The following is a 72,089-nucleotide window of genomic DNA, read 5'->3' as shown; positions in this document are numbered from 1 at the left end:
CAGCTTTGAAAACTTTATTGATTCACTTTAATAATGAATGTTTTAGAATTTAGCAAGTTTTCTAAAGAACAAGGAATTTTAAATATTGAGACAAGCGGACCTGACATGGAGTGGATTTGCTTTCTTCGGGTGTCACTTGGTTCCATCCATAATTCAACCATCAATAATGACCATGAAATTGCAAAAGCAAAGAGGCAGATAAAACCCTCCAGAGTGAGCTGTACCCTGGATACAGCAGGGAATACCAGCTCTGTGCAAAGCTGCTGATCCTGAGACACAAATTTACCGAGTTCAGCAGCAGCGGCGACATTTGGAGTGCAGTCTCCAAATATTATCAGAAAACATAGCAAGAGAGCTAATGTAAGCTGTTTTGACCAGGATAAATAATTCAAAGTGCATTTTCATTTTGTTCTTTTTTAAGATTGCACTTTTTAACGTTAAGCAACTTAATTAAAATGATAAAGAAAAGGAAATTAAAAGGCTTTTTTCAGTTTGTGGTCATAGGACAACAATTCTGTATGAACCACTTATTGCACGAGTAAGGACAAAATCTTTAATTTGTCATTTTTCATCTGCAACGTAAGAATAAAGTTATGTTCAACAGCTGCACATCCATGAAGTTGCAGAGAGAAGCTCCTGCATAATGCTAATGCTAATGCGAGTGAAGAGCAATGTTTAGAGAATATGGAGGCCAAAAGAGCCCAAGCAGACAAACTTTGGTCCAACTTCCATTCTGTGTTTATGTGACTTTGCTGATTAGCTCACAAATGGACAGCTACAAGTACATGTGCTTGTATCTGGAAGAAGCATGTCTGCATGCTTCTTAAGTAAAAGCTTGTGATCAGATGTCATATCTCATTTTGTATGCAAGCAAACATGTTCATCCTACAATCAGCTGAAGAAGAGCTGAGAGTCAACATGTCTGATAAAGAATTTGATGAAATAATGAATAATTTCATTTCCTTTATATTATAATTCTAACATGAACACAAAGATTTTTCTCATATTAATATATGTTTTTCTTTATTTTTCAGTCATTTCAAACTTTAGCAAAGTATTGGGAATCTCCACTAATTAATGACATAAAATGACGCTTTAAAAGTCTGTTTTTATGGTGTTCCAGTTTCTCACGGCCTGTAATACACATTTACTGTTTGTGTAAATCATGACAGGAAACAGCAGTTCTGAGAAACAGAAAAACATGCGGCTTGCTAAACATTTGGACATGGACCAGTAAAGGATAGATTTGCAGCCGAAGTGCTTCATTTGCAATTTCTGTTGAATTGTCGGAAATACTCTATGTCGGTTTGATATTTGATGCAATCTATATTATGGAAATTTGAGATAGTATCTGTTATGATTATGTTTGTGCAATGGTAATTATGTTTTGTTGAATTTTTTTTTTTTCTCATAGTCGTTCTAGATTTCTGCTAAGTTGTGTGTAATTGGTTAACCTAGTATGTCTTACTGTGGGACCCAGGTTTTAACATCTGCCCACTAAAATACAGAATGGCTTTTTAAGAAAAAGAGTAGTGCTGTGTGTTTAGTCACATTAACTTTTTTAAGTCAATAAATCTTCTTCTAGGGTTGCGGGGCCAAAGCCTGAAAGTGTTCAGCTGCATAGAAAACATCCTTTCATTTATTATTCTGTCCTGTCTTTAGTTAACAGTGGAAAAACATGTTTGTGTAAAGGTTTTGCATGATACAGATGCCACACACTGATTAACTGTGGCATATGCTTCTGCCTTGACAGAAAGAGACTGTTCTGATACAGGGCAGAAATCTGAGGGAAATATGTGGGAGTAAAGTCAACAACAGAAAACACAGCGGAGAAAAGAAGACAGATCATTTAAAAGTAAGTGTTCCATAAAGTGTGTTTATTTTGATGGTAGCTTGGATAGATTGGTCAACAGAGATCACAATCATAGCAATTTCATGTAGAAGTTCAATCAAACTTTTATATTGAAGCTTGACTTTTCAGTTATGTGAACCTGAGTGCAACCAAATTGTTAAAGAAAATGGAGAGCCAGCCCGACACTCACTTTGCCAAGCGTCGTCTCTGGGGCGTATACTGGCTGTTGCACTGAGACAGACTTGTGATTTGTGTTTTAATGAGGCAGATATGACTAAAAACACCAAGTTCTGCAATACAGCACGGTACCGCGAGTTCCCTGCAGAAAGGTACATCTACAGCTGTTTGCCAGTTGCCACTGATCTATTATGAATGTCAGTTTCCACTTTGGCTGGGAGTTGTGCCGACCTGGAAGGTTACTGTGCACACTACTGGACATTTTAACAGTTCTATTAAGTTGAATGTTAGACAGCTTTGCAAAGGTCAAAGACACATCATGTGCTCTTAATGAGCTGATTGTGTGAATATGCATGTGAATTTCAATAAAGGTATGGACTTCAGTTAGGACCTTTGACTCCAGAGTCCATTTGGTCTCTCAGTCAGAACAAGAAGGATGTTGTTGTTGTTTTTCACTTCTCTGTGTGTGTTTAATCATGGTTAACAAGTACAGTAGATACTTTTTTTTTCATTAGCAAGAACCACCACAAGGCAGTTTAAACTGCTTTTCCAGATGAACTTTAAGTTTTATTTTAAGTTTGGCTTCTTGGTCAGATTTCTGTTGCAACTTCTCACCACTTGCGTGAATGCTATAATTATTTCTGATAAAGGTAAAGCCAGAGTTGGAAAAAGTTGAGACACAACAAAAGAACAGAAAACACACACACACAACATCTGAACATCTGTACTATTTTACCACACCCTATATTCTTTTGCTTGTGCCTAATTTAAATTTGTCTGCCCTCCACATATTGTTGTTGTTCCATTAGCTTTTTTTCATATGTAGTTCATATCATACTGGTAATATGAACTACATATGTGCTGTGAACAGCAATCAAGCTATCAGAACAGGGGATGCTGTGACAAAGCAGAAATCACTGCTTCCAAATGCTGAAACCAGATCGAGTGAGATGAAGTGAGGAGGGCACATGCTGTACAGACATGTTCTAATAAAATAAATTAAACATATACAATATACTCAGGCAGTTAGAAATAACACATGCTGAAGCTTCTAGTACAGGAGTGTTCAGCTCAAGGAGCACAATCCTGCAGGTTGTTTTAGCTCCACGTCTGAGTAAAATCAATCAGCCATTTTGCAGAACTTCTCAGGCTGTTAGATCCTTTTCATTTGAGTCAGATGTGTTGAAGCAGGAATACAAAGAAATTCTGCAGGACAGCAGCTTCATGGGCTGACTCTGGACACCCCTGTTCTAGTTTATGGAGGAAAATTGATACAATATCAGCGTAGTAATAAAATAATGGGTCATCTGGATTTTAGTTTCTAATATTAATATTAGGGCAGCACGGTGCATAGTGGTCAGCACTGTGGCCTCACAGCATGAAAGTTGCTGGTTCCATTTTTGGCTGTGGGGCGAGGTTCAAACATTGGCCTTTCTGTGTGGAGTTTAAATTTTCTCCCTGTATATGGTGGGTTCTCTCTGGGCTTCCTCCCACCATCCAAAGACATGCATGGTTCATTGATTACTCTAAATCACCCCTATGGAGTGAGTGTGAGTGTGAATGGTTGTTTGTCTCTCTGTGTTGGCCCTGTGATGGACTGGTGGCCTGTCCAGGGTGTGTGTACCCTCCCTCCTAGCTTCCCCCCAACCCTGAATTGGGCTAAGCGGTTAAGAAAATGAATTGAATATTAATCCCTGATCTGAAACCAAAAGTAAAGTGAGAAGGAAGCATTTCAGCCACAGCTACCTACATATGGGTCCTTCCCACTTTGAAATCACTCTGGAACAAAAGCAGATTAAATCCTGATGACTCAGCTTTCCACCAGCACTTTTTTTAGACCATGTACTGGTGAAACTGTGAGGTTTTTAGAAGCATACAATCCCACAAGCACTCTTCAGCTGATCTGTGGGTAAGTACTGTCCTGTCTGTGCATTTCAGGCAGTCTGTGTACATGTATTTAAAAGCTTGGATGTCCAGTAGCCTTTTCAAAAGAAAATGAACACTTCTGACACTGCAAGTTAAAACAAAAATATCATTTGTTATTTGTCCATTTGTCCAAAATTTATTTTACAATCAAAATTGCTTGATATTCGTGTATTGGTTTGAACATGCATTTGTAAGTATCCAAAGTTACACACAAGTTGAGTTGATTTTCTTTTTATACTATTCAGTTCAGGGAAATATTTGTCAGCAGAAAAACATGGTAAACAGAACTAATTCTATTTCATACGATTACATTTAATTAGTAAATTATTATAACCTTTTATGAACAGCTTATATAAAAAATAAATAAATAAAAAAAAAAAAAAAAAAAAAAAAAAAAACTGCTTTCCTTCAGGTCTGATTATTTTAAAAACAACAGAATTTTGCACCAAACCATGGACTACTTTGCAGATGAGCTTAAAACCTTATTTGGAAACATATGCATGACAAATCTCACAAGTAGTTCTGAAGGAGATTGTGACATTAATATAAAATTACCCCAATGTGCATCAGAAACATCATGTATTCCAGTTAGTGTGATCATTAAAACTGATGCATCATGTTAACAGAAACATGTGTGTGGGATATGCGTGTGCCCATGTGTTGTTAACATGAATCTCATTAAATTATGAGAGCTGCTTTACTGTTCAGTATTACCAGTATTTACATAACTGTGGCAATGAACCCTTTTCTCGCCGGGATGTGAACTAACATAGCCAGAAGATCATGAAATTTAAATAACCCCTTAAACTCTTATGGAGTGTTTTGTGCATTGTGTTGAAGGGTATTGCAATGTTAAATGGTATTACATGCCAGCTGGCTGCCGATGAATTAGATCCAGGCTGATTTGACTGCCATAATGGCATAATCACACAGCTCATCCAGAAGCAAGAGCTGTTCCTGACAGGAAAACAATATGGGTGTTTTGAGCGATGACACATTGATTAAACACTCTAATCCGTCACATGCTGAAGGGAAACTATCTAATCTGTTCTCAGGTCAACAAACTTGTAACTGAGAGGCGGCTCATTGTGTCAAATGTTTGCATGAAAGAACTAAATTGCCTGACTACAAAACATGGTATCATAATGCAAGTTGTTTATTTTTTAAGTCTTTAGAGCATGTAATCACACTGTTGTTGATGCGTCACTATGATGACGTGTGTCGGTTACCAGTTCCCTCTTGACTTTAGGTACTGGCTTTAGGTAACTGTCAAAACTGTACCACATACTTCAAGCTTTTACGTTTTATCATTTAACTGGTCATGTGAAAATGTTTGTCCACCCAATCGTCTTGTTTCCAAGACACTTACCACCATGCCGGTTCAGATGCTGTGCTTGTGTGTGTTTGAGTGATTTCTCTGCATACTTTGAGCTTTTTCAAGACCTGTTATGATGAGATTCTATGACAACAGAAGAGTTATTTACCAGTGCGATCCACTGTTTAAGCTTCCCAGTCGAGATAATCAGTGATTTAACACACCAAATCCTGAAGGAGTTGAAAAGAAAGCGAAGAGGATGCAAGGGATGAAGCAGAGACGAAAAAAAAGGAGGAGATGGAGATGTATGAACACATTCTGGACAGCAATGTGTCTGATTGCAAAATCTATTGCAAAAAGCTAAAGGGAGGTGGAATTGCAGTGCTTTTTAACCACTTTTGGTGCCATCTTGGATATGTCGCTATAAAAGGGAAAATGTGCACAAGGGACATGGAACTGTGAGCTGTGAGTTTATGTCCATATTACTTGCACAAAGAGTTTACCTGTTTTTTTCCCTCTTAGCGTTTTATGTCATCCCTAGCACCACTGCAAACACAGTTTGTGGCACAATCAGCTTTGTCATTGCTAAACTACAAACACAGCTTTCTTATGCATTCATTGCAATCTCTGGACACTTCACCATCTCCCTCTCTGCAGCATTTCTAATATTCCAACAATTTGTCAGATGCTCCTCCAGTCAAAAGATTTTGGAATTATTTTATAAAATGTTAATAAAGCATACAGCTTTTAGGCCCTGTCCAATTTAGGAAGCTCAGAACATAATCTGGTTTATCTTCCCGTCACTTATAAGCCCATTGTTCAGCAGCAACCAGTCATTACACAGGAAAACTGAAAATGCTCTGAGAGGATGCCCCTAGGCCAAGGACTGGAATGTCCTCTGTGAACCACATGGAGATAAATCTGATGCATCCACCTTCTGAGTATGACAGATTATGTCAACTTCTGTCTGGACAGCATCATGCCAAGATATATATATGTATATATATATACATATATATATGTATATATAGATATTTATATATACATATATATATATATATATATATATATATATATATATATATATATATATATATATATATATATATATATATATATATATATATATATAGATATATATACATATATCTTGGCATGATGCTGTCCAGACAGAAGTTGACATAATTGATTTTGCATCAAAATCAATAACACCCTCAATGGTTGTCCCAACAAGTGTCTGGAGGAGGATGTGACTGATATGAGCTAATGTCAGATCACATTCTTTATTGTTTTTTTCTTTTTTTCACAAGGAGGTGTGATTGGAATTTGTTTTTAGCTTTTCCTGATTAAGTGTAGTCAGTATTATTCCTTTACATTTCATACCAACAAAAAGGCCAGCGAAAGAGGTTTCTCTGTTTTTTCCATTTGTTTTAGACAAGAATTGAAACAGAATAAATGTTTTCTTTTTTTTTTCGCAAATGGTTGAGATGTTAAAGAAGCTTAATGGTAAACATTTATTAATAATAGTAGGACAACAGTACAATGGTTGAAAATGGAAAAACTAGTAATCTAACAAACCCTTAGTTTGGGTTTTACATACCCAAACCAGTTGGTAAAGACAACACGGGCAGGTTTATTTTCACATTTTTATTTAAAGTAATTAATCAAAGTCTGTGCAATGTACCTCGATCAAATGGTATACATGGATTTTAACAGGTTAAGGCAAGGAAACTATCATGTTACATTCAAGGACACCACTTGTACCATTTACAAGTAGGTAATTTGTAAAAATGTGTATTTTGTAGAGATTGAAAATATATTCTAATGTTGTTTCAGCCCATGCAAACACTCCTTTGAGAGGTATTTAGACAGAGTACAGCCTTCTCTAAACAAATGAGAGAACCATAACAGCAGCTTTAATTGTAAACTAGTATATAAAGGAAATCACCAGTTAAATCTAAATGAAACAGTTCTTTTAAATGTTTGCTGACTTTGACGCAAAGGGAGGTTTCACAACAGCCTAATTATTTCAGCAGGACCAAAGTGAAAGTAATGTGATGGTTATTGCCTCCTGGCAATATGTTTGTGCTCTCATCCTCCATTCTTCTTGCAGAATCTTCTGATTGAAGTTGGTTCCTGCCAACACACAGCTGTCCAAGCTGTGAACCCCAAGTTTGCATCACCATGAGTACAAGATTAACTGGATATGTGCCAAAGGAACTATCTGCTCTGCCTCTGACTGGCTTAACATGACATCCTCTCCTTAACCCTAAAGAATCTGACTCCCAATACCAAATTTAGCACTCAGCCAAGTTGAACTTTACTCATGAATAATGATGAGCTTCCAAGTATCTGAAAAAAAACTTCACAGCAAATCACTGAAGTTAGTGCTGACCATCTCTGATGTTACAAATTTCTTATATAGATTTTTCCCGAAAAACGCTTCATTAAAAACATGTGCCTTACATCATGTGTATTAAAATTGCAAACTCAAACTGAACAGTAGTAATAAGTGAACTTACCGCTATGTTCACTGTAGCTGTGAGTGGAAACTGTCTGGAGCAATGCTATGCAATATAAAAAGTTTTGCACTTCCCTGAATGCATTTTTAAATGTAAAACAAACCTTATTTGTCACTGTTTCTGCCCATTTCATTGGTAGTTCAGAATGACATCCCAGTCTCGTTTCAGTGTGGTTTCATTTGTCTGTCCTTCTAATGCCTAATAAAGCTGTAACGACAAAGCAGAAGCATCACAGGAGATATATAAGGCTCCCATAAAACTAAAAATAGCTCCTCGTAGACACATGCATTTCATACACAAAGACTGCAGCTAAAATATGCTTGTATGGCACTTTGATTGACGTAAACCAGCTATTATTAATCACAGTTTAAACTATGAGCACCGGTAACAGACTTTTAGGTGCTTTTTGTTGTTTAGGTGTCAAAAATAATTGCAAACAAGGATAGTCGATGCATTTAATCTGTCATTTTGCTCTGTCTTCAGGCGATCAGTGTACCCTGTTCAGTCTGTCTTAAACTGTGTTAACGCTGAAAGAAATAGCAAGTTGGTGAGTGTTTGAGCTTATTTGCTGTAAAGTCACCTGTCTTCATACTTAGCCTGATTACTGTCATTGTGGATGCTTGTTTGGCCAGAAGCCCTGATCCCTACTCATCCCTGATCAAGCCTTGCTTTATTTTTTTTTCTGAGTCTAATTTGTTTGATTTTATCCTTTCTAATCAGATTTAACCTTTATTTACTCATTGCAATACTTCTAAACAAAGTTTTGGCTTTCTACCCGACCCTGCAGTCCAGTGTTTGGGTCTCGATGGTTTTTTGATTTGAAATCTCACAACTATCATGACTGAAATGCTGCTGATTGAATGTCAGTGCAACTGATAATATAAAGAACAATCAGTCTTTTGGACACATTTAATTGGAAACTTCCAATGTAAGAGAACAGCACAACTCATGGAGAAAAGCACAACATGCCCTTTAACAGGAGTCATTTCATGCACACATCTGTGGCATTATGAATCTGCTGGTAAACCTACCAAAGTCCAAATGTATGAACCTAAACCTGGGCTGCAGCTCATTCAAGCATCTGCCTTTGTGCAATTCTTCAAATGAATTATCAGGGAAATTATTTATACTAATTATTATAGGATATTTTATTAAGCAAAAAACATGCTCATACCTTTTTTTTCCTTTTTCTTGTGACGTCTGCAATGCAAATAAAGCTGCCTATCCGTGCAAACGTGTTCCAATCACAAAAAAAAATCATTTGTTTTCTTCTTGAATAAAGTTCACACATCTGCAGTCCTTTATTGTACATAAAATATACAAACAGCAAAACACAGCTCAAAGAGTTTCCCAAGGCCTGACATGCTTATTCATAGAAAACAGTCTTTTCTCACAAACTGAACAGGCATGCCATAAACAAAGATTCTTATGATTCTTACACTCATTTTTTTTTTCTTTTCTTCAGACATCTAGTCGTGGTAACTGAGGATTATTTTGTTTTCATTTAATACGTTTTAGTTACTTTCATCCCTTCAGTTGTGAAGGGGACACACACAAAAAGAAACTGCACAGAAACACACACTAGTTGCATCTGATGTGAGAAAAAGAAATACTGCATGTAGCGTAGCTATTTTTTCTTTGTAGAAAAATGATTGATCTTTTACTGAAAGTGACACATTCACTGTTTGAAACAAGCGACATACACTGCTACAAGTCTCTATAGCATCAAATAAAAAGCTAATCATGAAATAATTTAGAATGTTGTAAGTGAAAATACTCAGAAATGATGATTCCTAAAAACCTTTTCGTTTTTTTTTTGTCAACATACACTGAACCATCTAATAGCAAGATTTAAATGACAAACACCAGACATCAGCTCAGGCAAATGCAGGTGTACAGAAGTTTATATATCTGTGTTACAATCATTTTTATTCCCAAAATCTGCCATAAGAAGGCAGAATCAAACAGGCGCAGATCTCGTGGCCGCTGCTGTACAGAATCAGCATAAAAGGCTCTGCTGTTTAAGTCAACTCTCAGAGTCTCATCAAGTCCCTTCACAGAGTCTGAAGAGCTGAGCCGAGGAGAGCCGAGCACCTTCTGCTCTCTGCTGAAAGCGTCTTTGTTAACTTTCTTTTTGTATTGCATCAGTGTGGGATGGGTCCTGTCAAACCCGGCACACACACACACACACACACACGCGCAGACACACACAAAATTACAGCAAGATGCTGCCAATGCGTTGCATACATGATACTTAATTGTGGCTGATTTTAATCCAATGGATGACGTACAAAAGAATTTCCAACGCAGAGAGGCTTCCCTCGTCTCATCTTGTGCCAGAAGCCAAATTGTGCCACAATATAGCTGAACAACATCTGAAAACACAGCTGTTCCGATGTGTTTTTATTAAAATGTGTGTGGTCTTTCGACATCAGAGATGGATTAAGGTGACATTTTGTGCACTCCCACCCCCCTCTCCCTACCTCACCTCATGTTCAATACACTGAGACTGCACGTTCCCATTAATGCCACAGCAACAACCTAAAAGACAGTAACCAGGCAGCAAAATGATGCATCATTTCTAACAAAAGTGGAATATGGCTACTGAACGGTCTGTGGGTGATGGTGTCCCAGTTATCTCATTACTACTGCCCAGTGTGTGAAGTGTGTGCTGCCTGTTGCAGTCATTCCTGAAACTTTTGCAACTTTTTTTTTTTTTTTTTTTTTGATACTAACAGACTGAAAAAAGCATTTGCAAACCCGGTCATGTGGGTGTGTAACTAGACCCTCTGAGGTTTGATGGTGTCCAGATTTCCTCAACGACACAAGAAACCATCCGTTCCATCAAACTGCATAATCCTTCCCTGTAAACTGGGTCTGAATTATAATCTCATTGTAAATTTTGTAAAAATGTATTTATTCCTAATCGTCTTTGTTGCATTATTTATATTTCATGTTTATTTCTTATTAACTCTGCAGTGACTACCTCTCACTTGTCCACGTATTTTCTTCTAATTTTTATTTCCTTTCATCCATCTGTGAGGGACTGCATTTCAGTGTTTTAAGCAGCACTGCAATGCAACATTTTCCTTTTGGGATTAATAAAGTATGTCTGGCTCTGATTATCTGCCAAAAGAAAAAAAAAAAAGTTTCACATCTTTGGTGTCTGTTTCTTCTCACTGCACTGTTCCTATATTAATAAATAATGGAGCCATAATGGATGAATAATGCATTAAAATCCCAGTCGTAGGTTCTGATCTGTCTCTTGCTGAATGCTAAACTGTTTATTGCATGGCGTTAGTGGGCAGAAAGGCATTTGCAATGCTTGGGCAGTTCACAGTTCACATCATATAGCCCCAATGTCCTCATAAGCAGCACTGACTGACCTCACTTAATGAGGATTAATGCAGGATCAGATTGGAGTTTGTGCCTGCCGAGACACACTCCTGCCAACCCACTCCCACCTGCCGGTAATGGATTGCACTCATTGAGGGTACATGTCCGTGTGCAACCTCTGGGAAGATGGTTAAATGCAGCACTTGTGAAAAATAAAGTTGGATTTCAGTGGAGAGAAGAAGAAGAATGAGAGCGCAAAGAGGTACAGAATTAAAGAGTGTGGGGTGAAATGAAATATTGGCTTTTTTTTTTTTTGTTTTTTTTACATGGATCACTGATTCTTCAACAGTGTATTGGTTCTATGTTGTCATTATGTTGCCATGGACGACCAACATTATTACAAGCAGAGGAGGCATGAGTGTGTAGTGCTGCTGCAAGTCCTTGAATTTCAAACAAATATTAGTTACCAGTGAAATAGTTGAAATGGATTCAGTAAGACTTGACTGAATCACTGAGACTGATCCCTTTGGCATGTAGCATGACCGTCATTCACTGAAATAAAAACGAAGAAAAGCTTTCACGTCTGTGTTAACAAAATGTCAAGGAGGAGAGACATCAGCAATGATCTTGGGTAAGCAAATGTTGCTGCCAATCATATTGGCAAGGATTTTATGGCAAAATAATTTTTAGTCAGTTATTCTATTGGGAGGAAGACTATTTGCAAGTGGAAAGCGTTCAGTTTAGTCTTCCAGGCTGTTAACCTCGAGGCCAGTCCATGCAATCCTCAAAGAAATTGCAAAAAAAAAAAATCCTCGAGCTACAGCTCAGATTCTACAGGCCTCAGACAGCATGTTAAACATTTAAGTCTGTGATGGTATGTTTGGAAAAGTCTGAGCAAAAATTGCGTGTTTGGAGGGTTTGTCAGTAAAAGCCTCCTATCTGTGAAGAATCTTCTGTCAAATTAAATTAAAGATGTTGAGAAATCACATCACGTTTGTCAAAAGACATAAAGTATCCAAGGCTGCTGATAATGTAACCCAGGAAATTAATGGCTTGGCTTAAGTTATTGTTGCTAGACATGGCCCAACAGGCTACAGTCAGGTTATGGCCGCACATGGAGAAGAGTTTAGGCGTTTTCGCTTAAGTTTCTTTTTCCTTTTATCATTTGAACATTTTCTTCATAAGGAGCCCATAAAAATTTATTCTGAAACCTCGACGATTTTTTATTTCTGTCTTTACAACCAATACACATCTTTTCTGACTTAATTCTGAATTAATGACGCCTCAGACCAACCTTTCCTGCAAACCTCACCAACAGTGTTGTGTTCATGCATGACATAACATGGATTTTTACACCTACATCTGCCCTTAACAGATTGTTTCTTCTTAGCTCAACTTATTCTTCATTCATTTTCATACACAGGTTTATGAGCATGCTCCCTTTCCTATTCTGTGATTTTGGTGTTTATATGATACACTGGTGCAGAACCACTTACAGGCCTTACAGCACTCTCAATACTGGTTAAAAAAATAGGCTGTGACAGAATTTCACCAGTATTGGGAAAGATGTCTCCAGGGTAGAGTGCTCAGTGCAGCACTCTGCATTATTGTGGTATGATACATCTGGATGTCTATTTTGTGAATATGGGTCCCTGGCAAAAATTCTAACCCTTACTGAGATGTATGATAAGTGGAGAAGTTGTACTTTTATGTCCAGGTCTTGGTAAAAATGCACTTCCAGCAATGTCAGCTAGCTAACCTCCCCAAGGTCCTTGTCTTTTATCCTGTGCTGCATGTGAGCTGCCTGTTAAGAGCCAAGCATGTCTGACCAGCATGTGTACTTCTGTTCAGAAGAAACGGGAGACGACAAGCCCGGCGCTCTTCCATTATTCCCACACAATGCAGAGAGTAATGAATTTAACACGACTGAGCTGTTTACATTGACAGAAAACCTTTTTAAATTGAAACAGTTTCTGTCTCCACATGCATGCAGCCATGGGCCATGTCCACACAGCGACTAGTTTAGGTGGATCCACTTATAGGTTACAGTCCTTTATGTAACTGGCATATTCAGAGCTCCAAAACGTTATTTTTTATAATCTGAATACCAAAGTGGAAAAAAAAAGAAATACGAAAATGCCAAATTTCCGTATTTACCATCCAAACACTCTTTTGCAGAACCAATGACACCATTTCCCGAACCCTCCCTTAACCCATCATGGGCCAACCCAGCTGTTACTGGTTGATGTGCACGCTGCATGTCTTCTTCCTTGTTTTTTGTGCAGTTCAGTAGCAGCGTTACAGCACCACTTACAGGCCTGGCATATGTTGTACAGCATTTTAAGAAGTTTTTGAGTGGAGGTTCCCAATTTTAAAAACTGAGTCCACCTGCAGAAAAATTGATTTAAATTCAGATTTGTCTCCATGTGGATGGAGCCTTAGTTTGCTCACAGCAGCTTTGCATTTTAGATAGGTTGAAATATTAACATGTTTTTCGTGTGTTTTTTTCCCACCTAGAGTTATTTATTTATTTATTTTTAAGTTAACTAAACTAACTCGTGTTTTCTTTTCACATGACTTTTTACAGTAATTCAATATTTTAAATGGTTTAATATCTTTTCTTTTCTTTTCTTTTTTTTTTTTGGTTAATTGCTGTGACATTCGATGGGATTTCTTCATGTCTCCTACACACTTTGTTACAAACTTCAACACCAAAACAATGAATATATTTTGTGTTTAAAATGGCATGACAACCACATCTCTCATTAAAAAAAAAAAAAAAGTTTAAGCAAAAAAACAGCCAACATTTCCATCTTTACTCACAGCCTTAGGAACGATGTTTTCCTCAGTTTTCATCATGTTTTCTCTCTTCCCTCTCAGTGGTGATGTCCTATATCTGTGGGTTCCTCTCACACATCACATCTATATTTAGCCTTTAATCGCTGCTGAGTAAGAAACTGATTTAGAAAAAAAAGAAAAGTATGTGGGTGTCTGAGAAAAAGAGTTATGGAATCCAACGGATGAAGGATTTTACTGTCCACTGGAATGTATGTAAGAACCAGTCATTTCTTAGGAATGAGGCGGTGGGCTTGGCGTTGTGGTGACAGTGTCATGGGTTGTCTCGGTGGTGGCCACTAGTCATACCGGCCCTTCAGTCAAGCCCTCCAAGGGAAGGGTGGTGGCATTTTCAGTGGGCTGCGGATCCTCCTGAGGATGTGAGGGTTTGTTGGAGGCAGCAGCCAGACTGGCATAAGGCAGGTGACAGTCCATATAGAGAAAGGGTGGGTAGTGCTGGCGGTAGCAGATGTACGCAAACAGCAATCCAATCACTCCTCCTACAAAGGCGTCTGCAAAGACACGGACATGGGATTTTTGTTTAAAGGTATATATGTACAACTAATTTTAAAAAATATGTGTCAGAAGATAAATAACACCTGCTTTCTGAGAATGAGCGTGGTTAATTAGGCGTTGCTACATGTGCTATAGCGTTTCAGTGAACATTCATCATGCCTGACTAGTATAGAGGTTGATGAAAGTAACAGGAAAGGCAGGAAAATGAATCTACTCAACTGAGCACTGTGCTCACTTGCCTCAGGACTGGCTGTCTCTTTTATGTTGTCACATGCCTAATAGTTTTGTGTTATTCTCGGCCCCCTTTAAGCTATGATACATCATACAATATAACATAGCTGCAACGAATGGAAAGCATATTCAGATGGAGATGCATAAACATGATACAGCCAGTTAGTGGCAAAGGTATCTGAAATAGAGGCTTTTATGATATCAAAATCACATGTTTCAGATTATTTACTCCAACTGGTTGAAAAGCAACATAACACATCCGTTTCCATCGTGTAAAAAACTGCACTTACAATATTCCATTGAGTCCTGAGTTTAACATACTATGCCTTGATTTAATACTTGAGTTTAGTGGCCTTTTTTAACACTCCCAAAGTGCAAAGGGATGGTGGGAATATTAATATCCATCAAGCTTGGTGTAGCATCTGGGCAAATGGGAGCTCCCAGGTTGTGTTTACATTGAGAGCAGATTGAGGCTCCTCAAGTTTAATGGACTGCACTATTGCTGCGTACCTAAAGTCTGTCAAGGAGAAGCAGGAGAAATCGTAGATATTTAGAGGATTGGGGAAATTATCAGCCTGCATGTAACCAGTAAATAAATCTGGGCTGTAAAAAAATGCTGTCAGTTTTGTGGGTGTCCAGGAACATATGGCTGTCTAAAACTAATTAGCACCATACGACAGAGGTGTCATCACATGATCACTTATTCTCCCCCACAACCCAAACACATATGGAGCTTTATCACTTTGCCCCAACTGGTTGCCCTCCAGTTTTTCCGAGAAGAGACATAAAAAACTGGAGCTTATCACTTTTTACATCCTACTTGCTGAATAAAATGTTTTACCGTTATCATCTGGTGTTGTTTTCAGGAGACTTTACCAGTCAGTACCAGTCAGTCCACAACCATGATGGTCATATGAGACATTTACTTGTTTTGTGTCTGAGCGGTTGAGCGAACCTTGCCAGTGGTGTTTGTAGTCGCAGGTCCGGGACAAGGCGATCATCATGGCGCTATAAAGAGGCAGCACCATGGCACAGAGGCGCCAGCTGCGCCCTCGACCCTGATCCGTAAAACACTGCAGCTTCCCAGCCAAGTAGAAGGAGGTGAAACCAAGTCCAGAGAACGCAACTAGTAGGCAGAAAAACAAACAAACAAGAAAATGAGAAAAAGATCTGGATCAGGATCAAACACTGAACAGCAATCAACTGTTTTTCACAAGCAGTGAAAACGATGATGTCTTAGAGCATTGTCTTGAAAATGTCCATGTATGTGTGTGTATGTGTTTGTGAGTTATTACAGCATTTGAGAAAAACCTTTTTAAGGAAGTTGATGAAAGTTTAGTCCTGTTCCACCCACTCTTCAGCAATCTCACCGCAAGATCAAACTGCAGTCCATTAGGCAAACCTCCTGTGCTAAATCACTGCTGTAGGTGCAAAAGAGCAATCAGAAGCCAGCAGACAGCTACATTTTACCAAGGAGCACAAAGCAGAGCCCACACACTGACAGAGATCCATTTAATAGTGTTTCACAGGTCTGACTGAGCCGGGAGTGTATGTGACATATAAGACAGTTTATGTCCCTAATATGCTCCTATTAACTGGCTCCTTTTGTGCCTCACCTTGACTTTACTAAAGAAATGTTGCATCATATTATCCAACACTTCACCTATATACAGGCGTGCCACTAAGTTCACAGCAACAGCAACTATTTAATGTAAGAGAAACAATAGAGTTTATAAATTTATGGGGGAAAAAAGTGCTGTGTTATAGAACTAAATGAGGAAATGGTGAGTAAAATATGTTCCCTGCTGCAGGCTGAGAGCATCTGTAGCAATCTGTTGTTGCCTGTGTATCCACGAGCTGATCAAAAACACACCAATGAGAAATGAGAAGGTTAGAATAAAAGAAAAAGAGGAAGGATGGTGAGTAAACCAGGAAGATACAGGGAGTCCAGCCATCTCATTGACTGCCCTGTTTGGTACAAATTGGATCCATTCACAACACACCTCTTTCTGATTGGTCATTTACAATAGTACATATATACTGTTTATTTATTCATTTATTCAATAAAATAACATATATTACAACTTGCAGTTTCTTTGACGGAAGTGTTGTCTTTTACAGGAGGGTATCCAACATGCACATGTTGGCTGAGTGCTCCCTTTGTGCCCTGCATTTTCCTATTTCTGATCCTGTCAGCATGTCCAGAAGATGGGAGGTAAATAAGGGCATGAGACTGGTACTGACTTATAAACTAAGCTGTGCCACATAGTGTGCATTCCAGAAAAGCAAGCACTATGCTTCCGAGAGGATACATGCAGATGTCTGCCTGTCTACACAGAGAATAGGTTTTGGGTGCAACAACAATAAATATGTGGAGTAGAATCTCCCAGAGAAACTCTGCTCTTGCCAAAGCTTTGCAACAATCTGACAGGCAGACTCAAATAAAGATGCTGGAGCTGAACTGGGTGCAATGGCATGACTGTAAGATCCCAGAATACCTGACTCTGACTTTTAAATCCTGCACCGAAGGCAGATAAATGCTCCTGTATCTTTCACCTTTTTTTTTTTTAACCTTTTTGGCACCTTATCTCATGTATTTTGTGAATGTCTTTGCATGCTACCAAATTTATCTTGATTAAAACTTGCTGTCCACTACTTTCCAGTCCATCTCTAACAAACTATAACTGCAGAGTCAACAGTGAACTTCTGCAGGTGAAATGCAACTCCACCAAGAGTACACTTTAACATGTACTCTGTATTAACGTTACAATAGATGCATGGCATTTTAAATAGTTCTACATATATTTTGCTTTGTTTAGGTTCATGTTCAGATCAGTCTGTGTGGTTAGTCATCAACTCCAGGAGTGCTGCTTGAATGTACTCTTGGACACCCACTCTGTTAGCTCCTATATTCTCTTCAACCAGGGAGTACTCCAGACAACAAAATGTTAGGGTTCCTGGAAAGACTCCAGAAGTGTAACCCTGTTTTCCCAGTTTTACATTTTGCTGTGTGGGCAGATCAAACGCACTAAATTAGCAGCAGTTCAGGATGAAAGAGTTGGAAGACCTGATTCGTTAAAGGTTACAGTGATAAATGGTTACATTTAGTACGTTAAGATCAAAAGAGAAATGAATCACGTAACAATAAAAGTTAATTGGCACTTGTGGTATAGAAAATACTCCACCGAGTGCTCACCACCCACATAAAGGAACCACATGGGTTTTACAGACAACCACACATTCATGCTCTTTCTACCTCCCATCTCAGATCCTCAGACTGAGCATCCCCTCTGCACCCATCCATCTCAATTCGTCGTGACTGCTCTACATTTCCAACTACGTAGCAGCTTTCGCTATTTGTTTTACAGCTCCAACCATAGCTAAGCCAAATCCATTACTCAACTGGGAAGACAGAACTGAATTATCCATGAAACGAAGGCTCTGTCTGCAGACTGAACATTATCATTTTAACTTTGAGCAGTTTTGCTTGAGAAAAATCACACATTTCTTAAATATCTCCAATCATTTTCTGCAGAGCTGATCCCTTCATCACAAGCTGCCGTTTCACAGACATCAAAAATTAATCGCAATTTTATTAAAATCATCTCATCTTTTAAAGGAGTGCCCATAATTTTGAGTGTTTTGCCTCTTTTTTTTTACATATTGTTATAGACCTAAAAGCACAAACTGCTTTCTACATTTATGAAGCAGATCTCTGCAACTGGGCACATCTTGTTAAATGCTTCCTTCAAGACATAAATCTATAAAAGCGACAGGAGTACGAGCTTATTCAAGCATGCTTTGAGTGGTAAAGCACCTGAACGGGACACCAAAATCTAAGGGGATGAACACATTTGTGCTCCCACAGTCACAGTTTTAATGGAGACCATTTAAACTGTGTAGAGCTCTCTCCTCCCCGTGATGAAATATAGTTATAGTTTTTTAGAGAAACAGGAACCAAGAAGGAACACAAGATAAAAAAAAATAAACAAACCTGCACAAAGTTGCTTTATTATTTAACTTCTTTAAAACTTTCTGATAGAAAGCACAAAGCAGAGCAGAGGAAATGTTAGCAGAAAATTAAGCCAAACAAAAAGCCAAAATGTTCCATTGCCGAAGGGCTAGAATCTCCTTTTTTTTTTTTTAAACATCTCTAACAAACAGAGTCAACATGTGCTCAGTCAACACACCGGAAAACAAATACGTTGCTGTAATGTGTGATAGATGTGTGGGACAGCAAGAATGTGTCAACACAAAACAGCCCAGAAAGACATTTTGCAGGTAAAATTTAGATAATTAATTAAATCAATGGGATATGAAATGAAGTGTATCTAATAACCACTGCAGGAGGCTCCTCTGCAGATAGCGGGAGCCGCTGAAAGGCCAGAGGATGGAGAAAGCAGGAAAACATCACGGTAATGAATCGACTTTATGCATCTGTAAAACCTGAAAAACCAACTCCTCCGAGACAAAACAAACACACCTAATGAAAGTCATGATTGCGGAACAAGTGCTTTTTCATCCTTTTACAAAGATGTGCGGTTCGTTCAGACGTCTTCAGAAAGTCACTAAGCACACAGGAGGCGGTTTCTGTAAGCAAAGTAACATTTTGGCGTGCACTGCAGTGACAACAAGCAGGGCAAGACTCTCAGATTTTACTCTGTTTACATTTATTCAAATATTTTCTGACAAGGTAAGCTTCAAATACCAGGTCATAAAGGAGTTGATGTCGTTTACACACCTTAAAATAATGAAGCCTTTGAGTTTCTTGTATTTATTTAAAGCTAAGAGTTCTTGAGTTTGGTGTTTGAAGAAAAAAAACTAAGATTAAATGTAATGTTTTTTTTGTTCTTTACAAATTTGGCAAGTTATTTTTTTTATTATAAATGTTTATGAATGTCTTATGTATAACAACAAATGTGTCTCTAATGCTATCATAGACATGTTTACAGGACTTATGAGGTCATCATAATGTTAGTAACCTTATCTTATATACCTTATCTTATAGAAATAGTATGGTCTGTCATAACATCAGCAGTGTTAAGAAAAGTATTTGCTTCCTCCAAATGTGGCATTTTTCAGAAAAACTTAAACGCACTTTTTCTGTGCTTCAGATCATATATTTGGGTGTATGTGAGTGTCTATCAACTCACTTTGTTTGGGCTCTAGTTCTAAAACCATTTAATAAAACATGTCAACTTGAAGGGGGAAATACTGTTAAAGCAGAAAGCCGTGTGAAGAAACTTCTTCCCATTTATCGCCTAAAACTTCAGAGTTCAAATCATGCTGCATTCACTGAACCTCAGAACTGAAACATTCCAACTCTTTTTACTCTTAATATTTACTTTAACAGCAAATCCTCATTTGTAGGCAGGTGATTAAACTTTACAAAGAAATGAGCTGATTGCATTAGAAAAGTGTGCCTATTGTTATTTCTTCGGATTCAATTCAATTCAGCTCTATTTGTATCGTACGTCTTTACAATAAAATCATCTCAGGGCACTTTGCAGACACATCAGTGCAAGCCTATTCATGATAATTAGGAAAGGAAAACCAATAATTTGCATCGAATCTTGATTTCAATCCAGTCCCCCGTCATGAGCATGCATGAAGCAGCATGGATGTGCATTTCTTTGTTTTTTTTCTTTCAGCTTTGGATTTAAAATTCTGATTGTAAGTTTGTAAGTAAATGCATAGAAAAAGTCATTTTAAATTCTGGGTGTTGATAACATGGTTACTTCTTGTAATTGTTATGGCCACAACCTGTTAACACCACACGGAAAACATGTAGCAGATGTGCATCCTTACCTCGTACTAGCATTTGTTATTACTTTGTTTTCAAGAATGATCTTATTTTCGGTAGATAATGGAATGATAGCTTCATTATAAGGCTAATTCACGATGAAGCTCTCAGTTGGACAGACACTCTCCCAAAAACATGAATTGTCTCCAAGCTACTTGCAAGTCTCCGGATGATGCTATAAGTTGAGCTGAAAGTTGTAATGGACTTTTTTTCTGTCACAATTTCTGATGGATTTAGGCGTCGGACATAAAGACAGATACTTGAAATTTGGCTGTATTATTATATACTTTTATCTCTGTAAAGATCCAGTTTGAGTCCAGCTAATGCAAATTTCTCCACTCGTGGCTACTTCATTTATCTGAGATGATGCTTCAGGCTCTTCGACAAGCCAGTGAAGACTGGTGATGGTCTAATGAAGACTTGTTAGTATCAAAACGTCCCTGTTGCTTACTGACCACAAGTGGAGCTCCACTTATGGTGGGTTTTACTTTAGGTTTTTTTTTTTTAACTCACAGACAAAAAAATAAAAGATTTGTGAAGTTTGTGAAGTTACTATTACCTGATATGGTTTAAAGTTCCTTTTTTTCTTTGTCCATGACCACTGAAAGACTTCATGTTTGATTGAATAATAAAAATAAAATGTTATGCCTGTTATACAAAAATAAGCATGTGCAATATTCCCCATATGTTTCCTTAATTTGATAAACATTTTACAATTACATTTGCAAATCAGCAACAATTGCGTGTGTGTGTCTGTGTGTGTCATAAGTTTGGAGAGTACTGGTGTTTCTGCTAATTTATTTTGACCACTTTGTGATACAGCAGTTTTCATCAACACCTAACAAGAGAAAACAGTCAAAGTGAGACTATATTTCTTCCAGTCTGTCTCAGCCGTCCCTTCCTACCTTGACCTTTGACCCTGCAGGGACCTGTGGAGCATTGCTCTGACTCTCACCAGCAGGAAAGGCATACTAACCAACCAATTAGGTGGTTTCAGCCATGAACACACACACAAACTCAATAGAAGCTCCTTATTAGCATCATATAAATGCTGCTTCTGTGCCTGACTGAAAAGCAGCAGAAGTGCAGTTCTCTCTCGATACTCAAATAACACGATGATAGACATTGTAATAGACGGCAGTGGATAAGTAAATTTGTAATTAGAGCTATTTCACAGGAGTCACATAAACTCTAAAGAGAATATAAATGCTGAAGACGTCAGAGCATATATTAGCAGATCATATCTAATGGCTTAATATGCAAAAAAGGGAAAATGGTGAGATAAATATGAATAAGATGTCAACAGTAACAGCTTTTGCTTCAGGTCCTGTTTGCTTTACTGCTGTGTGGATTGGTGCAGTGGGTTCAGGGGAGTTGTTATTTATCTGTTTGTTTTCCCTCCCTGGGGCCTGTCTCCTCCAATAGCAGTTATTCTGCTACTTTGCTACGAGGTGAAGAAAGAAAATCTAATCACGGAAAACGTGAGCTGCCTTACAGATTTTGGATTGCATTAAAAAAAAAAAAAAAGTTTCTCTCCTTGAAGCGGTAGATGCCATCAAATAAGCCTTGGGGTGAATTTACAGTATCTTTTTCCTGGCTGACCCTGATGACGTTTTTTTTTTTTTTTTTTTTTTTTTTTTTTGGCTTCATGATTACATCTTTATCTCTGCAAATGCATTAGAGAATGTGAATGTAACACCTCCTAACCACGTGCCAAGCTTCAAATCGGCCAGAGGTGACGCTGTGTTATCTACAGGTGTCTCTTTACTTAAGGCCCCACTCTCTCTTATCTAACGTCTTGCCTTATTCCTCTGTGCCTTGTCACATTTGTCTGAGTAAAAGGTCTGCAACTAAAGCGCAATCCAACAAGCCTTGTCTGGTGAAAAGGGACACAGACAGGAAATTGAATCCCTTTTGCTCTCTAGATGCAGTGCCATATGGGTGCTCCCTATGTCCCCAATGCACTGCTCTCTCAATCACCTCCTTACGCAGTGTAACAGCGTAAGGCTATTAGAGCTGCTGCATAGATGAATGTAATCCACACACAGAGCTGCAGTGGATTACAGAACATTGTCTCTCTTTGCCATTTCTAACGGGATGCATTGTGCACTTCAAAGCAAAGTTTAATGCTCTGAGCATTAAACACTATTTTAAAAATAAAAAAGTCTACCGCTGTTTTCAGCTTCAATTAAAAGTTTTACTGCCAAAATCATCTCATACTTCAGGGTGTCGCACTGTGTTTGTGCAACACGCATGCAGCCTGTTGTGGAGAAGTTCAAGGCAGTCATACTCACAGCAGGACAGAAGCTATTTTTCAAAACATTTCAATCTTTGCTAATTAGGCATGAGTAGGATCCAATTTTTTGCTAATTTACACTTTCTTCCATTGCTTTAGTTCATGATTACTATGTTAACTATCAAATAAAAGCAAACGATATACAAAAGCATCAAGCTTGTCAGTGTTTTATACTTTATGCAACGGATGTGATGATGCTCTTTTAGTTTGCATGATACAGTAAAAGAAAGATTCTGACTGTGTTAGCATGTTTCTATGTTCAAAGACAGCAAAAGCATTTAGTGAATTTTCAAAGATCTATCTTCCTAAATGCAGCCATGATATGCCTAATCTACCATAACATAGCCGGGGATTGTAAAACATCTGTGTGCCCAACATCCAAGCATGCAATTCAGTTTCTACCAATTTCCTCTCATCTGTTGGACAACAACAACAACAACAAAAAAAACATGTGAATTATTTAACATGCTGCTGAGGTGAAAACAGCTTGTAAGCAATATGGTGGAGAGGATTCCCAGCATCCTGCGCAGGTCTGTGCAGTTGAGCACAACAGGAAATCAGATGAAGCTGAAACAGTGGGTGTGTATTGGACTGTCAAGAGTCATCAAATAAATGTGTGTGACCCAGTCTCCACAAGCTTCCTCGGGATGTGAGAACTTGAACCTTTTATTAATTTTGAAGGAATGAAAAACCTAACGGACATCTGGAGCGAGCACACCGACATTTCTTCTCAACAAAATGTCACTCATAGCGACATCATGCTGAGAAACAGCTACTGTGCAGTTTTATGGAGTTAGTGCGAGAGTTATGGCAACTTCGGAGCTGCTTGCACAGGCAGAAATCTACATGGCATGTTACTCACAGGAAGAATGGCTACTCGGGAAGCTCTTGCGCCCCTCGGAGACCAACTCTCGCTCCCCGGTGCACAGCATCTTTGCATTCACTTGTCCATCAGGGAAACAACGCTGGAAGTAATCCGGCCTGGGTCTGGGAATTGGGGCAACAAGTCAAGCAACGGATTGGCCGCAAAGCTTGTAAGTCAAGGCTGAAAGATGAAATCTTATGTGTTGCATAACTGACCAAGCCTGTAAAAAGCCTCAGATTGCACATACCTCCCAACAATCAACTTGATAGTATTCGTGAAGACTCCATTTAAAGCGAGAGCCAGGGACACAGCTGGAGAGAGAGAGACACATAACAAATCAGAGTTTTATGGTGGTTTATTATCCAAAGTGGTTCAACAGATGAGGTTGGCATTTTCACCAAAAGAAACAGTGATGCTGTTATAAAAGAATCAATTTCACAAATTTTATGCAACACGGCTTTCAGCATGTATTTTGCTCTCCTACTATACTGTAAAAATGAATCTAGTAAGATTCATGGGTTTTCCTTTAAGACTGGACAGATGGTTGTCAGGATTTATGTATGAAACAGCTTCTCATCATTTCTGAGACCTGACAGGAGCAATTAGGTTCAGTACAAACTTCACAAACAGACCAGGGAGGTCTCTTGACTGAATGCAAAAGGACTCACGTCAAAGTTTTTCCTTTTATGGTCTTTTTTTTTTTTTTTCTTGTATGTGCATTTTTAAATGGCTTGTTAATTGTATGATTATCTGGAGATAACAAGCCAAAGCCAGACATAATTTCCTGTTTTCATTCCAGCTGTTCCTATAGACGAACTCCTTTAGCAGTGACACAGTGAAATTCTGTTTGTTCTCATTGCTAGTTTTAGTTTTTTTTAAACATACATGTGTCACTGTTGTGCGTGCCATGGTCAGCTGTTTCAACTTACCATTATCAGCTGTGTGTCATTATGTCTTTTATTTCCTCTATAGTGATTGGCTGGAGTTACATGCTGGGATGAACATAAAGCAGGAGTGCGCAGTACTCAGGCAGAGGTTACTGCCAACCTCTCACCGGTTTCTTTTGGTTGTTTTGAGTTGGGAGTCTCCTGTACTCCAGTTTTTAGTTTTGATTCTGTGGTTTGATCCTCTTTTATGTTTGGGGTGTAGCCCAGATCCTACGGCCCATTTCGTGGCTGGTTTGAGACTGCTCCCTTCTTTAGCATATTTTAGCTGAGGCTCCCTTCTCCTTTGGTTACCGTGGTTTTCTTTAATAAACGTGGTTAAATGTTGCTCTTTTGCGATGGTCTCTCATATGTTATGGTACCTATTTTTGAGCCGTATTATTGTTTTGTTTAGGGACCGTAACACTCACTTAGACCATACTCTCCCTCTGTTTGAAAAACTTTGAAAAATCTAAGATAAATGATGACTTTTAACTCTGTATATGATTTAAACAGTTTTAAAGGTGACCAGTTCCTGAATTGTTCGTATATTCAGTTTGGTGAACAGTGGGTTTAGTGGTGTTATAGCAATTATTGATATGGCTCAAGGCTATTTAACGGCATAGTGGTTAGAGTCTTAGCTACGGGACGGTTTGAGCAGCGGCCTTTCTGTGCAGAGTTTGCATGTTTTCTCTGTGTATGCGTGGGTTCTCTCCGGGTACTCTGGCTTCCTCCCACTGTCCAAAGACATGCATTTTAGGTTCATTTCTATGGTTTATTGATTACTTATCACATGCAAGTTGCTTTTGATAAAAGCATCTGCCAAATGACTGCACAATACAAATGACTGTACAGAATTACAGATGCATTTAGCTGGAGAGAATGTCAAGTATCTATCTAGCTATACAGGAAAGGCGGAAGACTATAAAATCTAGTTGGCTAGCGTTTACTGCTTCGCCTATTGTTGAAAGTGCTATGGTGTAGTAGTGTCGCAGATTGGTGACAATATTGTTCTCAGTGTATGAATGTTAGCTAAAAGCAGCATGAAATCCAACATGAGCATCCTATGTAGTGATACAAATATTAGGAATAGACTCATTTTGTCCATCCTTATTTTGGATAAACTGTATATTAAAGACTGTGATGACCTGGTGAGCTGTCCAGGGGGTACCCCGCCTTTCACCCAAAGACAACTGGGCTGGGCTCCAGCTTTCCTGTGACCCTTTGTTGGGACTAAGCAGTTAGGATACAGAATGAATAAATGTATATTAAGGAATACAGGCTTAAATAATGCAAATCAGATTTAAGAAATTGGAATTGGGACAAAATTTCACATCCAAACAAAACACAAAGCTATGAAAGAAATCGGGATTGAGGAACTAAATAGGAATGAACAGATTGGATCCATTTCAGCCTGATAGTGTAAATTAAGTCTTTGTATTGTGCGTTTGGTGCACAAGTCTTCAGTACTATAAATAACCTTGTCATCTCAAGATAACAGCTTTAGAAAAACAGCTGCAGGCATTGTGACCATTGTGGATATTACAATTCCTTTGTTGGCAGTAGTCATTGACTGCAGTGGATTTGGTGGTGGTCCAGTCAGAAAACTGGGATGTATTTTTGTCTTTTTATAAACAATTTGGCATCTCCCCTAATTCCCTTCCAATTATGTGTGTAATTGTTGAGTCATTCTGATGGACTCGTTGGACAATGACATATCCATTCATTCATCGTGTTATCCAGGACAAGGTTGAGGAGAAAGCTGATAGTAGAGATCCATGGAGCTTGTTCCTGTCTGTAACTTTGTGCAGTTCATCCACAGTGATTTATGTTATTAGCTAGCCAGCTGGGAAATATAATCTCTCCAGCAGGTTATGGGTCTGCTCTGAAGCCTCAAATCTTGGCATCTGAGATTATTTGCCAGCACTGTGTGCATAGCTTTAATGATTTGCTCACATGGCTCTATGGTCACTCAGCCATGTGAGCTAAACGTTAAATTTATAGACATTGTGCTGGTTAATAAGTCAGATGCATATAGGAGAAGAGAAAGATATCCCTACAGCAGTTTGGTGAAAAGCATGTCATCAGGTCAAATCTGACTGAAACAATTAAAGCCTCAGCTAAGTGTTTGTAATGGGAAACAGGGGGATTACAGTGAGCTGACAGGTGGGCATCGTACTGTAACTGAATGCTCATTTAATTAGCGATAAAGAAAACCACCGGGGCTCATGATTAGGGAGAGTGGCTGGCTTCATAGGTTAATTTTAGTATTTTGCAGTGAAATTGAACTTGATCCATGTTGCCAGCACTCAAATTTATCATCTCCCAAAGCTGCTGAGAAAAGCTCAAGGTTGGGATTACTTATCTGCTTATTAATTTGGGCAAACCGGGCAGATTTGATTAATCTCCAAAATGAAATATGTTGCATTGGACCACTCCTAAAATCCACCATTTAATTGCAGTGTGTTCTTTATCAGACTTTTGTCATATATATATATATATATATATATATATATATATATATATACATACATACACATATACATACTTCTACTTCGCCTAGAAATTCTGTTCCCTACAGCAGTACAGCAGCGATTCAGACCTTCCTCTCCAGGATCCCTGAATAGACCTTACCAGGGAGGCTGAGGAGTGTGATTCCCCTGTAATTGGAACACACCCTCTGGTCCCCTTTTTTTAAAAAGGGGGATAACCAGTCCAGAGGCACTGTCCCCGATGTACATGCGGTGCTCCAGAAGCATGCCAGCCAGGACAGCCCAACAGCATCCAGAGCCGTAAGGAACTCCAGGCGGATCTCATCCATCCCCGGGGCCTTGCCACCAAGGAGCTTCCTGACCACGTCAGCGACTTCAACCCCAGAGATAGGAGAGTCCACACCAGAGTCCCCCAGCTCTGCTAAGATCTTCGGGACATACAAACCCCTCCACCACAATAAGGTGATGGCTCATGGAGGAGGGTGATAAACCAAAAATCAAATATATAAGAAGGGAACAGGAAGCTCTCCTTGAAATGTCTGGGCTGTAACAAAGTAATCAGTGTGCTGTCCATTTATATTGTATGATAAATGAATATTATATAATCTGCTGAATTTCCTGGCTATTATTGTAGCAGCAATGTTTCTTTTGGTCTGGATGATGTGTTTAATTCTTCATATGTGGGAAAAATAATTGTCTCCTTCTCCATGGTAAAGTAGCTGCTCCTCAAAGTTTTCCCGGTCCATGATTGGTGGCTGCGAACACAACTCCTGTTATGTGATGAGAAAACCCTGGGTTGCATTATTGAGTTGATAACCGTTTAGTCATGTTTTGAATGTCTGGATAAGTCAACCCAGGTTACAGAAAGATATATGTATGCTAATCTCTCTTCGTAGTACAGGCCTCAGGTTGGACTCCACTGTCACACACTGAGTGACACCCGTCGACCGAAATGATCGACATGTTCCCATTATATGGATGCTTCCTGTCATCAAGAGAATGTTGTTTTTGTGGAGAAGAAAAATCTAAGATAAAAATGGAGAAATAAAGACAGTCAGAGGATGAAAGTAAGGTAGTTTTTTTGGGAGGTGGGATGGAAAGAGGTGTAACTTTAGCAAGTTTGTCATTCGTCCTACAGGTTAGCTCAGCTAGCGTCATATAGTTTGCTCAGCTGTTCTTGAAGTCCACCAAACAGACACCAACTATATCCTAACAATCCTATCAAGAGACTGGACTTGCATTAGTCTCCCAAACAGAAAGGTCTGTGATATGTGCAGATTGCATTTGTGTCTGCAGTTATAAATTGGACATATTCACAAGCAGGTCTCTGGGACTTTTCTTCAGTGATTGTAACCGTTTTAGGAAATTAGAGACCCATTGAATAAAGGTGCTTTCATTTCATCAGCACAGTACTTTTTCAGCTCACACAGAAAAACAAGTTGATTTTAAAGAAGAAAAAAAAAAGTTTGAATGTCAGAATAATTACAGTTATCAGGAAGTACTCTCGTGGTTTCAGGAGCTAAGTTTTGACTCATTAGTTTAAATACGAGGACAGCTTGCAAACTTCTATTTAAAATTGTGACTTTTGCACAGGAGTGTTTCTCCAGCTGCACTGGTTACGAAATAATTTCTCTGAATGCTATATGATTGCATATTTGGATGATTAATAATAGTATTTATGCTTTGTAACCAAAATGGAAAACAAGCACTGTTGTTTATGTCTGTGTCATTTTCAAAGGGTAGCCTTGTGGAAAATGGAATCCTCAAATGGCTTCATTATATTCTGACTTAAAGATAATCATGTAATTAAGCTGCAGGAGTTAAAGGATGATAAAAGATTATTAGAGAACTTTGCAAAAGAAACAAAGAGCTGTTTTTCTTTGTAGCCCCACAGAAGAACAGAAAGGAAGTGTATAAGCAGAATGCACAGTCACAAATGAATGTACTATTTTAGCACAACAAATTCCCTTAAGTATTTCCAAGGATTAAAATCTAACTGCAAAGCCATGGTTTATGCCAGTTGTATTACCTCTGTTTGAAGAAGTGTTTGGGATTAAAAGTCCAGAGGGATGATGTTGAATTAATAAATCTGAACAAACAGGAACAGCTTTGTTTGTGGGATTTTAGCTTGGATTGAGACAGAAATAGGTCTTTGTTTCGCTAAAAATAAGCCACTTTTTAATTATATACTTGGCTGAACAAGTGATGGCTGACATTAGTGTCTCATTAGATCTAAAGATTTTGCTGGTCTAAAGCCATCCTCAGAACTAGGATCATGTTGAAACTTGTCAGAATAGCGGGCTTCCTTTTCCTCTTTGTTCTTCTGACTTGTGCTGTTTTCCAAAGCCTCATGTGGAAGTCCTTCTCTGCAGGCAGTTGTGGCCGATTAAATACTACACAGCGCTGTAATCTCTGCACCACTGCACCAAGCCATCCCTTCGCCACCTGATTCAACCTTTGTGTGTCTCTTTAATTGGATTAGTGTTAAACTTTCTCAGTGCTTTCTAATATATGCAAGAACCTACACTGGTTTCACAACCCAGGGGAAAGTGGAGAACAAGGAAAGGATCAGTGTTAGAGAAACTGGTTGAGGATGAAACAAATGGGGTACAATTTTAAATGAGTAAATAGTAATAACTGCTGTGATGAAGACTAATACCCATGGCATCACGCTGACTGCAATGTGGGGTCACAGAGTTTAAAGAGCCACACCATTAAGCACTATGTAGTACTTATATGAGAGTAATTTGTTTCTGGTAGCAATAGGGAGCGATTAGAGATGTTGAACTGCAAGAAAATAACAGAGTTCTTTTTTTTTTTTTTTTTTAATAGTTTCAGCATTAAAACAAACTGATGCAGTAGCTCTAAAGTATGTATGCTCTCATTTTAGGACTAAACGGCAAACCAATTCCTAATTTCCACCTCATTGTTCTGTGTTGCCATTAGTGATCATGTCATGCAATGATGCAGTGGCACAAAGCAAACTGGGGTCTGACTTCCTTTAGAGTCCAGTGTAAAATCTGTGTTGTTTTTGGTCGGGATGAGAGACTACAACCATGTGGTTACTGTAAGAAAAAGATAGTTGTTTTCCTTAAATACCCTCTCAAAAGAATGAGCCCCTCCACACTCATAAATGATGCATTAGCCAGTGATTTTCGCCGTGACACCTAGGTGGTGACAGAGTATCCACATGTGACGAGCTTTGAGTGGGATCAGCCTGACTAACAGCACAACAACTGTGACATTTCCAGGAAGATTCTCCACGTACCTAAACATGCCTCTTTGATCTCTGTCTTGTCGGTTCTCTGAATTATCTTCACCACAAATATCACTGCCAGTGGGGTGAGGAAGGAAATTGCCTGTGTGGAAATAAACACAATAAAACATGGATGGTTATTATTGTGACATTAGAGATGCACTGCAGCGCTCCGTTGGGTCTGTTTTTCAGGTTAATTGTAAAATTAAGTTTGCCTCCAGGTATGACCTGAATCCATCTATTATTCAGAGTTAATTTTAAAAAGGCAAGCTGAGGGGCCAAATAAGCCTCTTTTTTGTTCAGTTGGTCTTCCCATTTGAGCAGACAGAATTTGATAAGAGACTCAAGCCCTCATCACACATGTAATTATTCCTGCTGGAGAATGTATTAATTACTTTCCAGATAGATATGCTTTGCCTTAAGCAACTAAGTATTTAAGATAAAATCAGCCACAATTATTTTATATCCACGCATATACATGGATACATGGATGCAGTTCAAATAATCAAAATCATGACTGTAAAGAATATATTGTAGAGTAAAATGATGAAGAGCGTACTAAAATATGTTTTGAAAAACAAAGAAAGGATGAAGAATCACCATAGCATCTTAGTAGTAAGAAGTTCTTAACACATTTGCCAAAAGGCCCCTGATTTAGTGGCCTTTAACTCACAGCAGTGGCCATCACTTTCCACTAATGTTGGGAGGAAAACTGGTGGGGCTGAACTTAAAATGTTCTCAGAACATGTTGTGAATGAATCTGCAACAGAAAATTGTCACAGTTGATTTAACTTTGTCTGCCAGTGTGGTACCTGATCCCAACAGGCGTTTTAATTCTTTTTTTTTTTTCTTTTTTTCTTTTTTTTTTTTTTACTGAAAATGGCATCTTTAGAATATATCAAGGATAAGAAGACTAATGAGCAACTGTTACCATGGAAACACAAGGAAGTATCCAAACCCATCTTAAAGTCAGGATAATATACTATTAGAAGATTTTAAAGAACCTGACGCAGAACTCCCATCCTTACATAAAAAAGACAGATTCATGTTGAAACGTATCTCTTTAAATAGCTGTTTAAAACATGTTATTTGTCTTTAAATCGTTCCTTGCTATGTGGGTATCCGTGTCTGTCTCACAGGCAAAGAACTAACAGTGGGTATCTGTAGTGGTGTAACCTTATAACTGAACTAATCTGCTTCTCTCACTACATGGTGTCACCACATTCAGATTATGGCTGTCAAGGATACAATTGGTACTGAATAGGCTACAGCGAGCCACTAATTTCCTGTTGCTTAATTATTAATACATATTAGTTGATATTTTAAAGTTTATATAGAAAATGTTAATTATGAACCCAATTTTTGCAGAAATGGAAACAGCCATATTCAGACACTGATTTTAATGCTAAAAGCCTCAGTAGTAGCCCGTTGTGACATTTTACTATCTGATCCAGTGGTACTGGATGTATTTTAGGATTATTAGGACAAGAAATTCCTGCCACTTCCAGTGATGGAAATAAATCCAGGAGGGACTCTTGAGTTTGTCTCATGGCTAATACTGTAAATATCTTAATGACAGTGAGCCAAGATGTAGTTTGATCTAAATCCTATCCATGAACTCTTGTTTGTAGGCAGATAAATTCTGCACACCTTCAGGAATACCATCAGGGCAATAACAGTAAAGAAAGCTGACAGTCAGGCGTCAGCACCAGGAGTATTTTCCCTAAGAGGCATGTAGGTGATGAGGGTGAGGGATATTTCTTTCCAGCTGATTATTTAAATGCTTGCCATCAGCAAACACAAATTTAATTCATCTGTTAACAGTTTTCTAAACCATACTGGAAAAGCGGAAAAAGACATAATTTAGCATAGTTAAACAGCAGATACATTCAAATGTTTATATTTGAACATATTTTGATCTTGGCAGGACAAACAAGAATACCACATGGAAAGCTGTTCCGTGTGTTTTCTGCTTTACTGGCAGTGCTTCCTATGACTAATGCACTTTCAAATGCTTGTCATAACACACACTTCAAATCATTTTTTGATAAGTAATTTTAAGCTTTGTTTTTACCTATCCATGCACAAAGCAGCTGCCACTGATGTGTGGAGCTAAATCCTGACATCTAATGTGTGTTTGAACATATGTAGCCAGATACCTTAAAATGATGCAAAAGTATTTTTATGTGAAATTTCACAGCTGCCACCAAAGCATAAAGTGACTTCTAGTTCCACACATACGAGATGACCATGTTAAACTAAAAGGTAAGATCTGACCTCTTGTGAAGGTTTGAATTTTAGTACATAGTATGGTTTTCTGACAAGGTTAACTTTAAAGGGACGATAATCCGAAATTCATCATTTTAAGACTGAATGGATGAAAAAAATCATGTGAAGAAGTAGAAGTATAATTTCATCAGCAGCATACTATGCCATCACACAGTCTTTTTGTGTTGGACTCCAGCCTCCTGTTTACTAGCCAGTACCATGTTCATGTTCTGTCATGTGAATTGCTGCTTCTCCATTCAAAGCCCTCGGTCTTCACTTTCAGCAAGTGAAGAGAGGCAGTGCATATTTTCAAAGTTAAATGGTGAAGAGCGAAATGAAATGTTCAAATACAGACAACCAGGATCCCTCATAACCTCGAAAAACAACTACGGTAGTTTATAGAGATACTGCAATAAATGGGATGAACTTAACTACGTTATATATGTACACACACACACGCACACACACACATATATATATATATATATATATATATATATATATATATATGCAATTTGACTTGGTGTGGGCTGGACAGACTATAGTAATGACATAAATGGGGGGTTCAGGGAGTTAGAGGGAAGTGTGGCTCATGACACGTTTTTTTTTTTTTTGCTTTTGCCTTTAAGACAGACACATTTTTCCCCAACATTGAGTTACAAACTGGAAATGCAATTGTTTCCAAAAGAAAGCAAAGATGCAGGTCATGTTACCGTAGATGTGGGCAGTAGCCCTGATCACACACCACTGAACAAGTTGGTCTTAACAACAGTCGCACGTTAAAACATATAATAGCTATCAATACAAAGTTCTTTATAGGCTCAAAACCTGTGAAATGACTGAATCTTCCTGACTCATTTGATTTCCTCAGAACAGACATACAACTTACACATCGCTGGATGACTGTGTCAGTTTCACATGTCCTGACATGAAGACATTCAGCTGTCATGTATGACAACATGCAGACAACATTTTTCATTAAATTTGCAAACTTAGAAGGAGGAGATGGTGGAATCATAAATGATCCCATCTGAAATATACAATTCCTTTTTACTTTACTCTGATTTTCTTCTGACTTGGTCAGTTAGCAGTTAAATACATGTGCGCAGCTTTGTATATCATATGCAACATGGTCAGAGATGGAAAAATATACATGTAATAATACTAAAATATAAAAGTTGGTTGCAGTATTACATGGACACAACAACACAAAAGGAAGGACTACAAACAATTTGCCACTTAAAAAAGAAAAGTATAGGTTTTGTGGGTGTATAAATGTGGCTATTACACAATTTTTTAAGCGACTGAGCCATAAAATATAGCATGATCATTGTTTGATGCATTAAGAAAATACTTTATATCTGCACTTGTGTTTATATAACATAACATATTTTTGATAATGCTGTTTTATTCGAATCACATAACTAATAAAAGTTATATTTACAACTCGGGGGGACTATAGTAATACTAAAAAATATCATAGTTTGGCACTTAGCTCTTACTTCAGGGAATTATTGTAAATCTGACTGAGTACAGAATGATTTGAGCTCCAGTGTGTCTCTTAACACTTAGCCCAAACCACACTCTGCCTTTCAGAATGATCAAAGCGATTCTTCCTTTATCCACTGATGAGAGTACATTCAAACATTCTCTTTCATGCTCATTGTGCTTGAGCCAGTGATTATTGCAGAGAACTGTAAGAACAAAAGATCCTTGACAATGTGTTCGATAGAGTTTTTTTGCAAAGAGATACTTCAAGAGATTTGTTCAGGATTTAGGCAAAGTAAAGCAGTTCTTAGATTGAACTGGGAGAAAATCTGCCTTCTTTTTAAAAACCGCAGCATCCACTACTGATTCAGAACACATGAAATCTCCATGTAAAGGGATAATATGGCTATTATTTATTTAGTTTATTATCCTTTCTAATCCAAACAGCTACAATACAACAGCAATATAAAATAACTGTAATAATCATCTGAAATTGTGGATTTCTGCTGGGTTCTTTAGGTGTTACTTAAGAGTTAGCCTGCAAAAATAAACAAGTGTTTAGGGGCAGTCAAGTCTCTAATGAGATGAATATACAATTACTTACAAACATGACCCTCTTGGGAATGTGGTCTGAGACGACTAGAGGATTCTTGTAGAGCCATAGTTCCTCCGGTTGAATTACTCTCTCAAAGGGCTCCAGAAACTCAGTAAATCTGTGGAAAACAACAAAACATAGTGCGCAATTAAGTTACAGTGTTAAGAGGTTTAACTTTTAGTGACGTGTCAGAATCTCACCAGAATTTGTGTTTGCAAGACAACAGCAAAAACACTGTGCTAGGTCTGGATGAGAATTAAGCTAAGCTGAAGAAATGAGAATAATCTTTCCCAACTTCACCCACTTTGCTGCTTTACACACTCACTCAGTAGGAACAAATTAGCTTGCTTCTTGCTCCACCACCTCCCTGACCTGTTCAGTTTTTCAATTCAGTTAAACATTATTTGAATGGCTCACATTCATAACATCATTTATGGGCACTTTACAGAAAAAAAAAATCAGTTGGATTCAATTTAAAGCCATCCAGTCAGTAGTCATACAGCAGATTTAAAGTGATGTAAAGCACTCAGAGAACGCAGATCTCCACCAAGCAGCTCATTTCCACCCACATTGTGAAAAAATTCACAAAAATCCTCCAGTTTTTTGTGTGAAGTTACTAACAAACAAATAAATGCAGATGACGACATAAGCTCCTTGGAGGAAGTAATGACAGGAAAACTGATGGCATCCAGATTGCACACCACTCGGAGATCTTTCCGACACAACCTTGTTTCCTGTCATTTTATGCATATTACACTCCAGAGCAAATCAATACTAATGCTTGCCTTTTTTTTTTCTTCTACAAGAAAACAGACTACAGATACAAACGTGTTTAAAATGTTTAATTATTGCTTAATGGATTTCCATTCTCAGTAAAATGGAATGAATTACGCTGAATGTTATGAATGAGTTCCTATCCTCATACACATGTAACAATTAATGTAGAAATGTGTAACATTACATTTTTCATTGTAACAAATTTAACTTGAGCACACTATATTAATCAGAAAGCAGCCGAACATGTTGTCTTTGTGTTAAACTCAGGCTAAATGGCTGAAATGATTATGCAATTTAAAGTGCTGCTGCAAAGTAAAAGAAATACAGCGATACACAGAAGCCAAAAAAATAGTTAAAATTAGTTAAACTTAAGTTTAACTTTAATTTAAATTTTGTTTTAATTTCAAATAATTACATGACGTTTGCAGTCAGAGTAGATGATAATCACCTCTGCTTTATGACTAAATGACCAGATGCAAAATTACAATAGTTGGTCCAGCCCCAGCTAACCGTCTGATATTAACTCCTATTAACGAAGAGTGTGTCTGATCACATTTAAAAAGTTCAAAGTGTTGTAACATGCTGTAGACTTTTAAGAAGACAACAGTCAAAGTATCTATTTCTGCTCTATTTGCTTTGCTACTCCTTTGAGAAATGCAGTCAATGAGTCTTCGTTTATATTGTTAATGTTTGTGTCTATTGTTAGATTCTGCCATCCACTAAAATCCTTTTACCTTAAATAAATGTTACTTTTTGGGGGGAATATTGCAATGCAATAAAATGTTATTGATTGAGACCAATTAATCACAAAGGCTCTAACTAATTATATATTTTTCTAATATAATATTAATTGGAAATAAAATAAAATAAAATATCATATCATATCATATCATATCATATCATATCATATCATATCATATCATGTCATACCATATATACTAGATGTATGTATACATAAGGCATTAGCTTAAACATTCTGAAATGTGCAGGTCCAGATGACCTGGAAAGTACTTTTTCAATCTTATGCTCTCTGAAAGAGAGTGTTTTTTTTTATCTGATTGTTGAGGAACTTCTGCTTGTCAAACTCTTCTCTTGGAATTATGAAGAACGCCAAAGGATAAACTTTACACAAATCTTCTTCAGACCTCTTAACATAAAACAAATACTCAACAAATTGTCACTTGGTTTCTCCTCACATCAGCATCAGAAGGCCAATTAAAGCACATTTAATCTCTCCAAGACAAGGAGGAAATTATTTGCTTTGGAAAGTCAACGTGACATCATGTCAGTGTGTATACTCCATAGCAAGGCGCCCCATATACGAGCTGCAGAGAGTCTATTTGTTGGTCTGTTGATAACTACATGTCAAGATGTTTCTGCAAAAGAGGAACCTAATCAGTACAAGCTCATTTTACACCTTGCTGAGTTCATGTGCATGATTCACTTCAGCCGCATTATATTCACAGCACGGGCTTTGCAATAAATTATGCCCTGCTAATGACACTTGGTATCTGCTTCACGAATTAGTCCATTTTCCCAGTTTGTCTTCTGCCGCTCTGTTGTTTGGGAACTGTCCCCAGAGACTAAATGCAGGGAGACAGACTGCTGACAGAGTCACCACAGACCTCATCCTCAACTTTGACACTGAAACAACAAAGCATAGTAAACCTTCTTCTTAAATTCACAGAAAGCTCCTGGGTCATTTAATACTTCAGTGATCTGCCAATCTGTAAGGCTTATCTTGCATCCAGCCATAAAAATCTAAATGAGTTTGAGACACACACTTCCCCAAAGGCAAATACGTGGATAAAACTCATGCCAGTGATATTGCAAATGCACGGATGCACCAGCTGTTTGATGTGTACTGCTACGTCTCTGTGTGGTAGCATAGCCTTAGTAGAGGCAGGGTCTTCCATCCCCACAGTAATAACAGTAAAATCTATCATTAAACTAATAACTATAATAATTCATAACAATGATAAAAATCAATTTGGGCTGACATCAGCTTCATTCAGCTACATACAGCAATGAATGCTTCAATTTTCACACAATGTATTTTTCTTTATTATCCAAGAGCGCACACTCCCACAAGGTAAAGTAAAAAAGCCTTTGGGACATGTAATATTTCTCCTTCTTTTGGACGATTTCAATCAGATCCGTGCCGGCCTCAAGGATTTCCCTTGCACGATTCTGATTATTATCATATTTTTTTAATGCCTCATCTCCTCTTTTTCAGTCATGAACTTTATTAAAGGATAAACTCTAATATGATTCAGGCACACTTTAGAGGCTCCAGGCTCCAGGCTCCAAACGTTGAATATAGCAGGAATTAATCAAGACATCATTGTTGTTTCCATCGAGGAAAAAGTCTGTCTTTTGTTGAAACTAATTTTGCTTTATTGTAATCTGGAGTGAAGGCGGTATGAAAGGGATCCTTTCAAGGCTGTGAGTGAGGATACTTTGTATCTGTGTGAGGAAAGGGGAAGAAATGTTGATTACAGACACATTATTAATGTTTGAGTTTGGAAAAGTAATAACATGCCCAGCACGTGCCTCAACTGGCCCTGCTGGGAAATAATTGCAATCAAAGTGGTCCAAAAAAGAGAGACCAAATTGCAACATTTATGTTTTGGATGTGTTTTGGATTTTTCATTAGATTTATCCCTCCATCATTCTGTAATGGCAAAATTTACAACAGCTATCATGAATGGCGTTGAGACCTTAAGCTATAGATACATTGAGTGAAGCCCATGATAAGGCTACAGAGAAACGATAAAGACTACTACTGTGTGGAAATCCATCTTAAGTGGAATTAAAACTGTTTTCCCACAAAGACAGTCTATTCAGCACTCCAATGCAGCCTCCTCACATGATCTCTGGAACGAATTGAGAGTTCTGTAAGTGCTTATGAAGAAACAATAAATGCAAAAAACAAGGGGGAAAAAAAGGAAAAAAGATGCCTTCCCCATTCGGAGGGCATCTAACTCTGAGGTCTCCATGTTGAACTTACAGCCACTATTCATTAATTCACCCATTATCCTAACCGCTTAATCCAATGAAGGGTCGTGGGGAAGCTGGGGAAAACATGCAAACTCCACACAGAAAGGCCACTGACCAAACCTTCTTGTTGTGAGGCCACAGTGCTAACCACTATGCAGCCCCTTTACAGCCACTGAATGAGCTAAATAAAACTCAGATGAACAACATCACATGATGACATTGTACACCTTGTTGTTTTAAGCTAACAAAAGCTAAAAAAAAATGCAGGTGGATTCTGTGAAAAACTGAGTAAATAATTACTATTTCCAATGTAATAAAACAGTAATTAAGAGCCAGGTGCAGATAATCAAATATACTTGATTGATTAGGTTTGAGAACCTCTAGAAAAGCAATGAAAAAAAGGTTTTGGAAGATTGCTGGTGTAGTCAAAGACAGAAAAGGGTTATAAGGCATTTCCAAAAATAATTGTTTTACAGGTTATGACACACAATGAAAAAGATGATTCATTTGTTTAACTTGTCCTGTTCAGCATTGTAACACACACAATGCTGCTGTGTTGTGCTGAACACATTTGCTTTTCCAAGGGGGGCTTTATATGTATAAGGCACCTCTTCATAGTCAGAATTTTTTTCTTATTTTATTAATTTTGTTAATAATCTTTTTTGAATAATCAAACAGTCTTTTTTGTGAATATGGGTGTGTGAATAAAATAAAATGCATTCATGAAATGAAAGGTTGGATATGCTGGAACTTTGTTCAGTTTATTGCTCAAACTGAACATATCAAAGATTAAAGGACTGATATCTCAGCAGGACTGAGACAAATCTGTCCATGCATGTATCTTTACCGTAGACTACTGTAACACTGTCATTACAGGTCTCCCTTAAACGTCCATCAGACAGCTGCAGTTAGTACAGAACGCTGCTGCTCGAGTCCTCACTAAGACCAAGAAAGTGGATCAGCTCCAGACCTCACATCTTTACACTTTCTTCCTGTCTGTCAAGGAACTGACTTCAAAATCCTGCTGTTAGTTTAAAAGGCACTAAATGGCTTAGGATCAAAATACATTCAAGATCTTCTGGTTTGTTATGAACCTACCAGATCCCTCAGATCATCAGGAACAGGTCTACTTTCAGTTTTCAGAGCCAGAATTTAAAATGTAGAGGCAGCGTTTAAACTTCTGCTCCTCACATCCAGAAAACTGCAGGTCTGCTGAAACTCTCAGCTGCTTTAAACTGGTAAAAAAAAATTTCCCTTTGCTGACTTTTATTTCATGCATCTTATCTACTTTATTTGAGCTTTTTCTCTTATAATTGAATTTCTTTCATTTCTTTTTTAAGTTTGCTTTTGACTCTTGCTGCACCCTGCTGTAATGCTTTCAATGTTTTCATGTAAAGCACTTGGAATTGTGTTGGAGGTGAAATGTGCAATACAAATAAACTTGTCTTGCCTTGTTCAACAAAAACCAAGAATAACATCAGTAGCTAATTTAAATCTCTTGTTTTTATTGTGCTGTGGGCAGAATTTCAGGATGTGGTGTTTCTGATGTGCAAATGTGCGAGGCACTTAAAAAAATCAGGAATTTCTTTTTCCCAGTTAGCTGCGAAGCAATTAAGCATACCAACAAGCGAAAGGATTCAGCTGGTAAAACACCAATTTACAAGAAAGTTTTTCTTTTTTTGGCTGCATACTGTGCAGATGTGTGTGCATTGCTGTTTCAGGAATGCAATTGCTTCAAAGCACATTGAGGTCCAACTTCTAGGGAGGATTTATCACTCTGTAAAAGCTGTTGCTACAAATTTTTTAGTCCATTTTAAGTGCAACCTTAACGTCCTGTCTCAGCTCTCTGTTAGATTTTCAGGTAGACAGTTTTTATTCCAGCCATATTTGTTTTCTGCATCTACGCTTTCCTCACATTTTTAAGGATACACTCCATACCCAGCCTTCAGCTGATAACTTTGTTAGAAGTTATCATCTCGTGCAAATTTTATGTCTACTTGTCTTTTTTTTTTATTAGCTCTTTGTCTAAATTGTCTTTGTGTTGAGCCCATGATAGACTGACAATCTGTCCATGTTGCACCCTGCTTCTTTCCCAACAGAAGCCAAGATAATCTTCAGCCCATCTGCAACACTGAATAGGTGAAAGTAGGTGTGTAAACTTAATGTGTTTCAGCTGGTGGGAGGCAACTTTACCAAAGTTATTTTGGAATTAATCTGAATTTGTTCCAGATTTTTCTTTTGCAAACACAAGAGCACGGTCAATGGTCAATGGTGTTACATTCCCTCCACCAAAAGCTGCTGCCCAAACACAGCTAAATAAAACGCAAAATGCCAAATACAGCTGAGGGGCTGTTTCTGAAAAATATGTTATGAAGGTTTTTGTTGGCTTTTCTGTTGCTAAGTTGCTGTCTTGAGGCCTGTTTGAAAAAGTTGCATTTGATCTAATTCAGGTAACTTCAAGGTTAACCCTGGTTTCTCTGTATTATAAATCCCATTCACTTCTTACCAGGGTCGGTCACCATTGTAACCTGTGTTAAATGGCTTGGGTGGTTATGGTTTGCATGAGACATCAATCATTATAAAAGCACCACCCCCTGGTTGCCCATTCTGTCGACAGAGATCTAAGGACCGTAAGTGGAGAGCCTTCTTAGAATTAGAATCATTCTTTTGATAAAGAAATAAATCCTTCTCACTGACCGCTTTGAAAGATGTTTTGGTCACTGTACTTGTTCCCAAGTCAGTTTGGCTTCTCTAGGATTGCATCTTAAATAATGTGTTGATAATGACTATGCATGCCGTCTCTGTGAAGTATTAAAATTCTGACAGAAAATGTGCCCATGGTGGGAGCTGAGCCTCAAAAGAACTCAATGGAAAATATGGAGGAAAAGACGGAACCGAGGAAGGGCTTTGTCTGAAAAGACTGAGCCGTCATAAAGTGAAACTGAGTGATCGAAGTGCTATTAGTTTATATCGTCAGATTAATTCATTTATTATATTGTCATAAATTTATGCTTCGAAGAGTCAGCAGTTTTGTAGCAGCATTTCTTCCTGGTCATTGCAAATAGCAACATCAGTGGTGTAGTCCCAACTATATGCAGGTATACAGAGTACACCTGCTTCTTTTTCAATCAGCTTTGAGTATAAACACTTTAAACCTTTAATTCCTGCACCTGTCTGCCTCCTACCTTTACCCTGCATTTGGGATGCTCCTCATCTGTTACATACGCAAGTTGACACTCATGTGTCAAGATGCATTTTTTGTGTTTCTTGAAAACCATTCGAGAAACTATTCATAAACTACTTGTAATGCACAATAAACTTACTGGTAATTTAGTACTCAGTGCAGGAAAATTACATTGTTACAGTTTGAACTGTTGAGGAAATATAACCATTTGAATAACTGAAGTATAAATTATAACTATAATTAATTACCAAGATGTTGAAAAATTGGAATTTTCCAGAAATTAGGATATTTTGTTTTTAGCTAGCCAGTCTCTGTCCAAGATCTGAATTTATTTCTGTGGCTGTGTCTTAGTGAGACACACATTATACTTATCCAGTATTCCTGCTGTGTCCTCATCACTGCTCCAAGTTTGATGACTGTACTGTCCATAATTTAACATTCCCTGTGGTGATTGATGGAAGAAATTGCTTAAACAGAGCCTTCCTCACTCATCATTATGCTACTGCCCTACATCTGCAATGTAGCATTCTCAGCTTTCCCGGATTTGGGTTCTTATTCTTGGCATTACTTGAGTTTTGGAAACTTCAGTTGATCCCACATGCAAACTTATGTCCTGGTGACTCATCACAACGGATGTTAAAAATTGCGAGACAGTACTAGAAGAAAATATCCCAGCAGCACATCATCACATCCAGCAGAAAATGCCTCAAAAGTCAGCTTAGTCACAGGCAAAAACTCATCAGATAATCTCACTAAGATATTTTGAAAAATGCACAATATGGCTGGTCTTGGAAACATTTTATATTTTACATTCAGAAAGTCCAGTCTTTTCACACACATACACAGGCACACACACAGGCACACACACAAAGAAAACTGGTATGAATTATGCTATTTGGGTTAAAAATAAAAAATCAAATTCAATAGCCTTGACTATATTTCATATCTACCAGTCAAACGTAGACAGGACCTGACAGGTGCCAAACTACTCAGAAACCAGCCACAGAGCAGCAGGCCACAGAGTAAAGCTTATTCTGCACAGGAGACAGAGCATGGCATTCACTTCTCAGGAGGAAAAGAAATAGTTAGGGCAGTTTACCACATCCAGATAAACGCTTCATATTAAAATTAGTTGAGTCCAGTATTGTAGCTTTAACTCTCAATTAAGTCTTGGTCTTCCTAAGTGCTATGGATCAGGCTGCGGTCTTTGCTCTGCACATAGTGCTAAAGCTGTTTGCAGTTCCACTACCTTCTGCAATTAAGAGACTAGATCAAAACGATGCAGCTGAGCATCTTTAGAGCTATTCATATGAAGGCATTTGGGTATGGGGTTTGACCATCTGTCAGATCTAAGAGGGAATTGAAAATGACTTTTCCCACTGGAGGTGAGTGATTATTGCTGTCTTTTTCTCAGCCTGATGCCACCCACGTCACCCCCTACTCATTACTCCAGTCATTTAATCCTGCAGCAATTATTAAAAAGTCCCCTGTGAGGTTTACAAGCTATTAGAGATCAGAGGTTGTGTTGCCCCCAGTGAGAAATTCATATTCTCATGTGTTTAATCTATATCTAGTAGTGACAAGTTCACAATAAATCCTCCTAAAGACCTGACTGTTCAATACACCTGAAACAACTGTGAGTTTTAATCACTTTTGGATACATTAAAAATGACCATGAAGGAGGAAAGCAAAAGATGGACTTTGATGGCTTTCACATTTTTGGCCAAGATTTGTCTCAGGGGTGACTGGAATCGGCAGAATGAGTGACAAACTGCTTGAATGGCTTTCTATTGTCTTAGCAAGATGAATTTGAAATGTTAAACCTGAATAAAGATTAGTGTTAAGCAAGCTTTAACAATGTAATTCCTTCAGTGTGTGTATAATACGCTTTTCTCTTTCAAGGCTATATTTCATCATATGATTTATTCTATAGAAATATGAAGAGCGATAAAACAAATAGGAGGTGTTGGATCAAATAAGCTGATCTCACTTCTATCCACATGCATTTTTTGTTGTTAGATGCGACAAAACCAAAAATCTGACCAAAATTTCACAACAAAGTAATATTAAAGTTAAGAAATTAAAAATGAGTTTTATTTCACATTAATTCCAAGAGTTCAGGCAGAAGTTCTGTTTAACATGTTATAACTACTTAGTCCAGTTGCTATAAAAAGAAACATGAGGTGAAAAGTTTCACGTTTATGTGTTTATATATTTATTTATTTATTTATCGTTACTTTAAATAAAGCATTGCACTCATCTTTTTCAGTCATAATGCTAAATCAAGCTGCTGTAGTATGAACGTTTTTTTTTGTTTTTTTTTTTTAATGAAGCAAAGAGGTTCTCCAATAAATGCAACAATTGTCATGTTTTGTTAAAGAAAGAACGTGTTAAACTCAAAATCTATTGCATTTTTCCCCTACAGATGCAGTGAATAAATGTAGCATGTTGGTGAAAAATGGAAATTCCATTCTCTGACAGAAATTGACACAATATTTAGTTTCTAATACTTTGGTAAGGTACCCACACTGCACACTGCTGTACCCACAAACTTTAAGTCAAAGAAGTCAGAAATACACTGCAGTCAAAGAGATTCTGGAGGCAAAAAAAGTGTTGGATATATATTGCAGTCTATTCAATTAGAGTGTATTATCTCCAGGCAAGACATAAACATGAGCCCTCACCAGAGAAGACTAAATTCTATAATTCTACACTGTCTTACACACACAAACACACACACACACACACACACACTCCCTTGCTCTATTCAACTATGGTTTAGAAGTGCCACTAATCGGGCACCAGTTTTGCCAACCCAAGAGAAAACAGTGAGTGTCGTCCAGAAGTCCACCACAAGGAAAAGCGAACTGAGTCTGACACCCATTGGTAAGCCAAAAGTATCCCTTAATAATTTGTTTATATTTAAAAGAGGTCAGGCTTATCCATATACTGTATAGAAGCTGAAGTCCTACCAATAGGGAAAGTTTGAAAATGTACAGAAAAACTGGGCCAAAATGTTCAGTTTAGAGACTTGGCCTGAACTACACCTAAAGCCTCTCTAGATTTGTGTTTCACTTTACTAGAGTTTGACTTAGACATCATGCATATTGTACGATGATATAACAACGGTTTAGAGCCACAGCTGCATTATTCTAAGGGGATTTATTCATCCTTAGTTTTTTTTTTTTTCAGGCAAGCCTGAAACACTTTTTTTTAATTCTGCCATTTTCTTTTAATATGCTCAATTAACATATATACTCATATTTATACAACTTGTCAAATATCACAATTGTTCTCTTTTAAATATTTGACGTTTCATGTGTTTTACTCGGTTTTGGTTTCCTGTCTTATTTTGTAGTGTTCCCTGTTTAGTTAATTTTTGTGTCTTGTTTCCTGTATTGATTTCCCGTTCATTAAATTACCCTGGTTTCATTTGGTTCATTCACTACACCTGTGTCTTGCTTAGTTTCCCAGTAATTATAGCTCTGGTTTCAGTTCTGTTTGCTGGTTCATTTTTTTGCTTCCTGTGTTCCTGTGTCAAGTTTTTAGAATAAACATTTAGATTCTCTGTATCCCTGGCTCCTGTCACTGCATTTGGGTCCTCACCTCCACCACTCATCGTGACATAATGAACCAGCCAACATGGACCCAGCAGGACAGAAAGAAGGGACTTCATTAGCCTGAAATGGACCCAGAAGACACAGCGTTTATAGTAGTTCATGTAGCTACAAAGAACTATATTGACTATATGGCTGTTCCCCACCCCGTCCATGTGCAGCTGGCAGCAGCCAGGAAGCTTGTGGCTGTAGTGACTGTTCACCCCTGATGTCTGGAGCAGCCTGGGATGACTGACTTATTGGCAGAGGCCAGAGAGGACATAGAAGCCCTTTCTGGCATCAGTTTGTCATCTAGCACCAAGTCCATCTTTGACCCTGGTGTCTGGATTCAACCCTCTGGTTCTCCAGTTTTGCTACCTGCTCCAAGGTCCATGCCTTGGGCATCGCTTCCTGCTCCAAGGTCCACGTATGGGTATCGCCTCCTGCTCCAAGGTCCACGCATGGGCATCGCCTCCTGGTTCAAGGTCCACGCATGGGCATCGCCTCCTGGTTCAAGGTCCACGTATGGGCATCGCCTCCTGGTTCAAGGTCCACGTATGGGCATCGCCTCCTGCTTCAAGGTCCACCCATGGGCATCGCCCCCTGCTTCAAGGTCCACGCCATGGGCATCGCCTCCTGCTTCAAGGTCCACGCCATGGGCATCGCCTCCTGCTTCAAGGTCCACGCCATGGGCATCGCCTCCTGGTTCAAGGTCCACGCCATGGGCATCGCCTCCTGCTTCAAGGTCCACGCCATGGGCATCGCCTCCTGCTTCAAGGTCCACGCCATGGGCATCGCCCCCTGCTTCAAGGTCCACGCCATGGGCATCGCCTCCTGCTTCAAGGTCCACGCCATGGGCATCGCCCCCCGCTTCAAGGTCCACGCCATGGGCATCGCCTCCTGCTTCAAGGTCCACGTATGGGCATCGCCTCCTGCTTCAAGGTCCACGCCATGGGCTTCCCATCCTGCTCCAAGGTCCAACCCATGGTCATCGCCTCCTGCTCCAAGGTTCACATCATGGGTGTTGCCGTTCGCTACACCTGTGTCTTGTTTGGTTTCCCAGTATTTATAGCCCTTGGTTTCAGTTCTGTTTGCTGGTTCATTTTATTTGCTTTCTGTGTTCATGTGTTAGTTTTTTGGAATAAACAATTAGATTCTCTGCATCCCTGGCTCCCGTTCCTGCATTTGGGTCCCCACCTCCACCATTCATCGTGACACAGAATTATTCAAATTTACCTTGTGGCTGCATAGATGTAGAGAATTACTCATTTTATCATAGGATATGCAATTTTCCAGCAGATGCCTTAAAAGGGGGATTTTTTTATTCATGCAATCACCTGCGTGTGATAGTACTGTTTCATTTCATAATGATGATACAGTGAATCTATATTATGATTAGCATTATTAGCATTACTATATTATGATTAACTGTACGATCAGCATAGTAATGCTGATCATAGTGAAGGGTAAATTTTTCCAACTAAGCTGAAACTATAAAACTACATATTTTTTAATGATGTACATCTGGGAAAAATGTTGTGACATTTTAATCTGAGCTAAAGTTTATTTTCCACCTCATGGATAAATGCGCCCTACTTTATTACAAATCTACAATTTTTTACACTCAAATCTGCATGGCTGGAAGAAAAATGAAGGACATTTTGCTAGAATTTCTTAGTCTGCACAAAAACTAAAAATAAAAAAAGTGTCTGCTTCACCAGAAAAATCAAATCTTTACTCTTCTGGCACCGGTGGATTAAAATAATGACAACTGGGTATAGATTGTTTTATAAAGTGTTGCTGCTACTGTGAAGGGGAAGAATGGAGGTTGCAGTGGAAAAACTAAACCTGACTGACAAAATGAGGATATGCTCTAGATTTGATTATGCCACTTTACTTTAGGTGTTATTGGACTTGAACTCAGCATGGCTGCAGTTAAAACTGAAGTGTGCCTATGTGTGCTGTTGATATAGCAGTGGTCCTGATGTGGCGTGTGGGCGGGGCAAAAGATTACAGGAATGATTGACAACACTGCACAGGAGGCTGAAAGCGTTCCCCTCATCATGTTGCCTTCAGGAACCATAGAAATTGCCATGATTTTTTTTATACACCTGCTGCACAAACTATTATTCTGCAGTAAATAGAAAATACATCCCATGGAACCAATAAAGATAAGTTATTAAAGCTGTTTCAGTCATTACTGTATACAATTACGCCGTAAGAGTGTTACATTATGAGCATTGTCACCTGTGATGTGGTTGTGAGAAATGCTCATAATTTAACACTCTAACAGTGTAAGAGTAGAATAATTGTTTGTATAGCAGGTGTCATCGTCATTCCTGTTATCTTTAGCCCCGCCCACACGCCACATCAGGGCCAAAAGTTTAAAACTGAAAAACAGGAATCTGAAAGTTAAATATCAAAAGAGCAAAGTGAAATAAAAATCTGAAACTGTGAACAAAGTTTGGAAAATGACAGGAAAAATAAATAAATAATAATTTTCAAATTAATTTTAATCAGTTTCAAATATTTTTTTCAAATAAACAAACATATTGGCCCTGATTTAGCTCCATACCATTTACCCTTCAGATTCCTATTGGATTCCACGGATGAAATGAAGTTACATTTAAGGCTCCATTCTCTTGTTTTAGAAAAAAGTAGATATTTGGGAAACTAGAAAGAATGTCTCGAAAGCTTAAAATTATAGGATGTCCATCTGGATATAAAGATTTTTTTTCAACTTGAAAATAACAGTTTTGAGTTTAAAATAAAGTCTGAGTAACAAAGTAGGTGATACATACCCTGGTGGAAATTAGTCACATAGCATTCATATCAAAATAAGGATTTTCCAGATAGCTAACAGCACATGTTGAATCAAAATAATTACTATGCTGTGTACAGAACAGACATTAAGTGTTTTCCCTGACCTGGAGGCTTTTTTACACTGCATCCTGCTATGCAATTCAGAAGTCTGCCTTTGCAGTAAATGTCACATAACCCTCTCACTGTCTCTGTTTGTGTTAGAGGTAACAGTTAGGGTATTGGATGAATGTGTCAGGAATGCACAGCATCAGTTCTGACAGAGGAGGCAAGCAGGATAGATGCTGAGTGACACTCAGCAAGCTCCCCAAAGATATCCCTTCACAAGATGGCTAAAGGGGAGCCAGAGAGGAAAAGAAGAAAATGTCATTCTTCTCCTGTTACACAAAACCCTGGTTGAAGATACACTGCAAAATGAAGATTAATATATAAAGAATAATTAAAGAATAATGAATAAGAATAAATAAAGAATAATTAGAGGCTAATTACAATAAAATATATATATACATATACATATATATATATATATATATATATATATATATATATATATATATATATATATATATATATATATATATATATATATATATAAAATTTTAATTAGCCTCTAATTATTCTTTTATATCTTTTTCAGGAGGGTACATTTAAACACACACACTCACACACTGTTGAAGAAGAAGCTCCAGGGACACCTTCAAAAAGGTCAGAGGCCTGTATCTGACACAGGTGTTAAGAAAGGCAGCTGTCTGAAGTTAGCAGGACATGACCAGAAGGACATGTAAGGGATTTGGGAATCATGAGAGCATGGTGGGGGAATGGGGGGGGGCTTAGTGAGAAAGCCCATAGCAGGAAGGAAAGAAACCAGCCAGCCATCCACCAAATGTTTTCCAGGAGGCTTTTTTTTTTAATGTCCCACAGGTTCAAAACTTATCTTCTTTGAACTTGTTGGGAAACTGCATTGGCTTTAAAGAGCCGATGATGTTAGCTTATCAGATTTGTTGAGCTAACTCTATTTTTATTGTACCTTATTGCAGGAATTACCATTTTTATTCATTTTCAGGTTTATTCATTTTTCTACCTTACTATCTGCATACAGACTTAAAAACTTGTGCAACATATATCATGTCTACGAGTGTAACACTCAGGTAAGTCGGCTGGGCTGCAACTGAAAGCAAGTATCACCTTTTGAACAAGAATAAATACAAGAAGGTTAAACAGTAAGTTTGAGTCTCCCAAAAGTTCTCCAGTTTGAAATGATTATAGGAAGATTTGTTTGTGGGAATTTAATGATGCTCCAGTCATAAATAAGAAACAGAAGCCTTATAAAGCACTGAATCTCTTTGACACCTCTGCTGAGAATTGAATCACTGATTTGACGCATTTTATCCAGTCAGAGTGTTTTCTGCTGGCTGTGTGTACATGTGTGTAAGTGTGACTGATTTGAGAGGAAGCGGTGAAAGGGTTTTTCTTCATGACTGTTATAAGTCTCCTTATGTCACCGAAGGAGGTTGTTAATTCACTTCAGTTTCGGAAACAGTGCAAGATTATGGTGTAACTGAAATTAAGTTGCTCATCTGTAAAAGTTTTATCAGTATTTTCAAATGACAAAAGGGGGAAAAATGGGTGCAAATGTAAGTTATAGTGTTACTGTAGTTATAAAGTTGTAAGTAAATGATTGAAACCTCCTTTGAAGCTTTAGGACATTGATGAGACCAGACTCTTCAAAATCCCTGTGAAGCAGCTTAGCATGTGACATGTGTCAACTGTCGCTCCAGTTGGTGTAATCATGTGACTTTAGCCAATGCTGAGACAATGTATTGAAACAGCACTCACAACTTCTGCTCTTTAAGGTTGATACAGAGTCATGCAGACCAATACGATGCTGATCTGGACTGGACCCATGCATTACTGCAACTTCAAGCTGGTGTTTGGCAAAACCGAGCTGTAGTAATATTTTGTGTAAGCTCTAGACCCAGTTCCAAATTGAGGGCAAAGTTCCATGCAATTGGAGGCCATGAAGTGGGCATCTAAAGAAAATGATGCCACAAGAAGACTGTTTCCTCACAAATCAGCACTTGAGAACTGTAGGCAGCCTTCTACAAGTTTGTAGAATGACAGGGTCTTTACCCAGATAGAGTCTTTAGCCCAAGCGTCTTAGGACAGATGATTAGGACAGACTACCTACAAGCCATCTGTGGTCTCATATCAGATGCCAGGTAGCCTAAACTCATCTCCACTAAACACTTGTGGGATCTTCTTGGGCTTGCTTTTTGTGAACATAACTGCAGTGGGAGACTTGGGACAAATGATTTAAGAATTGGATGTCCTTCCACAGCACTGTGTCACCAAGCTGGTGACCAGCATGAGGATGACATGCTAGATTGTTCTGGCTGTGTGTTCTTCCTCCAAGTGTTGCTGAGGCCCCCTGTTTTTGTTCAATAAGTAAATTGTTATACAGCCAATATGTCTTTTTTTCTTCACATTTCAACCATACAGTCCAAAAAAAAGTATGCCAAATTACAGTCAACAGCAGAATAAGTCTTGAACAGGCATTGGAAAAGGAGATTTGGCTAGGTTTTCACGGTCACCGCCCACATTCTAAACATCCCACCAATGCATTTTATTTACAAAAATGGGATCATTTAAAAGAGAATACAACAATCTTTCCAAAAGTATAATATGTACTGGCAAGAAGCATTGCTCCAACAAACTATTCATAAACAGAAATTTCTTCGCAAGTTGTGTTAATTGTACATACCATTCTAACATCTCTGGCTGTCAAGTATAATTTTAAAAAATCTCCATCATATTCACTATGTTTCATTTATACCATGTGTTGCTGAAAGTGTTTTTGGAGTGTTTTTAGGAATGTTTTCAGTCAGACTATCCAAGATAGCTGTGAACAATCAGAGCTAATAATCATGTTTATTGTTGCTAATATTGTCCAATGTTGGACAAGTCTCAAATTGTAAAATTACCAGTTGACTTGAAAGCTAATTGTTACTTATACCACTTACAGTGAGTACTATTAATTGGACTGCCTTACCCTTAGCAAGATGCAGAATGGTCTATTTGTGGTTTGTTGATCAACAGCGGTCCTATTATTTATAGTGTAGATTCAATCAAATAAATTCCCTCATGTGCATGCCATCCAGCTCAGCAGGGGCCTGGTAACATGCCATTCATTTAATTCATTTGTGTTGCTGAAGAGTTGCATCTAAAATTTGCAGGATAGCAGATCTCAAGCATTGTTTAACAAAAAAGCATCCCCCCAAAAAACACAGATTGGTTTTGATAATCTCTATATACTTTCTTTTTTTTTTTTAAATCAACATTTTCATCAGATGAGTATTCTAAAAGACACTGATACAATCCCAAGTCTGACTTTTGGAGTTGTTGCTGATCCCTGTCTGGGTGGTCCTTCATGTCTTTGTTCTGGAGCACACAAAGTCCTTTTCTTCGTAATGGAAAACTCTAGATCTTTTGAGACCATCGATGCATTCGCAAACATAACTGTAACATAACTGTAATAAATGACAGGGTTCCCAAAAATTATTCCTCACCCATGTGGTTCAATCAGTTATTGATGAATAATATGCTTTGATACAGTTCTGTCTGAGGGGTTGGAGATCACAGGTTTCCGGCTCAAAGATTCCTTACTTGTTTTATACCAAATCCTCATCGCAATCACCTGTTGGCAACATTTGGTTGACAACAAACAATATCATTGCTTTATCTTATTACTGGTCCTACTATTGCAGGAATGTGTGGAAGTGCCAGAGATTATAAAATAATTAAAAAAAATAAAATAAAATAAAAACTAAGTAAATAAAAAATAAACTTACATTTAACAGAATTTTCCATATTTTAGGATTTTTTTTTGTAAACCACAGCAATAGCCATCATTGCTCTGTAACTGTCCTGTAACCTTTTGATAAACCACTGGCTCCAGAGAATGAATGCATGTTTTCAGATTGAGTTGAGATTTTTAATCTACACCAATTGAATTAATTCTCCTCCTTTGAAACTGTTGACTTTAAAGACATAAAATTATGCCAGCTCGGGCTGAGAAAATTAATTCAGTTGGGAGAATAAATGGCATCTGCGGTCACATCAAAGGTCAAGAAATCTGTGTTCAATAAAGAGCAAATGGCAAAGATTTCCCTTGTCAGCATAAAGGCTCTTGGTTAGGTGTGTTTTTATGCATGCTTGCAAAGTTTATAAGGTAACAATGCATAAAATACTGAGGAAAAAGATGGGGAAAGGAAAGGAAGGAAGAAGAGCTTTTAAAACTCAAACCGAAGCTCTGAGATTGCTCGCTCAGACTAGATCCAGACACCAGACTGTCAGTCGTCTCTGTCATCATGCTTATTGTTCGTTTTATAAAACGTCAAACTTGAGGCAGATTTTGGCTGTCCTAAAAAGGAACGTACAGATCCCTTCGACACCCACAGAGTATTAAAGTCAGTTGTTCACAGCATCAGAAGCCAAGTTTTACAACACAAATAATCCAGTTTATTCTTCCGAACAAAGACGCATTTACAAACGCTGGATGTGAACGTTTATGTATCTGGAATGACTTATCATGTAGCTGCTGAGGTGTAGAGTCAGAATAACGAATGTTCTCTCACTGTGACACTCATTTAGTCTGTTTGGGCTGTGTAAATTTCATGGATAAGGGTTGAATTTATTTTATCTTCCTTCCTGCATTTGTTTTGTTGTTTTCTGACTGCCATTTACAGCACTTGCTTTTACCATGATTTTGATTTTCTTTCCACTCTGGTAAATCACCCATCGCCATCTGGATTTCTTTTCACTTCTCTCAGAAATGGTGTTTTGAAAGTTATGTCTCACATTTTTAAAGCATGAATTTTTTTTTCCTGATTTCCACATCTTCTTGAGTCAGTGAGAAATACTGCTCCACATGCAGCTTGTGTGCAGGAACAAAGAAAATCCTTTGTGAAAGTCTTTTTCGCTCTATTTCTCCCTTTCTTTGTTTTCTAGCTGGAGACTATCTGTGAGGGAAAAGCAGGACCTGACATGGGATGGAGTGGAAACCAGCCACCCTGAGAGTCTGTTCAGCTAGCTCTGGGTTTTATTGTCTCCTATGTCAGTCACAGATGATGGCTCTATTGGCCTCCAACAATCTTCTGGAAATCAATTTTTAAAGAAATCTGCTCCCTCCATGAAATGATTTAATGAACTTTACTTATAGCTTCCTGGTATAGTATAAATGCCATGTGCACCCACACAGCCATTCAGGGAGAGTGATTTGACTTCTGCTCAGGCTGACTGTGGGTGGAATTAGCTGCAGGTCAACAAACTTCAGATAGTAGTACATTTTTTCCCCACTATTGATGCTTGAATCTAAAATTAGACTTACATAGGTCCTACTTCAGTCGTGATGTAAGTTTACATTCTAAACTTAAACAAAACCTTTTCCAAAAGCAGCAGCAAAGTTAATCTTTCCAAACAAAAAATCATGTCAAAAAGCTATTCAAAAGGAATGAATCTGTTTATTTCTTTAGTTTTTGTTTATTTTTTTTATTTTTGGTTCATATTGCACATATAATTGTAGCCTCTTAAGCTCACGATTGTTCTTAAAATGAGCTTGACTGCACAGCTCATGATCAAAACATTTTCTCATAACAGAACATTCTTTATATATTTTATTATATTAAATTAGAATTACATTATTTCTCAATTTCATTTATATTCTTGATTAAAATAACCTTTTTGTTCATGCTTTTTGATTGATATGGATCATTAAAAGATGTCAAAGAAGCAGAGCTAAGATAAACAATAGTTTGTCACCAATCTAGTTAAAGCTTGTTATTAATAATATATATGTCTGTAAAGCAATAAGGGAACAGGTAATAACAACAAGTAACCATGAGGTTAATGGTGTAGAACTTTCTAAGAGCAGATCAGTGTTTATTTAATTAAACCAATAATAAACACAGGAAACATAACAGTCACTGAGCTCCGTATACATGCTTAAGTCAAGGACAATTCAATCAAGCAGTCTTCCGACACACATTCCTGATATGAGGTCTAATCATCATGCTGTAATTAATTTTAGTCAAATCGCCTGTCTGCATGGCTCTGGAGTCTTTGGCATTTGCGGATAAAAAGGTTAAATTTGACAACTGTGTGTGTCCGTTGATGGGTGGAAAATAAATCCACTAATGAGTTTCATTATTACTGTTTTACCTTCATTGCTCAAATACCATAAAAATTGCCTGCCTAATCATGGTCTGTGTGTAATAAGGTGCATTGTGCTCGTGTGAGAGTTCTCTTTTTAGATTTTTTATCTTTAAACCATGTTTCCTGCTGTAACACATTTGTAAATTAGGTTCGAAATACTTTTTAATTTTACTATACATATTTTTTTCATACATTTTTTACAATAATAAAGTATTTATCTATTTTCAATCAGTAACAATGCAGCATAGATTACCAAAATTAAAAAAAATATTTATCATGCAGCAAATAAATATTCTGCAAGAAATTTACTTTACTATTACCAAAAGTTAGCTTTCACACTGCTGTATGTTGACTATAAGAAAGAATAAAAACAATGGAGTCATAAAAGAAGGTGTGCTCCAACGGTAAGTCCTGGGGGCCTGAAGGACACATATGGAGACGTGATGAAGGCTTTTCCTGAGGAAGAGGAGCTTAGTTGCAGTGGTGTAGTCCAGGGTATACACAGGTATATGGAGTATACCCACTTCTTTATCAGTCAGCATAGAGTAAACCAACTTCTAAATTTCTAAGCTGCCTGTGATGCTGCTTTTACAATTACAAACGTCCCCACACATGTAGCTACATCACCCAGAAGCTCAGCTAAGGTTATCGATGCTACACTGGTGCAGTTAACTATCAGCTGCATTAACTTTAGCTTAAACATAGACATAATAAAGATATTTGTAGATATGTCTGTGAGCCTGTCTTTCATTAGTCTGTGTTCCAGTATTGGTTTAGTCATTTCTCTTCCTCTCTGAAACCGAAGAGCAGAAATTATGTGACAATGAGCAAATACACTGATGGATTTATGGAATGAACTAAATAGAATAGTCTTACATGTCCCTTTTTATGAAAAAGTTTTTTCTGGACTTTTTTGTTGTTTGTTTGTTTGTTTGTTTTATTTTGTGTTTTAAAACAAGGACAAAAAATGTAGAGTATCCCCACTTCTCGAGGGACCACTACACCAGCAGTATCTCAACCTTTTTGCAACTAAATACCCCTTTTAAAATGTTATTTCGGCCAAGTTCCCTCTACCACTACAAAGTATTTTTGGTTAAGAAAAAACATGAATATGCGTTTGGCTTATTAAACTTTAACCGTGCAAAACAATGGTGATTGTTTTGCACATCTCTACTACGCGTCAACCAGGACTCCATTGTTTGCGTTGTCAAGGCGACAGTGACTGACAGATATGATTTTGCTCATGGGGTTCAATTCACGTTGGAATTTGGGATTTAGGTAATGAAATTATGTAAATCAAAATGTAAATTCAGTGTATTAATGTACACTTACATTTATTGAAATATATTAAATATTTATATAGTATATTTATATTATTTTATTTAGGGATGTTTTAAAGAAAACAAAAAGATATTTGTTTTAAAAAAATGTCATGTACCCACTGGAATGCCTTGAATTACCCCCAGGGGTACACATACCCCCGTTTGAGAAACAGTGCACTACACCACTGCTTACTTGTGATATATTTTGAGATTTGGGCCAGCAACCTTGAGTATGTGGTTGTGTGCATGTTGGTGGGAGGTTCCTTCATCCCCTCAGCTCCTCATTTATCTTTGTGTAAGATGCTCCAAATGACAGTAATGAAGCAGATTAAAGGAAATAACCAAGAAAGAGTGCAGTAACCAAAGGAGATAAAGGAGGTGTACAGGCAGAACCATTATGATGCGAGGAAGAGCAAAGCCTTCTCCCTGCACCTGCTTTTCACTCATCTTTGCTTGCACATACCAAGTTATTACATTTTCTTTGGCTGTGTTCAACATAATGTTGAAAAAAAAAAAAGAAGCAGAAAGTGTTAAATCCTAGCTTGCTGTAGATATAATGCGAGTTAGATCCAAAGGATGGTCTCAGAAACCCAGCAATGAAATGAGTGATAGCTGTGGTAAATTCTCAAAGGTTTTGCCAAAGAAGAAAGCTTTAAGGGTGGATTTAAAGGTAGCTGGGGACGGCGCATTCCTGAGTTCAGTGGGCAGGGACTTATAAAGTAGGAGCTTTAACAGAAAAAGCCCAGGCTTCCTTACTGACTAACCGTGATCTGGGGATAGTTAAAGTGCACCATCTGTGGACCTCAGTTGCTGAGAAGGCACACGCCAGGTCAATAAGTCTAGGAAGTATTCCAGGGCAAGATCCCTTAAAAATGTAAAGGTGAGCTGTAAGAAATTAAAGCCACTTAAATCTTTAAATCATTAAATCCAGGTAAGGGATGTGTCAGCCCTTACTACTGTAATAACACAACAGCAGCATTTTAAATAGGCTGGAAGATATAGAAAGCCCTGACTGACACCTGAGTTGGAAGAAATGACCTTATTCTTGACACTTTAGATAAAAAAAAAAAAAAAGGTCCAGCATGTTAAAAAAAAAAAAAATCAATATTTGGGCATTAAAAGTGGGCTAGAATGAAATTACATCAAGATTCCTGCAGCCTGGCTGATGTTATTTGAAAGCAGAGAAACAACAAGAATTTGGTGGCTCAAAGAGACTGACCGTCATCAAATCTGAGCAAAATTAGGTCTCTGAATAAGGAATAACATGTACATGTAGAATGGAAAAGGGTCCTTTAGGTTTGCCACAGGTCAGCTATATGCTATTAGATCTATGAGCTTAATAAGTGCAAAATGTTTAGTCATTTAATCATGGCCCTAAATGATGGAGGAGGATGTTGAAATTTACAGTACCAAATGCAACAGTGAGATCCAAGAAAACTCAAACAGGACAGTCTCCTCTCGCTGCACTCACTGCATCATTGGTTGCTTTAAAAAGAGGTGCCTGTGTGCTGTGCTGCTCTAAAACCAGACTGAAAGCAGTTAGAAAGTCTGTTATTATTCATCAATTACATCAGTGGTGCAGAGATTGGTTTCTCCTGACCCTCAGAAGAAAGGACACTTTAGGGATTGGTCTGTAGTTACTGAAGATAAGAAGTTTAAGCTAGGTGTCTTTACATGTGGCAGGTTGTTAAGTATAATTTGTCGTAATTATTATTAGATACTGGATTAAGTCAAACTGATATTACCACTGTTTTGCTGATATGTTCAAATATGCAGAACGAAACACAACTAAAAAAAAGAGCATTAAGAAATTATTACATTTTCTACATTTCTGAGTGAAAACTATGAACAATAGCTGTTCATGACTTATTGTGGAAACAAGAACATACAGATAATAAAAAATGTACGTTAAATAATTCTTTATTTATGCCAAGACTGCCAGCCAGAGTTTTGCTTCCTGGATGGTTGAAATTCCTGAAATGTTCATATGCAACAAACCCTCCTCGAGTGGAAAGTGACAGCGCGCACTAATGCTAACATTCACAACTCATTTTTGAGATTTTCTTACCTTTTCAGATTGCCTGAGCAAAAAAGAAAAAAACTTTTTGGAAGTCTCATGTTCCCTTCCCTGACTGAGTTCCAGGATTATTATAAGAAAGTTTCTCAGTGTTGTCATTTGGAGTTGTGGAGACAGATTTGAATTGAATTGAGATGTGTTCTCGCTGAAAAACAGGTGCTGTCTACAAATCCATTCACTTCCCACTTCCTCAGCTGGCAACATCTGTCTGATCGTGAGTCCACTTTATAGCAAACAGTATATAATGAGTGAGTGAATGGATGGAGAAACAATGAATTAATTAACTAATCGTGGTGTAGCATTAGACGAAACGCCCCAACCCTTCCATACTGTGCTATGCACTGGCCACAACTAATACTGGTGCAATTATGCCGCGTATGTTTAATTAAACAGCAATTCTCGGGAAGAGGAAGGTAAAAGTTAAGCTTCTGAAGTAAATTCAACAAAAAAGGGTTAAAAAATCAGTTCCATCTGACTTGCTCTTATCACAGGGTGTATTGGATTCCTGCTGCTTCCTCCTTGGACTCTTTCACTTCCCCGAGTCAAATCACTTTCTGATGACACAAGACTTGGCCAGTAATTGTTCTGGCCCACTTTTGTTTGAGTCAGTCATCCTGATCCTGGTTTCTTTAAATGTCATCTATATTCTCAGACTGTCTTTGCTAAACTTTACCAATTTTTGTCTGCAACATCTGACAACATCAGGGATGCTGGAGATTGTTTGAGGTCTTGGACTCCACAGCTGGTCTTCCCAGAGACACGCAGCCTTGTGCAGAAACTGAAAGCAAAAACATTTGACAAAATAAAGGATCATGCCTCCTGTTGCTAATTATTCGAACCATGTCAGACTTTAAAAATGGTGATGTGACAACTTCAGACTCTAAATCTGTCAGCAACCATCAGAGAAACAGCGACTGCGTGGGACACTGCAATATCTCTCCACAAACTGAATCTACTTACGTCAGAGTTTATCATCTTTACATGAGATACAAAGGCTTCAAAAATTGGATTTTGTGCTTCTACAGCCCCAATTAACGGACAACAGAAGCAAAAATAAAAATGACGTAGCTTTTCTTTCTTTCTTCTTCAGCTTAGCTTGGGCTCCAACTTCAGAATACTTTTTATTTTGCAGATTCCTCAGAATACATGGTAATTAGGTGAAGGTATCATTTTAGATCATCAATCAATTACCATAAAGGATATTTTTCATAATAATTTAGCACTATTCGTTTCAATATATATGAAAATGTTGATTGATTTCAGCTTTAACGTGAGAAGAACTTGTTAGAAACTGAAACAAGTTTGTTTTTTTGGTTTGTTTTTTTCCTCCACGTCACTTTGATGCATCTTGTAAATTTTCATCTTGCATTGCACAGGTTGACCCACTGGGCAATCTTTGCCAAAAACACGGTGTGTCAGACAAAGACAGATAGACTGACTGATGTAATGCCAGAGGAGAGATAAAGCGATGGAGTTGGATAGATGACTCCAGGGACAGTGAGGCATAATGAGCTGATCAAACGATTGTGTGGAATGAAATGCCAGAGCAGCTTAGAGCGGTGACAGACTGGAACTGTCAGGGAATCCCTGGTCAATCAGCAGCCTCTGCTCACATTCAAAATCATGCTTATTTCTATCTCATCACCTCCCTGACTTGCCGATCAACTATTTTCTTTTCTTTCCACTCAGTCTTCTTCAATTCCTTGGTCAATCTTTCTTCTGCATGGCTCCTGTCTCAGCTTCCTCTGCTTGCCTGTTTTTTCAGGCGATTTTGCAGAGTTGTCTTTTTTTTATGTCGCTCAGGTTCTGAGCTTAACATACTTATCAAGTAAAACAAATATATATGACACATTCTAGCTAATTTCAACTGTTCTCACTGAATTATCCTTTTGCTTGATTTAATTGGATTTCTGTAAATGGATTGCCACATTATTGCAGATGCTTCTCTCAAATAAAAAATTGGATAGTTAATTAAATTGATTGTAGCTTGTATCATCAAGTATAACAGTGGGTCTTTTTTTTCCCCAGGTTTTTGATTATTTTCTGTTGACAGCATCTGCATGGGACGTTTATCTGCTTCTGCAGCCACGGACAGTTGTCAAAGATGCACAATCAATTTTTCATTAATAGCCAAGATAATGAGGGTTGCAGAGATGATGACCTGTGAAGACGTGCTTCAGATGTTCGCTGCCACCGATTAGGGAAAACGGAACACACTAAATAATCATGCAGGTGGTGGAAGCTGACAGGGGACTTAATGAAAATGAACAAGAGCTAACTGACTGCAAATGTGTATGAAGAAATAGTAACAGAACAACATGAGCAAACAAATGACCTGGTTGCTGTTCTAATATTTACTTGTTTTTATCTTTGGGCCATCATGGATATTAGAACCATATCTGAGTGTCAGTGTTTTATATAAGACCTGCTGGACAGCAATATTTACTTCTGATTTATGTTTACTCTACTGTGTGGGGTTAGCTTTTGTTTGGTGTTTGGATTTTCATTTTTGTTCGATGTGTGAAATGAAAGAACTGCACGCTGCAGAGCTTAATGATCACAGCTCTGTGAAATAAAACTTCATTTTTTACTGTATGCATTAGTAGCTTTCCTTCTTAGCTGTAGTGTTCACAAATTGTATTTACATTTTGTAACTGCTTCTTAATATAATTTCTTTCGGATTGCCAACCCATGTCCAGGGACCACTTGGACAACATGTCATAACATACCCTCCACATCATTGTAGCTTTTTTAGTCTCCGCTGATCCAAAAAGAGCGCGCTGTTATTCACATTATAACTGTTCAAGTGGAAAAACATGGGTGGGCTCTGATTATGAAGCAGTCACACACACTGCAGTGTGGAATGGCCTCAAGTGCAAACATTTACAGTTTCTTTTCTCCTTTTGTTTTAGCTATTATGTGAGTATACAATTATCTTAAAGAGAACAGAAAGGGTGTCCCCCTCATCCCTTCTCAAGAGGGTCACCACCTCCACTGGGACCCTACTGAGCAGACTGGTACTATGAGCCACATGATTTCATTGTGCATTTTTTTTTTAGATTTATTATGTAACAGCAAGGTTTTAGCATGTGGATAATGCTGTGACATTGTTAGTGGCTTCATATTTTAGTATTCTTGGCTTGTATGAATAGTTTTCTCAACACAAACAACAGATTTGGGATGCATTTCCAACTCATTGCTCATGCCTTGTTTGTGACAGTGAAACATATCAGACATCTGGATAATAAACCTGTTGCAGGTTTTGTGATGACGCTTGGCTTATTTTCTTCTTTTGTTGAAAGATCAGATGGTATAAAACGCAGGTGCCATTGTGAAGTCATACCTCCGCTTTTAAGCTTCCGCTTTGGTTTCAAGTTTTGCATTTAATAATGACCTCCTTTTTTTAATTGGGTGAACAGACCACCTCTGTTATCTGCTTTATTTTTTCTTAGAATGAATGTTTTATCGGTGAAATAAAAGCCTTTCGCCTCCACTGTAAACAACAGTAGTTTAGCTTCCTGCTAAACTAATTATGGTAGATTTTATCTGAGTTCTATCAGACCAATGATCAGCTATCCTCACTATATGCTATGGGCGGGTGGAGGGAGTGGAAACTCAGAGAAAACCCACACAGTTGAGGTGACCCCAGCCAGCAATCAGATCCAGAACTTTGTGAGGCAACAGTGCCAACCATTACACCAGTGTGCTATAAGAATTACAGCTTTTTGCAGTTTCTGTTTCAGTGTATATTCTGATCACAAAAAGAAAAATTTATCCTAGTTTAGAAGTAGTGTTTGCTCTTATCAAGCACAGAGACAAAACACCTTAAAGGCACTGCAACTAATGCGCTAAAGACAGTTTCACAGCAAAGGCGGAGCCAAACCACCTCCATCTATACATGCAGAATGAAAAGTCTGATCATATTCTGTCTTTCCCAACATCTCACAAGGTCTCGTGACATTTCCAATGCTCTGGGTTGTGTCTCAGCGCTGCTCCTCCGAAAAAGAAGGAAGGGAAATGAACATCATTTTCAGGATGTAATGTTTACCAACTTCATTTTACAACAACAGCATAAAATATATGTCTATAAATATGTATTAATACTTATCGCCGTAGACCTTCCAGCATGTGCCAGCATCCCATGTAGTGAAAAAAAAATTATTTTTTCCACCATCATTTTATCAAAAGAAATAATCCACTCTCCTTAGGCCTAAATTGCCACTCTTAGCACAAACAATTCTATTCTGTTTTGCTGTGTACATCAGTCTGGCAAATCAGTCCATCAAGAAGCTTTTAGATTGCACTGATAAGAGTTCTCAGAGTGGTTTTAATGCTTCTCTATTTTTATGTGCCTCAGGTCTTAATCTATAAAATCTCAAAGCAACGCAGCTGCATGTCCTCCATCTTATTTTCCTTCGATGTCCTCCTTCCTTTGTCCTCTATGCTACATTTAAGGGCTTTATTATATTTATTGGAATTATTCAGGAATCTACCTCTGAGCTTTCCAACATGCAGAAAAAAAACTACCAATGATCTAAGAAATGACGGTATTTCTCAAAAGCTATTTCTTGCTGTGCTCTGGATTCCAAAGAATATGAAAAAGCGCTAACATCGTTATCCTCTCAAACCACAAGATAAGAGAGAGGTTTCTTTTTTTATTTAGTGCTTTCTTGAATGTCAAAGGTCTGTTTCCACTTACAAACCTTTTGCTTTGGATTTGCAAGATGTGGAACTGCTGAAGTGCCAAGCTACAGTATGGTGACTGCATAGCATGAGTTGTTTTATAACACCGCGAACAACTTAATGCCACTCTCTTGTCCATCATGAAGGTCAGCACATCCTTTCAGATCTGGAAAAGAACAAGCAACTAGTCAAGAAAACCCAAAAGTAATTCTGATGGCTCCGGGGTTTAAAGGCACCTGCTTTTGTGGGTGACAAATCAAGGACAGAGAGTAAGTTTTACATTGCAGTCAGGTCTGTTTAGTTACGACCAGAAACTGTCAGAATCACAGAGTTTGAAGGGCGATTTCTGATGAAAGACCGCTCTCTGCTGCATTCATATCTGCTTATGAAACCAAATTAAAGGGTGAAATCATTTATTTGCTGCAACCCTGATGAGATGTTCACTTTATGAAGAAATATGAAAATTGCAAAAAAAATAAAAAATCTTTTAGTTAGTCAAATTCTAAAAGACCTATTGAACACCTTTTTAACTATTGTGGGCCACATCTAAATTGAGCCTACGCCAAACAGCAGGAACAAAAGGTGCCAGCTAAAAACCGCCCTTTACACCCGAAGCACAAGAAAACAGCAGATTCCTGCTGACCCCAATTATCATGCTTTCACAATGGTTGTGGGGGTGAGGCAAGAACAGCCTCTGCTGCCCTTCAAGCCAAAGGGTGACTGTCTCTGATCTGCTGGGAACAAAGCAGGTTCAATGCAACAATTACTGCTTGTCTTGAAGAAATCTATATGGCCACACACTCCTCACTGCCACATACACAATTCAGACTTGCATTCAAAGATAAGGACTTTCACAGCCACAAAACTTCCCAAGATGAGCCATACAGTGAAGATATGAAGCCAGCCCATGCACAACAGCAACATTTGGAACATTAAGCTGCCTGCATTTGTACATATTCGCACATAGATAGAGTTGATATGAAGCAATCTAATCAATGACTGCAGGAATACATTTTACAAATAAAAAGCAGATGAGATGGGCTGAATGGAGCTTTATAGCAGACTTTTTTCCCCCTTCAGGTTGCCTCAGAAACTCACTGCATATCAGTGCTCAAGGACTTTATTTGTGTTTCTGTAACAGAGTGATGCATGTGGATGACATTGTGAAAAAAAAATTCCCTTTTTGTTTATGTTTAAGCCCTTACAAAGCTGCAAAGAAATGAATGCAAGACTGTTGCACATAATATTACATCACGGCGCCACACAAAGGGCTAAACATCCACTGAGACATGATATTCTTATTCTTATTCCCCCTATTAAACTTAACTTAGCCCAAAGCCATAGATTAATGATAATGTGCAAACGCAATACAGGCAGTGCAGCTACCTTCTCAAACATGATCATTTCTGACTTTTATTTTTCCAGATATGCAGCGAACAACCACAGCAAGGTGAGTCACTATAGTTACAAAGCTTGGGGGCTTTTCTTTCTTTTTCCTTTCTTTCCTCCTCCTTTTTTAAGATCACAAAGAAAAAGATCAATAAATGACACAACTGTGATGCAAAAAGGACTTGAAACCTTGAAGCAAAATACTGTAAATAATTTAGGTGCATGTTGGGTTTGAATGTTGCGCCAGTGAAGCACAATCTCGTCAGAAAATCTTCGATTCTCTCCCAACATGCCGGCGCGTCACTGGGGGCTTCCCTGGTGGCTCTGCTGCCTCTGAAGTGAAACAACAAGCAGACTCTGCGCCTCTCTAACCACCCAAGACATAAAATATCATAAGAAGATTTATGTATTAAAGTAAAAAAAAAAAAAAAAAAAAAGCTTATGCTGACTTATTCCAGCAACCTGTTAGCGCAGCGGCTGGAAGTGAGCTGTCCGCGGTGCTGAACTGCGAATTAACACAGGCTCGTTCAGCCACACACACGCACCGACAAATTCACATGAACACACCACTTCTGTGTCTAAATCGTGAGAAAGCATTGTCTTAAAACCAGCCATGAAGATGTTGGAGCTGATTTTTTTGTTTGTTTGTTTGCTTGTTTGTTTGAGGACAGCCTGCGCGGCGGGTTCGAGGTGTTTTTTTTTTACTCACGCAAAAACTCCGAAAAGCAGAACTCGGATCCCGATCTCCAAAGCCAACTGTCGCATGTTTTTCCTGCGGTCTGAGGGCGACACGTTCATGGTTCTGAGCAAACCCGCCAACTGGTTTGGATAGAGGTAGTCCGGGTCAGGGCTGGAGGTTTTATACTCTATTTAATCCACCAAAGCGGCGCTCACGCGGACGACGCGACCTAAACACGCATGGCGCGCGCCTCCATTGCGACTCGGGCACCTGAAGCTGCTGTCTTGCCTTCTCCTCCCCTCGACTGTCTCCCTCTCCCTGACTGTTTCGGTCCCCTTAGGCGATTTCCTTTATTGCAACTCTGTGGCTGACAGCTCCTCTCCCTCTCCCTGAATTACCTCATCTGGGTTGGAGTTTGGGGAGCTGGAGAGGCATCAGCAAGTCTGGGGAAACATTCAGGTGTAGGATACAGCAGAGAGAGAGAGAGAGAGAGAGAGAGAGAGATGACAAATGGCAAAGTAAAGAGACATACTCTAAACGTCACTGCATGTTTAGTATCTCTCTCGCTCTCTTCGTTGCTCCTCCTTTCTACCCCTCTCTATCTTTCCTGGAGAATTAGATGACTAGAGGTTTCTGGAACACCACTTGGGGACCTCACAGGAAGCTTGATAAATAAGTAAAGTGTTCATGACCAGTAATAAAATGTCCACAACGAGCTGAGTCTGTTTCTGACTGGTATGTATATAAATGTCAATGCTCTTAAACAAGCAGAGCCTCATAAATAATGAGGCACTCAGTGAATGACACATAAAACAAAGCAAAGAGCACTTGGGTAAGCTGTTGGTGAGCAAAACACTGTCCTAACAAGCTAACAGCTGGTGGAATGAATCCATCCTCACTGGTTTTGGGTTCAACACTAAGTCCGACACTTGAAATGACACCACTGTCCCAAAAGAAGGTCTGATCCTCAGAGCTCTGCTCTGTGCTGGCTCTTCCTCTTATGTCGACTTTAAAAATCTAGTCCCTAGGGGTCTAAACACTAAAGTGTGATGGAACAAAGGCAGCCCACAGTATCTGACATCCAAGAAACCCTGCTAGCACTTCACAGACACGTACAAATATTTCATGTGCTTTTAAACTGCCCTCCTATGAAACTTGCCAGTAAAATGCACATCTGTGTGTGTGTGTGTGTGTGTGTGTGTGTGTGTGTGTGTGTGTGTGTGTGTGTGTGCGTGTGTGTGTGTGTGTGTATGTATGGGACAAAGAGGGAGAGACTGTTGCGGGGAAAAAAGCCTGACCCAATAACTTCCCAGCCTCTTTTCTAGGTCACAAGCTTGACAAGCTGGAAACTGTTGCAGTTTAAAAACTCTGCAGTTTTTCTCGTTAACAAGAACCCTGTTAACTGTGCATGACAAAGATGAATGAAAGTTTATTTACACACACGCGTGCACACGCTGCCGAGATTTTTGTCTATTTCTTTGTTCCATATTGTGGAGTTTCAGGTGACGTGCCTCAAGTCTTGGCTGCTTCCTAATAAGAACACAGCAAAACAAGTGGAGACAGGAAGTGGTGGTAGGTTGGGAGGTGAGCTCTACCTTCAAAGCTTTCTGCCAGCCGTCAGACTGTTCAGCTTTTAGGCAGTGCGTCATGTTTATTAGAAGCTATCAACATGGTTTTATCTTGCAGCATCACAGCAGTCATAAGTACTGATTCATTCAGCTCAGAGAGGCTTTACAGACCTTCTGAGCATCCGAGCAAGATGACAAAAACACTTAATTAGAGGAGGGAGGAAAGCAGTACTTCGCCCTGTCTGGTTAATGCCAAACCACAGTTGTTCTTTGTTGTCTAAAAGCAAACGCACACGAGTTAAATGAAAAGGCATAACTCTTTTCTCTCCCTACCGTCGTTGTTCTTGTTAAAATCTTCATGTTTCTGTCTCCTTGACCAAGAACTGACAGTTTTTCTTCTTTGCTTTTAATACATGATTGTTGTACACATTCACAGAAGTACTTCATACATTCCAAGGTTATAGTATGGCAGGTTTTTTAAATAAATTATAAGTTTAAGAAGTTATGACAAAATGGTCTCTTTCCTGTCTTCATGGTTGCCTACACTGTACATTTCAGCGCTGACAATATACTCTGCAAAAGAAGGACTCCTGATGCTGCATGGGGAGTATTTAACTTTAATAGAAATCACATTTTATTACAGTTTATGATGTGTTTTTTTATAAGAAAACCAGTCTTACATATGGATTTTAGACAAATATATGTCAGTATGTGGGCAGCATGTTTACAAAGTGATCCACCAAAGGAAAACTGATGCTGCTGTGCAGCCATATTCTATTATAGCATAAAATAGGTCTACTCATAAGACTTGTAACACCTCTTCGTACTGCTTTGGAAAAGTAAGGGATTAAGTTTCTAACAGAAATGGGGGAAAAAAAACTGACAGTAATGTTCATGATGTTGGATGAATCTAATATCACCACAGCCTACATTGAAAGGCTAAAGCTAAAGGTACAGTGAGTAAGAAATACTTACATCTAGTGGTGAAAATGGGCATACAAAAATTGCTTCAGTTACCATTTGGAAACTGTGAATGGACTGTGGCCGTCAGGGGACAAAATTCTTCTGGACATAAACATGTTTTTATTTGCAAGTGAATCCAGTGGCCTCAAGGCGGTCTCACAAAACTCAGATAACAGATAAAGCTAAGATTTCCCAGTCATCTAAGTTGGATTTATCCTTGAACTGATGTCACAAAAGTAGTAATACATCAGTTACCATGGTGCAGCTAGCAAGATCCAGACCAGGTTGTCAATATTGGACTTCTTTCCCACACATAGTCAGGAAAAACTCGTGTCAGAAACTGTTTTAAAACAGTTAAATCCATATTCTCATTTAGTGTTAAGTTCTTTTGTTCTTTATTGATTATATGACAAAAAGTTGGCTAAAAAATGACCAATTATATCATTTCATTGTCATAGTTTAAATTCACTATGACAGCAGGTTGTATGAAAGACTGGAGAACATACTGGTCTTAAATATGCAGATATATTTGGTTATATCACCGATATATTGATTAGCTGATATATTGATATCAGCTAATCAACATGCAGGCTACTTGCAAGATCAAGTTAAAAATAAAGACTGTTACACATTACAGTCCACACAGTTGTCAGCTGGGACCTTAGGAAGAGACAATGCTTACTTTATACAGTAGGTTTAACTTAGACTATATGTTGTACTCACTTCTATTCCCAGTTTCTGCTTTTTTTCTGGATTCTTCTATACACTAAAACAAAAATTCCTCCAAGATTTGAAAGACTCACAAGCTGAATTAGTTCTTGCAGATGTGTGGTGAGATTAGACCACATGTAAACTATGTGCAGCACATGGATCATATATATGTATATATATATATATATATACCCATACTGAGGGTGCTAACATAAACCAAAACTTAATAAACAACTTAACATTACTTAACAACTTAACATTAACATAACAGTAAGTAGCTGTAGTTACTCACTTGGGGTGATACTTAATACGGCAATAATAATCCACAGAGATGAAACTATAAGTTTTTGGGGTTTTTTTTGTTATCAGCACAGACAACTTTTCCATATCAGTCTCAGTTCATCTGAAAACAACCTCATGGTCTTCTGAAGACAGCCATGAATGTTCACATTAGTATTACTTATACCTAGCTTCACTTAGTCACTCCTTCTCAGCTCGGATTAGTGTTTGTGAAACTAAATGATCTGGGATGCTCTGACCAGACTTGGTTAAGATCTGCTATTTTATCTTATCTTGCATAACTTAATTCCACTTTTGTGATACAGGACCCAGATGCAGCAATAGTTACACGACATGTAGCTACTTCAAAACTGTGTTCATGTGTCCTGGCTTCCATGTTGCTTTCAGGGCATGACTCATCCTAAGGTTGTGGGCCTAAGGATGTGGGTTGCAGAGTTATCCTTTTATTATGAATGTACACTTTAAGCAAAGGCTTAAAAAGAGGCACAGAGCTCAAAGGGTTAAGTAAGCCTGATCTGCTTTGATTCATCCTCTGTGAGGTGCAAACATGAGTTGAAATAATCAATAAGAGGTGGAAAGGGTTTTTATTCTGCAGAAGAACATTCATTTCAATGCTTTTCTTCTTCTTTATTAATGCAAGATTTTGTATAACTTTACTGCTCCAGATATTGAAACAAATAACTTAACAACCAGTGAAACCAAATCTCACCTCTAGAGGAGCTCATGATTTACTGACATGTATTCTGGGACAAAGCATGAAAAGCAGACTTTGCTTTAATCAAGACATCACAACAACTAAAAGGTTGGAAAACACTCACATAAAGGAGTAGAAATCAACTGCAAAAATGTCCCAAAATACTGTTAATTTTGGCTTCCGACTGTGTATTAATCACTGCCAGTTTTTCAGGCTCCCAAGCCAGAGGAAGTAAAGATCAATAGACCCCTGAGTGCAGTTGTAATGCTTCACAATAGCTCCAGATTGCTTTGCCTGCTGTGACGTGTGGCATCTTTTGTTGGATGAAATAATAATTTTGCAGTAAATTGTGGCTTCATAATGTTAATAACTGTCACGGTTTATTGCAGGGACCCTGGATGAATAACATTCAAAAAATGAGCTGAAAGTTTAAATGTTTTTCTCCCTCCCTAAAGACTAGATCTTTGTTAGCCAATAGCAACATGATATATGTGAATGGCTGAAATAGCAAATGGTTAATGACTGAAAGTTTCTAATGAACCTGCACAATCAGCCAGTCAGCCACTTGTGAATGGAAGATGAGGCAGTTTAGAAGGAAACCTTTTTGCTACTACTGTTTTTCATTTATTATGTCCATTATGCTGGCGTATGCATCAAGCGAATCGAGTTTGACTGATCTGGACCCCATTTATCACTGCTAGTACCATCAGTGGGATTAGTAATTCATGTCAGAGATTTGTTCTGCATTTGAAAAGGGCACAACATTATGAAATATTAAACTGCAGCAAGATTAGGAATATTTATGGGGCTCTTTGTGTCTGGTTGTGGTTTTATTTGATGTCGCAGTGTCATCCATTTGTCTTTATGAAATGCAAGTTCCAAGGCAGGAATTTATTACTGTATTTAGGGAGACAGAAAAAACTTAATCCAAGGTGTAGGAACTTCTAGGGTTATTTTATGAGTTTGCAGCATTTGCAGTTATTTACCAATAAAACTTGTGCACACAGTCATGCATATATTCTGAACCCTGACAGTGAACTTTTCTCACCTTCTCAGCTTATAATTAAATCGGGTTTTTCAGCCTTACAGATAAGAAACGATCGTCTTGGAATAAAAATCTTGTCATTGATCAATCTCTTAAACATCTGTGGCAAAAAATCATTGCGATTTTGCAGTGGCTCCTCAATATTTCTTTAAACAAGGGCAAGAAAAGCATTCATTGATTTACCCCTGAGACGTTCTGTCTTGTTAAGTAAAGAACAAGTATCGATTTATCCGTGGCTTTACTTTGTTGCTGAGTACGCATTCTTCTGTTTGCTGGTGATGTCATAACTTTTCCATGACCTCACCCAGCTGCTAGACTCTATGGGACACGTCACAACCACACGCAGCGTGTCTTGTTTATGGAAAACACACCAGATGTTGCAACATCATAACTACATTTTAGTCATGTCCAATCACATTTCATGTAAATGTGCAGCATGGACACTACATGTCAAACGTCTCACTTCTGCCAGCATCCTCCATGAGCACATCCTTCATCCTATGGACTGTGTAGCAAATGCATAATTTATGATTGTATATATATATTGATTTAACTACGACTGATGGCTCTGTGTCTGATTAGTTTTCCTCTCAGGAATGTCTCTGGTGCTTCAATTTTTATATAAGGATTCATTTTTTAGACATCCAGGAATTCACAAGCCTTGCATAACATTTGGAAGAAGTGCCCCTTTCATTTTTATGTCTGCATAGCTAAAACTGTTGGCTTCATCATTTGTAGACCTAGATTTGTAGAGATGCTTAGGTTTTTTTTTTGTTTTGGTTTTTTTTTTTCTAGAGAACAAAGTGCAATACTATCTGTTACGAAGCCATGTGGTGACTGATCCACTGTACTCTGACTCATCACACAGCTGCAGAAACTGAAATTAAGTCAGTGTTTGCACTGGCAAAACATTGTTACATACATCTTAGAGAAGATGCAAACATGGTAATGAACCAGTGACCGAGCTACACACCAGGCATCTGAGACTGATATGTCTCTGTTATGTTTGTCTTTTATTTTCACCCCATTACAAGGGAAGTTGATCAAATACCTATAGAAAGACTACCATGGCATTTGGAGGCAGAAATGAGATTCTCGAAATGACTGAAGATGAAGAGGTCCACAGGGAGGAAAGCATGCCACCTGCATACGATTCAATACTTTATCCATTCTCACCTGAGCTAGGATGTCTGATGTTGCAAGACCAGAAACACCTGATGATCCCAGTTTATTGTCCCAGAAAATATGTTCAGGTGTATCCAGAATTTTACAAAAACAATCTGGAAAGTTAGTTAAATTCTCAGAGGAATCCCGCCATGCCGAAAGGCCGTGTGCTTTATAAAAATGAAGACATTTTAAAAGAAAACATATGACTATCGCTGTGATTTCCATCTGCACTGAGTATTACATATTCTCCTTTAGAGCAGCTGTGGGCAACTCCAGTCATTGAGGGTCACAGTCCTGCAAGTGATAGATGTTTTCCTGCTCCAACACACCTGACTCAAATCAATGCCTAATTAGCAAGCGAGCGCAGAACATAATGTCAAGTTCTGTACAAGTCTGCTGGTAAGGCCTAATGTGTGGAGAGTGTGTTGCAGCAGGGAAACTCCTAACACTTGCAGGACTGTTCCCTTCAAGAACCGGAGTTGCCCACCCCCGCTTTACAGCCTGGGTCCATGCACACTGACATTTTCATTTAATCTATTTAGCACTTCTGTAAGGACTATTTGGACAAAGTGTAAAAGAAAATCAGTGTAGTGATACAGTGACAGACAGATAGCAGCTTTTCTAAAGGTTTTGTATTATCATTCATTACTGTACAATCTGTTATTTAGATTGAATGCTAAATTAATTTCCTTGTCATATTTTTAGGACACAATTCTTTACTGGGAACAGATTTAGCAGTAATTTATTTTACAGTATATACAACATATAAAACATATTTTAATATATAGTCAACGAAATATGTATCCCTGGTTTAATGACTATATAATGTTAATAGTAATTCTATGAGTACTGCTGTTAATTGTAAATTCCTAACACTCACTCTAACTTTATTTTATGTATTTTTATATTTTATTTCTTTATTTTTTTTATCTAATTTTTTTACACTTCTTTTTTTAAATGTTTTAACTCTTCTAGCATCCCCTCTGTAATGCGTTCTATGTTTTGAATGGTCTTGTACATGAGATGTGCTATACAGATAAACTTACTTACAGATAAAGTGTTGATACTATGGTATTATATTATATTATATTACTAGTAGTAACAAAGACTGAGAGAAATACTGCATGCTGGATACATCTTTAAGCTATCGCAATGTAATTTCAGAATAATTCAGAATAAATTTTAAAGCAATAAATCAACCTAACATG

The 72,089-nt window shown here is 38.1% G+C and overlaps 1 protein-coding gene across 1 annotated transcript; it reads right to left on the bottom strand.

Annotated features, from left to right (window-relative positions):
• Window positions 1–14,266: 14,266 nt before the first annotated feature.
• plpp4 (phospholipid phosphatase 4) lies at window positions 14,267–64,552 on the bottom strand (the record flags this gene model as incomplete). Its single annotated transcript, XM_079249219.1, has 7 exons — window positions 14,267–14,475; window positions 15,666–15,836; window positions 23,672–23,796; window positions 23,922–23,985; window positions 30,358–30,448; window positions 34,706–34,814; window positions 64,464–64,552. The coding sequence occupies 7 exons, from the start codon at window positions 64,550–64,552 to the stop codon at window positions 14,267–14,269; spliced, it is 858 nt and encodes a 285-aa protein (XP_079105345.1).
• Window positions 64,553–72,089: the final 7,537 nt, after the last annotated feature.

This window comes from Telmatherina bonti (genome assembly GCF_933228915.1).
Source record: "Telmatherina bonti genome assembly, chromosome: 11".
NCBI classification, from domain to species: Eukaryota; Metazoa; Chordata; class Actinopteri; order Atheriniformes; family Telmatherinidae; genus Telmatherina; species Telmatherina bonti.
Note: the sequence above shows the minus strand (reverse complement) of the source record. Positions and strands in the feature narration are given on the sequence as shown.